The 65,488-nt window shown below is 63.6% G+C and overlaps 6 protein-coding genes across 6 annotated transcripts in view; 3 read left to right on the top strand and 3 right to left on the bottom strand.

Moving 5' to 3' along the window:
- The window catches only part of LOC311512000 (trans-1,2-dihydrobenzene-1,2-diol dehydrogenase-like), a 4,271-nt gene extending 2,974 nt beyond the window's left edge, over nucleotides 1-1,297 (bottom strand). Inside the window, exons 1-3 of the mRNA XM_084612971.1 lie at nucleotides 1,190-1,297; nucleotides 865-976; nucleotides 314-477 (exon numbers count right to left, since the gene is read on the bottom strand). Coding sequence (XP_084469097.1) covers nucleotides 314-477; nucleotides 865-976; nucleotides 1,190-1,279 — 366 coding nt within the window. The 5' untranslated portion in view covers nucleotides 1,280-1,297. The remainder of the gene's footprint in view (nucleotides 1-313; nucleotides 478-864; nucleotides 977-1,189) is intronic.
- A 1,209-nt stretch (nucleotides 1,298-2,506) lies between these two features.
- On the bottom strand, nucleotides 2,507-10,085 carry TULP2 (TUB like protein 2; the record flags this gene model as incomplete). Its single annotated transcript, XM_084612958.1, has 13 exons — nucleotides 2,507-3,300; nucleotides 3,938-4,109; nucleotides 4,352-4,450; nucleotides 4,705-4,819; nucleotides 4,972-5,084; nucleotides 5,958-6,143; nucleotides 6,390-6,478; nucleotides 6,784-6,948; nucleotides 7,217-7,315; nucleotides 7,660-7,773; nucleotides 7,869-7,982; nucleotides 8,837-8,990; nucleotides 9,957-10,085. The coding sequence occupies 13 exons, from the start codon at nucleotides 10,083-10,085 to the stop codon at nucleotides 3,167-3,169; spliced, it is 1,683 nt and encodes a 560-aa protein (XP_084469084.1). The 3' UTR covers nucleotides 2,507-3,166.
- A 2,166-nt stretch (nucleotides 10,086-12,251) lies between these two features.
- On the top strand, nucleotides 12,252-29,741 carry NUCB1 (nucleobindin 1). The gene is made up of 13 exons (XM_084612191.1): nucleotides 12,252-12,330; nucleotides 13,971-14,097; nucleotides 18,203-18,310; nucleotides 18,652-18,784; nucleotides 19,106-19,209; nucleotides 19,650-19,835; nucleotides 20,343-20,433; nucleotides 21,048-21,106; nucleotides 22,055-22,147; nucleotides 26,550-26,639; nucleotides 26,826-26,996; nucleotides 27,461-27,572; nucleotides 27,748-29,741. Exons 2-13 carry the CDS (start codon nucleotides 13,987-13,989, stop codon nucleotides 27,843-27,845), a joined length of 1,356 nt encoding a protein of 451 aa, XP_084468317.1. The 5' UTR covers nucleotides 12,252-12,330; nucleotides 13,971-13,986; the 3' UTR covers nucleotides 27,846-29,741.
- Nucleotides 29,742-30,949: 1,208 nt separating this feature from the next.
- PPP1R15A (protein phosphatase 1 regulatory subunit 15A) lies at nucleotides 30,950-35,082 on the bottom strand. The gene is made up of 3 exons (XM_084612190.1): nucleotides 34,952-35,082; nucleotides 32,542-33,551; nucleotides 30,950-31,853 (listed from the first exon to the last, which is right to left on the bottom strand). The coding sequence occupies exons 2-3, from the start codon at nucleotides 33,538-33,540 to the stop codon at nucleotides 31,455-31,457; spliced, it is 1,398 nt and encodes a 465-aa protein (XP_084468316.1). The 5' UTR covers nucleotides 33,541-33,551; nucleotides 34,952-35,082; the 3' UTR covers nucleotides 30,950-31,454.
- Nucleotides 35,083-42,449: 7,367 nt separating this feature from the next.
- On the top strand, nucleotides 42,450-56,983 carry PLEKHA4 (pleckstrin homology domain containing A4). Its single transcript, XM_084612192.1, has 21 exons — nucleotides 42,450-43,253; nucleotides 44,307-44,418; nucleotides 44,717-44,821; nucleotides 45,567-45,639; nucleotides 45,808-45,905; nucleotides 46,945-47,060; nucleotides 47,236-47,505; nucleotides 47,618-48,212; nucleotides 48,371-48,436; nucleotides 48,510-48,608; nucleotides 48,781-48,852; nucleotides 49,349-49,429; nucleotides 50,277-50,426; nucleotides 51,471-51,569; nucleotides 52,114-52,219; nucleotides 52,375-52,487; nucleotides 52,652-52,802; nucleotides 52,900-52,997; nucleotides 53,319-53,480; nucleotides 53,914-54,109; nucleotides 55,431-56,983. The coding sequence occupies exons 2-21, from the start codon at nucleotides 44,332-44,334 to the stop codon at nucleotides 56,045-56,047; spliced, it is 3,354 nt and encodes a 1,117-aa protein (XP_084468318.1). The 5' UTR covers nucleotides 42,450-43,253; nucleotides 44,307-44,331; the 3' UTR covers nucleotides 56,048-56,983.
- Nucleotides 56,984-57,232: 249 nt separating this feature from the next.
- Nucleotides 57,233-63,142, top strand: HSD17B14 (hydroxysteroid 17-beta dehydrogenase 14). Its single transcript, XM_084612341.1, has 9 exons — nucleotides 57,233-57,397; nucleotides 58,874-58,918; nucleotides 59,235-59,335; nucleotides 59,595-59,661; nucleotides 59,881-59,972; nucleotides 61,019-61,123; nucleotides 61,510-61,577; nucleotides 61,909-62,005; nucleotides 62,605-63,142. Exons 1-9 carry the CDS (start codon nucleotides 57,310-57,312, stop codon nucleotides 62,752-62,754), a joined length of 813 nt encoding a protein of 270 aa, XP_084468467.1. The 5' UTR covers nucleotides 57,233-57,309; the 3' UTR covers nucleotides 62,755-63,142.
- Nucleotides 63,143-65,488: the final 2,346 nt, after the last annotated feature.

Below are 65,488 nucleotides of genomic sequence, written 5' to 3'. Positions count from 1 at the left end.
TCAGCAGGGGGCGCTGGGGTGAGGGAAGCAGGGGCCCGTCAGGGGGTGCTGGGCTGCAGGGAGCGGGGCAGGGGGCCCAGTAGGGGGTGCTGGGGTGAGGGAAGCAGGGGCCCGGCAGGGGGCGCTGGGAGCAGGGCAGGGGGCCCAGTAGGGGGTGCTGGGAGCGAGGCGGGGGGGGCCGTCAGGGGGTGCTGGACTGCAGGGAGCGGGGGCCCCGCGGGGTGCTCTCCCTGAGTGGTCAGGACCGGCCCTGATGCCCCAGGCCGGTGCTGGGGGGCGCTGGGCTGCAGGGGGGCTCTAGGGGGTCACTCACCTCCATCAGGAAGACCCCCTGGCTCTGGGCCAGCTGCGCCAGTTCTCTCACCTCCGCCGTGTTCATCCCCAGGGGCTTCTCCAGCAGCACGTGCTTCCCGGCCCCCAGGAAGAGCCGCCCCACGGGCAGGTGCTCAGGGTTTATGACCCCCACGTAGACCACATCTGCCATGGGAAGTGTGAAATGGGGGTGGAACCCAGGAGTCCTGGCTCCCAGCCCCCCTCCAGCTCTAACCCTTGGACCCCACTCCCCTCCCAGAGCCAGGGAGAGAACCCAGGTGTCCTGGCTCCAGGTCACCCCTCGTGCTGCCATTCACCCCTCCCAGGTCAGTTCCCACACTTTGGGGGTCTCAGCCTGCCCCAGAGGTATCCCTGGACACACAGACTCTCCCCCGAGGGGAAAGGCCCCCCGGGCCCCCTTCCCCACCCCCCTGAGCCAGCCCTTCCCTGCCCTGGGGCCGGATGGGAGCCAGCGCCCCCTAGAGGGGAAAGGCCCCGTGTCCTGCCCCCCCCCCCCCGGTCAGGTCCCATGGGGGTTCCCCGGGGGCTCACCCACGTCGGGGTCCTGCGCCAGCTCCTCGTAGCTCCCGTACGCTCGGGGGATCCCGTGTTTCTGGGCATATTCCTGAGCCCGGGCGAGATCACGCGCAGCGATGGCCACAGCCTGGGGGGGAGGTTAAAGTGGGGATGCGGCAGCCGGGACCCCCCCAGAACCCACCCCCCGGCCAGTCAGTGAACACTAAGCCAAGAACCCAGGACTTTTGGCTCCCAGCCTCCCCCCCCCCCACCCAGTCTAACCACTGGACCACCCTCCGCGCTCCGCTCCCAGAGCCGGGTAGAGAACCCAGGCATCCTGCAGCCTCTCCCCCAGCCCCACCTTATGCTCCGTGGCCGGGAGGGTCTTCAGGGCCACCAGGAAATCGTGGCTGATCCTGCCAGCAGAGCAGATGCCCCAGCGGGTGGCCATGGCCCTGGGTGGGCTGGGCTGGGGGCAGGTCCCAGCTCCTGGGGGGCGTGGGGGGCAGCGGCGTCTCTCCTGCTCCAGGCCTGGCTGGTGCATGGTGGATCCGACTCAGCAGCTGCACAGGTGTGGGGGCGGGACGGGGTGGGGCGGCCCGGGGCAGAGTGGCACACCCTATATCACTGGGCATGGGGGCGGGTTCAACAGGGGGAGGGTCACCCCGCCCCATTCCTCCAGGGCACAGACGGGGGGGATGTGAGGCGGGATGGGGGGGATGATTTCCGCCCATCTCTTTCTCCTTCACTCCCCCCCCCCGTTATGGCCTCGGTTTGGGGCACCAGGATTGGGGCTGTGGGTGAAGGGGGTCACTGGGGTGGGTGAGCAAAGGGCTGGGAGGGAGAAGGGGACGGGGGGGCTCACCGGGGTGGGGAGGGGGGATGGGTGTCACAGACCCATGGGGCCGACTCTGTGCCCCAGCCTGGAACCAGTCTCCTGGGCGTGACCCCATAGTGGACAGGGCCCCCTGGCCTGTGAGACCGAGCTGTGATCCCCCGGTCCCCCCATCTCTCTGCAGCCCCCAACTGCGAGTCCAGCCCCCTGTGGGGCATTGGCAGGGACGCTGCCCCCTTTGCCAACCACAGACCCGTCCGCGGGCTGGCACCGGGCTGAGGAGTCCGGTAGGGTCTGGGCGGGTCAGCCCAGCACCCAGCCAAGCTGCTGTGAGCCCCACGGCCCGGCCCCACTCATCCAACACCAGCCCTTCATCCCCCTGCCAGGGTGGCTGTAGGCCGGGGGGTGGGGGCACAGCTGGGGTGGGGGGGAGCTTGGGGTTGCCCTTGTTGGCTCAGAACCTGGGTGCTCCCCCGACCACCCCACCCCCCAACCTCCCCAGAGAGCAAACGGACACACCCGGCAGCCATGCAAAACAGAAGGGAAACTGAGGCAGGCACAGGTCTCATAACAATAGTAGAGACAAGGCGCACTTTGTCACAGCCAATACCCCCCAGCAGTGGGATTCTGGGGGCATGTGAGGTACGGGGCATCTGGGGGGAGGACAGCGCTAGTGGTGAGGGGGTTGAAGGGCTCAGGGCAGGGGGGGTTGAACAGGAACAGTGGCCTGAGGGGACCCCAAGATTAGGGCAACGCCCAAGGGATCCAGCAACCTGGGGGTGAGGTTGGCGGGGCACCCCCAAATTGGACTCAACAACCAGCTGCCCTCAGGGGTCTCGCTTCTGGGTAGATTTTATTTGGATCAAGAATCTGTTACACTCTTAGGGGTGAGGGGCACTTTACAGTCCATGCATTGGGGGGTCCCCCAAAACAGCCCTGACCCCTGCTTCTTTGGGGGCAGGGGGAAACTGAGGCAATCAAGATGGTGGCTGCAGCTGCCGTCACGGCATCGTCTTCAAGAGAGGTGAAATGGATCAGGGCCAGAGGGCAAAGGTCAGGATGAAGGGTCAGAGGCCAAGGGTCAAACAGACCACAGGTCAAGGATGACATCAAAAGACCAGAGAGCAACAAAGAAAATCAGGGGTCATAGGTCAAGGATAAGCTAGGCCCAAAGAGGTCAGAGGCCAAGGTGGGGAGGTCAAAGGTCAAGAATGACATTAAAGATGCCAGAGGTCGGAGTGGTGAGAGGTCAAAGGGTAAAGTCAAGGAAACAGAGGTCAAGGGTGACAAGGACCCGTCAACAGGGGAAGGGGTGGGTCAGAGAGAAACCAGCCACTCAGAGTAGGTCAGCATCGGTCAGAGGTCACAGGGTCGGAGATGGCGGCGTCATTCCAAGGTCGTGGGGTCAGAGGTCGCAGGGTCATTCCAAGGGCACGGGATTGGGCGTCATGGGGTCCTGGGCAGGCTGGCGGGGGTCGGAGGTCACGGGGTCATGTCCGGGGGCTACTCGCAGGCCAGTTTCCCGTCGAAGCTGGACAGGCAGATGGCGAAGGCCTGCAGGGCGCAGAGGGGGGCGCGATAGTCCATGGTGAAGACGTCGGGCGCCACCCGGCCAAACTGCAGCACAATGTACTCGGCTGGGGGGGCAGGGGGACAGGGGTTAGTGGGTGGGGCACGGCCCCCCAAATTCCCATGATCCCCCCCAAACTTCCCCGATCCTCACTCCAGACACTCCCCAATCCACCTCACCAGCCTCCCCAAATCCCCCCATCTCGCCCAAATTCCCCCCAATCCGCGCCACCGATCTCCCCAAATCCCCCACAGCTCCCCCGATCCCACCAAATCCCCCCGATCCTCACCCCAGATACCCCCCAACCCGCCCCACCGGCTGCTTCAAATCCCCCCGATTGCCCCCCAAATTCCCCCAATCCACCCCACCGGCCTCCCCAAATCCCCCCAACCTGCCCCACTGGCCTCCCCAAATCCCCCCGAGCCTCACCCCAAATCTCCCCAATCTGCCCCAACAGCCCTGATCTGGCTCCAATGCCCCCCAATCCACCTCCCCCCCCGAAACTGCAGTACAGGGTACCTCGTTGGGGGGTGAGTGTGTTCGGCACAGCCCCCCAAATCCAGCTCAATCCAACCCCCAGGCCCTGTCAGCCAAGGGCGGGAGAGAGGGGGCAGCCCTCATCCCTCCCTTGTCACCTCCCTTCTCCCCCCACCCCAGCACCTGCCTGGCTCCCCCCCCCGTCTCCCCCCAGTTCCCCCCCTCACGGTCGTGGTCGGGGACGATCTGGAAGTTCTTGACGGAGGCCTGGGTGACGCGGCCGTGGAAGTTGAGCACGTACGACTGGGTCTCCTCGTTCCAGGCCGGCACCTTGTTCTGCAGAACCAGCAGGTTCTGGAGGTTTCGGTTCTGGAACCGGGTCAGCAGGGTCTCGTGTTCCTAGAGAGAGCCAGGGAGCCACGGGGGGGTTAGACCCCGGCGCTGCGAGCTTCCCCACAGCAGTGCGCCAGCCGGGGCTCCCCAGCGCTGAGAGCTTCCCCGCAGCGGTGTCCCCGCAGCAGTGCCCTGGCTGGGGTTCCCCAGTGCTGTGAGCTCCCCCACAGCAGTGCCTCGGCTGGGGTGCCCCGGCGCTGCGAGCTTCCCCACAGCAGTTCCCCGGCCCGTGTCCCCAGCAGCCTCACATTTTTGGGGCGGATGCTGATTCTCTCGTTGTCCGTGTTCATGCCGGGGATAATCACAGTCATTTTTCTTGGGCCCCTGAACCCCAACACATTGGTCTCCTGTTGTGAGGAGCAGCAGAGAATCTATGACCCTGTCATCGCCCGACATCCCCCCCTGCCCCGAAAAACCTCCACACCCTCCTCATCTCCATGACAGCGGCCAGCTGGGGATGCCGGCTCTGCGAGCTTCCCCGCAGCAGTGCCCCCAGCCAGGGTTCCCAGTGCTGCAAGCTTCCCTGCAGCAGTGCCCTGGGGATCCCGGTGCTGCAAGCTTCCCCACAGGAGTGCCCCGGGTCCAAGATTTTCTCACGTACGTAGCAAATGGCCGCCAGCTCTTGCCGGATCGGAGCCGTTTCGGGGACGAAGGGCTTTTTGTCCGGATTCGTCCCGTTATCGAACACCGTGAACCTGGTGCCCAGCAAGTTGGACCTGCCAGGAGATCAGAAAGTCCTGGTCACCTGGAGACCCCTTGCCCAGTGCTGAGATGCGACCGCCTCTGGGGTGGGGCCCGAGGGCTGGGTATACGGGGACCCCTCGCCCAGAAGGAGGCGCGGCCCCTCTGGGGTGGGCACAGAACCCACCTGACTTTCCCCATGAAGCCGTCCCCGTCCCGGGACAGGTCGATGGGGTCGAGGGAAATGAGGTAATTGGAAGTTTTGCTTTTCTTTCTCTTCCGGCCAGACATGAGAAACAGCTGAGAGAGACAGAAATGAACAGCCTGCCCTGGCCTGTGCCCCATGGCGCCCTCCTCTTCTGCTGCCTCCCCTCAGCCTTTGCACCACAGCGCCCCCCTCTTCCGCTACCTCCCCTCAGCCTGTGCCCCATGGCGCCCCCCTTCTCTGCCTTCCCCCAGCCTGTGTCCCATGGTGCCCCCCTCTGCCGCTGCCTCCCCTCAGCCTGTGCCCCTCAGCACCCCCCGTCTCTGCCTGCTCAGAGCCTGTGCCCCACGGCACCCCCCTTCTTTGCCTTCCCCCAGCCTGTGTCCCACGGCGCCCCCTCTTCCGCTGCCCCCCCTCAGCCTGTGCCCCACAGCGCCCCCCTTCTCTGCCTCCCTCCAGCCTGTGCCCCACGGCGCCCCCCTCTTCCGCTGCCTCCCCTCAGCCTCTGCCCCACAGCGCCCCCCTTCTCTGCCTTCCCCCAGCCTGTGTCCCATGGCGCCCCCCTCTTCTGCTGCCTCCCTCCAGCCTGTGCCCCACAGTGCCCCCCTTCTCTGCCTCCCTCCAGCCTGTGCCCCACGGCGCCCCCTTCTTCCGCTGCCTCCCCTCAGCCTGTGCCCCACAGCACCCCCCTTCTCTGCCTTTCCCCAGCCCGTGCCCCATGGCGCCCCCCTCTTCCACTACCTCCCCTCAGGCTCTGCCCCACAGCACCCCCCTTCTCTGCCTTTCCCCAGCCTGTGTCCCATGGCGCCCCCCTCTTCTGCTGCCTCCCTCCAACTTGTATTCCACAGCACCCCCCTTCTTTGCTTGCACCCTGCCTGTGCCCCACAGCACCCCCTTCTCTGCCTCCCCCCAGCCTGTGCCCCACGGTGCCCCGCTTCCCCCCCACCATAATTCCCCCCCCCCGTTACCTTCCTCCCATCGTCTCTCTCCAGGTGAAGGTAGTAGAAGGGGAAGACGCCTTTGTCCACCCCCTTGCGGTCCCGGCTGATGCGGCACCGAACGGTCACCCCGGGGGGCACCGGGCGCAGCACAAACCCCTCCAGCTCCTCCGGCCGTGGGGGCCACGGGGTCCCCGGCGCCAACTCCGGCAGCTGCTGGGGAGGGAGAGGGGTGAGGCCTGCAGGGGGCTGGGGGCAGGGGAGTGACGAGAGGCCCGGGGTGGGGAGCCTGGGCCGGGGGTTCATGGGGCCGGGGGCAAACGCCCAGGGCAGATACTAGGGCAGAAGGCATGTGTGGGGCACGGGGGCCTCGTGCAAAGGGGTGCAAGAGGCCATCCCGGTGGGGGGCAGCCGGGCACAGGGGCGTCCTCTGGGCACCCCCCCATGTTACCCCACCCTTACGCTGGGGGTGTCGGGCTCCAGGGATCTGCAGAGGATGTCGAGGTCTCCTTCCTCCTCCTCGCTGCTCCCGGGGGGGCTGCCGAGAGACCCTGGGAGGGAGATGGGGGGGGGAAAGGTCAGAGAAAGCCCAGGCCCCCTCCCCGCCACCAAGCCGCCCTGAGTGCCCCCCCCGAGAGGCCTCATCCCATGAGCCCCCCTCGCCGGCACATATACACCCTGGCCCGCCCTACCCCCCACCCCACCGGGCGCTCCCCCCACCTCACCGCTCTGTCCCAGAATCCTTTGCACCGAGCCGAACCCGGGCCCCCATCAGCACAGAGGGGCCAATCAATCCACCCCCACAGCCTCCCCTACCCACAATGCCCCTCTTCCTCGCCCCCCCCCCGCAACTCACCTCTGCTTGGGAGCTTCCTGTCCTGTTTCCTCTTGATAGGGGAAGGGGGCACTGGGGGGTCCTGGGGCGGTTGCCCCTCCCCCTCCGAGTCCCCCTCCTGGGCTGACTCCCAGCCCACAGCGCCGGCCTCCAGAGGGGCGTCCCCATCACTGCTGTCCTGAGGGTCTGGGGGGACGGGGGGGGGGTAAGTGCTGGAGCAGACCCCCCCCCACGCCAAGCTGCTCTCACCCCGGCCTTGCACGGGCGCTTGGCAGTGACACCCCCTTGTGCCCGCTCACACACGAGGGCTGCACCCCCCCCTTTGCACACCCAGCTGCACGCCCCTCTCCCCCCCCGGGCCCGTTGCACCAGGGCCGCAGTTTCCATGAGCCCCCTTCGCACGTCCAGCCCTGCCCCGCTGCCCCCCCCAGCCCAGATGCCCGCAGTGCCCCACCTCTGAACTCCACGATGACAGAGGGGACTCGCTCCCCTCGCGCGGGCGACGGGGCCTTCGGCTTCGAGCTCCAGGGGCGTCGGGCGTCGGCACGGCCGGCTGCGGGGCAGAGAGGGGGCCAGGGGTAAAGGGGGGGGTCATAGGGCACGCTGTCCCCTTTAAAAGGCCAGGCCGGGCATGTCATAGCAACCGTTGCTAAGGGGTTCGGAGTGTCACAACACAGCAACAAGGTGGGGCATCCGCTGCAACGGTTGCATAGCAACGGAACTGGGCATGCAGCACGGCAACGGTTGCACAGCAACAGAGTGGTGCCTGTCTAAAGGTGGCAACGGTTGCCTGGCAACGGACCGGTGCACATAAAATGGTGCACCTGCGTGGCAACGGTTGCACGGCAACGGTTGCACCCGTTTCCCGGCCCGGCCAGGCCGGCGGCCCCCGCTCACCCCCTCTCTGCTTGGCCGGCCAGCCCCGGCGCCTGGAGCTGGGCGCCGCCTTGGCCTTGCTGATGGGCCGCGTGTCCTCCAGGACGGCCTCTTCCAGCTCTGCGTCGGAGGCACCTGGATGGGGGGGGGCAGAGAGTGAGTGGGTGGGCAGAGCTGGGGGGGGTCCCACCGGGGATCCCCACACCCAGGATCTGCCCCTCCCCCTTTACCTGCGGCCTCCTGCGCAGCTCGGGGGCCCCGTTCCAGGTGCACGGAGCTGCCCCAGGCGTCAGCAGGGCGATGGGCCTCCGGGACCGACTCCACCAGGAAGGGGTTGCTGGTTCCTAGGGGCAGAGAGAGTCCGTCACCTTGTGGGCACCAGCCCCGCCCCCAGCAGACAAGCCCCGCCCCCAGCAGATAAGCCCCGCCCCATTGGGTGAGACAATGGGCACTCTGCCATGCTACAGTTTAGAGTGGGTGGGGCTTAGTGCCCATCGGCCACACCCCCAAATCCCATACTCCTTTACCTGGGCCTAATTACTGGAAGTCCCGCCCACAACAGACAAGCTCCACCCCTTCCCTGCCCTATTTTGGTTAAGAGGGGGAGCAGTTCTGCCCTTTGTATAAGGCCACCTGCTAGTGGGCGGAGGCTAATTGCTATCAGCCCTGCCCACAAATAACAGGCCACGCCCACATTTACCACGCCCCTCTCTCTTTTTCCTATGGGATGGCTGCCCGCACTACTGCTGGTAGAGGCGGGGCCTAGTTCTTGGAAGCACCACCTACCCTTCGCGAACCCCACCCCCAAAAAGACCCGCCCCTTCCACCTCTCTCTTGACTGACAGAGGGACACCAGGACAGCCACTCCCTCATTGACAAACCACACCCCCATGGACAAACCACGCCCCTTTCCCCTGCCTTCTTCTCTGACACAGGCAAACTGTTAACCCCCCTTGTGGCGTTACCTCTGTCAGGGGGTGGGGCCTATTTTTTGGAAGCCTTGCCCCTAATTGACGAGCCACGCCCCTACCTTGGGTTTGGAGGAGGGAGAGTCCCGCCTCCACCGTGACCTGACTGTATGGGATTTCACCAGCCAGCCAATCACCCCAGTGAAGAAACAGGGCTGAGACCAGGGGGGAACTCGTTACACGGGTGAGGACGGAGGGACCCTGGCTCCCACCTCTGCCCCCGCTCTCACCGTTGCAGAGGCTGTGGTCACTGCAGGACTCCATCAGGGGGGTGCGCTCCTCTGGCCGGCGCCCCCGGCGGCCCGTCACCTTGGCATCGGGGTTGGCCTGTACCATGAGCGGCTCCTGGCGCTTCCGGCGCTGCTTCTTCTCAAAGATGCAGCGCTGGGGGTGGGGGGGAAGGAGGCAGGAGAGGAGAACAGTCCCCACCCCACCTTGGGATCCAGCCTCAGCCCTGATCCCCTCAATCCCAGAACCCCCCGGGGGCGACGGGACACCACTCCCAGCCCCAATTCCCTCGAACCCAGAACCCCGTGGGGAGCCAGCCCTGATCCCCTCAATCCCAGAACCCCCCGGGGGCGACGGGACACCACTCCCAGCCCCAATTCCCTCGAACCCAGAACCCCGTGGGGAGCCAGCCCTGATCCCCTCAATCCCAGAACCCCCCGGGGGCGACGGGACACCACTCCCAGCCCCAATTCCCTCGAACCCAGAACCCCGTGGGGAGCCAGCCCTGATCCCCTCAATCCCAGAACCCCCCGGGGGCGACGGGACACCACTCCCAGCCCCAATTCCCTCGAACCCAGAACCCCGTGGGGAGCCAGCCCTGATCCCCTCAATCCCAGAACCCCCCGGGGGCGACGGGACACCACTCCCAGCCCCAATTCCCTCGAACCCAGAACCCCGTGGGGAGCCAGCCCTGATCCCCTCAATCCCAGAACCCCCCGGGGGCGACGGGACACCACTCCCAGCCCCAATTCCCTCGAACCCAGAACCCCGTGGGGAGCCAGCCCTGATCCCCTCAATCCCAGAACCCCCCGGGGGCGACGGGACACCACTCCCAGCCCCAATTCCCTCGAACCCAGAACCCCGTGGGGAGCCAGCCCTGATCCCCTCAATCCCAGAACCCCCCGGGGGCGACGGGACACCACTCCCAGCCCCAATTCCCTCGAACCCAGAACCCCGTGGGGAGCCAGCCCTGATCCCCTCAATCCCAGAACCCCCCGGGGGCGACGGGACACCACTCCCAGCCCCAATTCCCTCGAACCCAGAACCCCGTGGGGAGCCAGCCCTGATCCCCTCAATCCCAGAACCCCCCGGGGGCACGAGGGCACCGCCCCGGGCACCTACCTGCAGCTCCAGGTTTTGCTGCCGCAGGGAAGCAGGCTCCTCGCCCAGGCCGCTGGAAGAGAAGGAGCCGGGGGCATTGGGCGGCGAGATGGGGTGGGAGGGCAGGCGCCGGTAGGAACTCAGCGCCATCTCGCCGCTGACTGTGCACCCAGGGGCCACCCCAGCAGACCCTGCCTTCGCCAGTCCCAGGGGCTGCTGCGGCCAGGGCACGGGGGCGTTCCGATCGCCACGGCGCCGGGGTTTGTGACATCATAAGCGCCCCCCAGATGTACCCCCGCCATGCAGCGCTGGGATGCGGCCCCTCTGGGGTGGGGCATGGGGGCTGGGTATAATGGGACCCCTCGCCTGGTGCTGGGACACGGCCCCTCTGGGGTAGGGTCTGAGAGACTCGGGGGGGTTCAAAGCAGGGGGACTCTAAGGAGGGGAAGTTGGGGGCCTTGGCCTGGGGAGTCCCCTGGAAGGGTATAAGAGACCCTGGGGGGCCCAGCGTAGAGACCCTTTGTTTAGAAGCGGGGCAAGGAGCGATCCCAACGAGTAGGGAAGGGGGAATGAGGGAAGCAACAGCTGCTAATTAAGGCCCCCCCCCCGATAAAACAGGATTAGCTCATTAGGGATTAATGAGGACCAGACAGGCTGAGCGCAAAGACAACCTGCCCCGAATACACTACACCCCCCCGGTGCATCGCCCCCCCGCCCCTTAACGCACCCCCAGACCCCCATCCCATCCCCAAGCTTACGTGTCTCCCCGCCCCGCTGCGTTCATGGTGGGGGGGTGGTCGTGGCCGGACTCCGGCTGGGCCTGGAGGAGAGAAAAATTCACTGAGCACCACAGGACTTGTTCTTGGTTTCCCCTTGGACACATGGAACCCAGGAGTCCTGGCTCCCAGCCCCCTCCTCTCCCCTCCCCTCCCCCTGCTGTAACCACTAGACTCACCTCCCAGAGCAGGGGAGAGAACCCAGGAGTCCTGGCTCCCAGCCCCTCCACCCCCGCCACTCTAACGACTAGACTCCCCTTCCCTCCCAGAGCAGGGGAGAGGTCCCCTGCTGGATTCCAGACCCACTTTTCATTCTGGCTGTCAGCCTTCAGGGGTAGGAGCGGGGCATCCCCCCAACCCCAATCTCAGACCTGCGAGCGTTGAGGGGATCGGGGATACCGGCTCCGGGTCTGGCTCCGGCTCCGGCTCTGGCAGGTCTGACCTGGGGGGGGTGGGGAGAGGAGGATGAGATCTGACCCCTTCCCCTGCAGGCCCAGCCCCCGGCATGGGGAGCCCGTCGGATTGTCTCCTCCATAATCGGCTTTGGTTTCTTAACCTGCCAGGCCCCGTGGCCGGGTTTAAAGGTGCCCATGTCGCATGGGGCCAGGGCAAAGACAGTCCCTGCCCCAGCTGAGATCAGGGCCCTGTCGTGCCAGGTGCTGCCCAGACCCACGGCGGGAGAGAGCCCCTGCTAAGGGCAGGACAGGCCCATGATTTTGGGGGGTCACCTAGGAGGGGATGGGCTAACCGGCAGGGAAAGGGGAGGGGAAGGTGTCTGTGTGTCTGGGGGGATGGTGGTTGTGTGAACCCACTTCCTGCCCCCCATACCCCTTTACACACCCACCCCTCGCCCCCCAAGCTGAGCTGGTCCCAGGCCCCTTCCCCTCCGGGGAGGGGGCAGGAGGAAATCACCCCATGCTGCTTGGGGTCAGATCATCCCCCTCCTGCCCCTCACTCCAAGGGGGACCTCACAGCAAACTCCCCCCCGCCCCACTGCACAGACACCCCCCCATCACCTCATGGGGGGCGGGGGGAGCAAATACTTTGCCGCCTTCTGATTGGACAGTGGTCACCGTGGCAGCGCTGGGCAACGAGGGATGAAGGGGAATTCCCTCCAGGACTCTTGGGTTTCCTCTGCAGGGACTGGCTGGTGGGGGGCCGGGGGGGCAGGGAATGGGGCACAGGGCCTTTCCCCTCTAGGGGGCGCCGGCTCCCACCCAGCCCCAGGGCGGGGGATGGGCTGGCTGGGGGGGGCGGGGCCTGTCCCCTCTGCCCTAGTCGCCCCCTTCTGACCCCAGTTGCCTCTTTACTCTCTCTTGCCCCTTTCCCGGGGTGTAATAGCCAGGTGAGGGCAGAGGGCGTGGCTGTGCATGCAAATCTCGACAAGTGGGCGTGGCTAAGCGGGCAAGTATCACCCAGGGGGCGTGGCCTGCCCGGGAGAAAACAACGGGGAGCAAGAGGGGGAAGGGGGCGTGGTTTGCCGCGGAGGGGGTGGGGCATACACGGAAGGGCGGGGCTCTGTATGCAAACGAGGGGGCGGGGCATCCGGGCCGCAGGAAGCGTCGTTTCCGCTGCTCTCTTGTGTCGAGCGGAGCCGGAGGCTGGAGCGGGGCCGTAGCGTGAGTCCGGGCGAGACCCCCCCCCCAGGGATCCCCCCCCTACCCGAGCTGTGCCAGCCCCCTGGCTCTGCCACTCCCCCGCGCCAGGGATTCCCCCCCCCGGGCTCTACCCCCCCCAGGGAATTCCCCTCCCCCCCGCCCATCCGGGCTCTGCACCCGCGGGGATCCCCCTCCTCCCCCCACCGCCGGGCTCTGCCCCACCCCCGGGATCCCCTCTCCCGGCTTCACCCCCCCCGCCCTGGGGATCCCCCCGAGAATCCCCCTCCCCGGCTCTGCCCCCCCTGCCCCTCCGGGCTCTGCCCCCCCCCAGGGATACCCCCCGGGAATTCCCCTCTCCCCCCCGCCGGCATCTGCCCCCCCGGGAATTCCCCTCCCCCCCATCTCTGGGATCTGCCCTCCCCCGCCCCGGGAATTCCCCTCCCCCCACCACCAGGATCTGCCCCCATTCCCTCCTCTCTTGGGAGCCCCTGGATTCGCCTTCTGCCCCCTGGGAATCCCTCTGGAATCTGCTCCCCAGCCCTTCCTCCTCCACTCTTCTCCTTCCCCCCCCATGGGAATCCCTCTGCCCACCTGCAAGACGTGCCCCTCCTCCCTGAGGTCTTCCCCCTCCCTCACTCCATGGGGATTTCCCCCCCCAGCACCTCCCCTCCCCCATCTCCTCTACTCCCCCCTCTCCAGGGGGATTCTCTCCAGCCACCCCCTGGGTCTGTCCCCCAGCTTCCCCCTCTCAGTTTTTCCCTGGGGTCCTCCATGGGGATCCCCCCGCCTCACCCCTGAGATCTGTCCCCCGCTCACCTCCCCCCTTCAGCCCTCCTTGGGATCCCCCAGCCCCCCTTGAGATTTTCCCCATCCCCCAGTGCCCACCGGGGATCTCCCCCTCAATCTCTCCCATCCCAGGGGATCCATGCTCCTGCCTTCCAGCCTGCCCCTAGCTCCTCCCCTGCCTGGTCTTGGGGGTCTTTTCCTCCCCTTTACCCCAGGGACCCCCCTCAAACCCCAGCACAACCCCTAGGTTCCCCATTTAGGGTTTCCCCTCATGAGACCGAGTTGGGGGTGAGCCCACACTGGGACCCCACTTCCCCAGGCAGCCACCCCTTTTGGAGAAGGATCCTCTGACGTGCCCCCCCCAGCTTCATCCTCTCCCAGCACAGAGACCCCCCTTCTCTCTCTGCCTCCAATAAGACAGCAGATGTGGGTGAGCCCCACATATTCCAGGTGCCCCCTGCTCACGGAGAGACCCTTCCCAGCCTCCTCCTGGGCCCCCCCACCCCGTAACACCCTGTTCTGTCCACCACCCAGGACTGGGACTCCCTGCCCCCCAACATCACAGCAGTTGGGAGTGAATTCCATATAAGGATCCCCCCAAGAATGAGACCCCCCCTTCTCAGCACAGGGATCCCATGTACTCTATGCCCCCTAACATCTTAGAATGGGGTGAACCCCACAGAGGCCCCCTGCTTCAGGGAGTTTCCCCACCCTTGAGACCTCCTGACTCACTCCCTGGGCTCCAGCATCCCCCCCACCCCAGTAACACCCCCTTCCATCCCCTGCTCATTCCCCACCCCACATACAGCCGACCCCCACCCCAGCTGACCCTCCCCTGCTAACCACCCGCCTTTCCCCTCCCCCGTTCTCTGCAGGCGAACTCCAGAAACCATGCAGCTGTCCTGGCTTTTGGCCACTGCCCTGCTTGCCGTTGCAGCGTCTGTGCCCATCGACCGGCCCAAGGCAGAGAAGAAGGCGGAAGAGACGCCCCCAGAACCACCGGTAAGAGGCCGGGTCTCGGCCCCTTTTCGGACTGGTTGTCACTCCATCACCTTGTAGCAGGGAGTTCCGCTGGCTTATTGCCAAGGCTGAGTTGCTTCTATGTGTCTGGGGTACCCGTCTGGCCTCGTGTCTGAGCCCTGCAGGATCTTTCGCACTCACTCCGCTCCTGTGAGCTAGGGCAGTGCTATTCTTCTGTGTTGTAGACGGGGGGAAACTGAGGCATGGGTCACCGCCCGAGCCTTCCCTCTCCCCAAGCCCGGCCTTCTTTCTATAAAACCTCTCGGGCATTGGAGTTTAGCTGCTAGGGGGTGTCACAGACTCACGGGTCGTGCCCACTCTTGGCCCCATAAGGTCCCTGGGATGAACCCCCTTCAGTGTGACACCCCCACACACACTTCGTCACAGGGAGTCACGACGAGACCTAAATGTGTGGGGCAGATCTCCCCCTCCCAGCGCCACCCAGTCCCGGGTTCCCACCCCTTCCTTTGATGGAGTGCTGGTTTCCGATGCAGTCTCCCATGGTTTGGCCCTGATTCTCTTGGGGAATAACCGGAGACTGGGCGGGTGCTAGGAACCCCGGCTAATAACGGTTCGGCCAAAAACAACAGATTCCCAACACACACACACACCCTCCCCCAGGTGAGGGCAAAGGGAAAATTCTAGCTTGTGGGTGCTGGGAAGACAAATCGAAGGGTTTCCTGTTACGGGTGTTACAGCTGGAAAGCTGAGGGCCCCCCACTTAGGGGGCTGCGTGTTTGAATTTAACAAGACCACTAACTCGGCTGCAATAGGATTGAAGTCAGACAATAAATAAATTCTTCATTCGGCCGGCGCACAGAGGAAATGCACGTGACTCGCGGCGGCCCCCGAATTCAACTCGGCTCTGACACGCTCCCCCAAATTCACGCTGGGGACGCTGGCTGGGGAGGAAGAAACCCCTTGGAAGTTGCTTTGGCTCAGAGCTTTGTTTGAAAATGATCAACTGACCTAATCAATAAGCCAAGGACATCTGGTTGCTGCTGAGATCAGCTGTTGCCGTAGTTGGCTTTTAGCGGCTTAGACGTGAATGAAAACACTGTTACGTGGATTACGCCTCGGCTTGGCCAGTTTGATTTTTATGGATCGTTTCAGCAGCGAAAATCTGGGTTTATCTTTACGCCTATTTTCAGCTTTTCTCAACGTCGGTTTTCACAGGGGCTCAGAATTCGGAAAGTGGAAAGCTTTTGAGGCGTCAAGACGCGCATGGTCAACGTCGCGTGGCGAACCAGGCCACAGAAATAGCCTTCAATCAAACCGTACTAGGCTTCCCAGCAGTGTTTTCTCTCTCTCTTTACCTCTCTGGGCGTTTCGATTTGCCTCGACAGCGCTGGTGTTTTCCGTATGTCCGGGGAAATCGCCGCTTACGATCCAAAGTTGGATCCTGCCACCGCGCCTCTTTACCGAACACGCCTGAATGTTCCCTGCTCGTCTTGTCAATTACCGATCTGATCATTAAGGGAATCATTAAGAAAGGGGTAGATAACCAGACAGAAAATATCATGTTGCCTCTGTATAAATCCGTGGTACGCCCACATCTGGAACACTGTGTGCCGATGTTGTCGCCCCCTCTCTAAAAAGATAGATTGGAATTGGAAAAGGCTCAGAGAAGGGCAACAAAAATGATCGGGGTCTGGAATGGCTGCCGTATGAGGGGAAATTAATAAGGCTGGGACTTTTCAGCTTGGAAAAGAGACTCCTAAGGGGGGATATGATCGAGGTCTATAAAATCATGACTGGTGGGGAGAAAGTAAATAAGGACATGTTTACTCATAACACAAGAACGAGGGGTCACCCCATGAAGTGAACAGACAGCAGGTTTAAAACAAACAAAAGGAAGTATTTTTTCACACAATGCACAGTCAACCTGTGGAACTCCTCGCCACAGGAAATTGTGAAGGCCAAGACTATAATAGGGTTAAAAAAAGAACTAGATAAGTTCATGGAGGAAAGGCCCATCGATGGCTATTAGCCAGGATGGACAGGGATGGTGTCCCTGGCCTCTGTTTGCCAGATGCTGGGAATGGGCGACAGGGGATGGATCACTTGATGATAACCTGTTCTGTTCATCCCCTCTGGGGCATCTGGCACTGTCCACTGTCGGCAGACAGGATGCTGGGCTAGATAGGCCTTTGGTCTGACCCAGTTTGGCAGCTCTTATGTTCTTATGATCAATTTCAGTTTCATCAGTTACAAACAAGATCTATGATGAAGACTTTAAGGCAGAAGACAGTGATTACAGGAATTCCTGATAAGCTAGAAGCATCTCTCGTTAGCTTATTAATTATGGACAACACCTGCCTCTCAGCAATGAGAAGAAGTCTCTCTCTGGGCTGAATCAATGCGGCCAGAGGGAGAGGACACATGATCCATTAATAAATAAAAATTTAATGGCGTCTCCCACCCAGTTCGGGGGTCCTGAGATGAGACCCCAGACTCCCCTTCCCCCACCCCCGCGGTATTCCAGGACCAGCATTAACCCTTTTGCACCTGCTGGCGAGCATTGCAGTGTACGGAGGGAAAATGAGGCAGACTATGTCCTGCTGAAAAAGATGATGGAAAATTCCCAGCTGGCACAGGTGGACAGCACCCCCTGTGGGTCTGCCAATGTGGTTTGAATACAGGGCTGGAGTAGGGATAAATTGGATAAATTGGAGAGAGTCCAGCGAAGGGCAACAAAAATGATTAGGAGTCTGGAACACATGAGTTATGAGGAGAGGCTGAGGGAGCTGGGATTGTTTAGCCTGCAGAAGAGAAGAATGAGGGGGGATTTGATAGCTGCTTTCAACTACCTGAAAGGGGGGTCCAAAGAGGATGGCTCTAGACTGTTCTCAATGGTAGCAGATGACAGAATGAGGAGTAATGGTCTCAAGTTGCAGTGGGGGAGGTTTAGATTGGATATTAGGAAAAACTTTTTCACTAGGAGGGTGGTGAAACACTGGAATGCGTTACCTAGGGAGGTGGTAGAATCTCCTTCCTTAGAGGTTTTTAAGGTCAGGCTTGACAAAGCCCTGGCTGGGATGATTTAACTGGGAATTGGTCCTGCTTTGAGCAGGGGGTTGGACTAGATGACCTTCTGGGGTCCCTTCCAACCCTGATATTCTATGATTCTAGGGTGTTCCTCAGCACTGGACTGCGTTTTGTCTGATCCAGGGCTTTTGCCCTGGTCGGCTGGGGCAGCACTACCAGACGCTGAACCAGACCCTGGCTCTCGGGGTTGCTGGAGCTCGGAAGTCCTGTCCCCGACCCCCCCCCGCCTGCCACCAAGCCCAGGACAGGAGCTAACATGTAGCTTGTAGATCACACACAGCGTTGGCCTGGCGGGACGTGGGCCCAGCTTCGGTGAAGCCAGGGGGCTCGGGTAGCTCCGGTGTGTTTATTCACAAGCGGCGTCAGGGCAGCCCCTGGCTCCGCTCGGGCCCGGGTCGGGCTCCGTCACCGGAGGGCTGCTGTGGGCATGGTCACGTTTTGGCTGGTGGGTTCTGGGAAGGTGGATCGTGACAGGACAAGGAGTAAAGGTCTCAAGTTGCAGTGGCGGAGGTTTAGGTTGGATATTAGGAAAAACTTTTTCACGAGGAGGGTGGTGAAACACTGGAATGCGTTACCTAGGGAGGTGGTGGAATCTCCTTAGATATTTTTAAGGTCAGGCTTGACAAAGCCCTGGCTGGGATGATTTAATTGGGGATCGGTCCTGCTTTGAGCAGGGGGTTGGACTAGATGACCTCCTGAGGTCCCTTCCAACCCTGATATTCTATGAAGGCTCTCCTCTTGGGAGGATTATGGTAGCGCTGAGCGCCCCCCACAGCTTGACTAGGCAAAGGGAGGATCACATACAGAAGGGGAAACTGAGGCCTAGCCCCCCTCCCCGCTCTAACCACTAGATCCCACTCCCCTTACAGAGCCAGGGAGAGCCCCTCATGGTGCAAGTAAGGCGTCAGCTGAAGCAGGACGGGCGACCGTGTTGTGTGGTTGCTGTACGTCCCTGGCAGATTCAGTATGTCCTGGGGAGATGGGGGGCAGATCCGGGGCAGGGGGGCCTGTGGCCTGACCTCTCGCTGTTCCTCGGCAGGACACGGGGCTATATTATCACCGCTACCTGCAGGAGGTGATCAACGTGCTGGAGACGGATAGCCACTTCCGGGAGAAGCTGCAGGCGGCCAACGCCGAAGACATCAAGGTGAGAGAGATGGGATGCGGGGCCTTTCCCCTCTTGGGGGTGCCCTATCCAGCCCCGGGGTGGGCTGGCTGGGGGGCGGGGCATGGGAAAGGGGGCGTGTCTTTTCCTGCTCCAGGGTGGGGCACAGGGAAGGGGGCGTGTCTTTTCCAGCTCCAGGGTGGGCTGGCTGGGGGGCGGGGCACAGGGAAGGGGGCGTGTCTTTTCCGGCCCCAGGGTGGTTTGGCTGGGAGGACGGGGAAGGGGACCTGTCTTCTCCGGCCCCAGGGTGGGTTGGCTGGGAGGGCGGGGCATGGGGAAGGGGGCGTGTCTTTACAGCGGCTCCTCCCCTCTCTCCGTGGCAGAGCGGGAAGCTGAGCAAGGAGCTGGACTTCGTGAGCCATCACGTCCGCACGAAGCTGGACGAGCTGAAGCGCCAGGAGGTCTCCCGGCTCCGCATGCTGCTCAAGGCCAAGATGGACGCAACCATGGAGCAGAGTGAGTGGGTGCTCGGATGCCTGGGTTCCTTCCCCGGGAGGGGAGAGGGTTTTAGTGGGGCAGGGGAGGGCTGGGAGAACTTGGGTACTTTTCCCAGCTGTGTCAGTGGTACCTGGTGAACTTTTACCTTTCCCTCCCTGCCTCAGTTTCCCCACCTAAGCAAGGGAGGATGGGGGCCAAAACCCCCCAGAGGGGAAAGGCCCCGGGCCCCATTCCCTGCTCCCCTGAGCCAGCCAGTCCCTGCCCTGGGGTGGGGTGGGAGCTGGTGCCCCTAGAGGGGACAGGCCCCGGGCCCCATTCCCTGCCCTATGTCTCCCCCAGATGTGCAGATCGATCACCTGGGGCTGCTGAAGCAGTTCGAGCACCTGGACCCCCAGAACCAGCACACCTTCGAGGCCCGCGACCTGGAGCTGCTCATCCAGGCGGTGAGTGCGGGGGGAGAGGTGGGAAGGAACCAATTCTTCGGGGGGGATGGGGCAGGCTGGGGAGGGGGCAGCTGGGGGGTTGGTGGTGTGGTTCATGCCATCCTCTTCCCACATACAGTGATGGGAACCCGTCCCCGCACGGGGAAATCCCCTCCTGTTAACCCTTTAACACCCTCGTGGGGGTCCCCTTGGATCCACTGGACTTGCCCAGCCTGGGGTGGGGTGTAGAGGGTGGGGGCAGGTGAGTCTGCCCCCAAGCAAGGGTGGAGAGAACAGGGTGTGATTGGGTCAGAGCAGGGGGGGCTGGGAGCCAGGACTCCTGGGTCCCCTCCCTGGCTCTGGGAGGGGAGTGGGGTCTAGGGGTGAGAGCGGGGGGGGGGGGGGGGACTCCTGGGAGCCAGGACTCCTGGGTTCCATGCTGACAGCCGCCTCTCTTGCAGGCCACCAAGGACCTGGAGAACTACGACGCGGCCCATCACGAGGAATTCAAACGATACGAGATGCTGAAGGAGCACGAGCGACGTGAGTACCTCAAGTCCCTGGACGAGGAGAAGCGGCGGGCGGAGGAGGCCCGGTTCCAGGAGCTGCGCCAGAAGCACAAGGAGCACCCCAAAATCAACGTGCCGGTAAGGACCCCCAGCTGGACGGGGCCAGAGCAGGACATGGGAGTTACCTGGGGAACTCCTTGCTGCAGGATGTATAGGTATGTGGGGGGAATGCATTTGCCTGCAGGACCTGTTGCTGCAGGGGTCACAGTCAGCATTAATCTGCAGAACTCCCTGCGTGGGAGGTTACCCCGGAGAGCCCACCGCTGTGGGGGATGGAAGGTGAGGGGGGTCACCTGCCTCTGTCCAGCTACAGGGACACGAGCCACTAGAGGGTGCCACAGAGCCAAGGGCCAGGCTTACGCTGAATTCATCTGCGGAACTCCCCGCTGCAGAGGGCGGAGGTGGTCTCTGGTCATGGGCTTGGGGAAATTAGCCCCCTCTTTCCCCCAGCTCTGGGAAAATATGGAGTAATTGCAGGGGGAAGTCAAGAGGGGGCAGAGCCTGAATGATGATTGGCAGGTGGGGGGCTGGGAACCAGGAGACCTGGGTTTTATCCCCTTCTCCCCTTGACTCTGCCCCCTACAGGGCAGCCGAGATCAGCTCAAGGAAGTCTGGGAGGAGACAGACGGGCTGGACCCCAGCGAGTTCAACCCCAAGACCTTCTTCAAACTGCACGGTGAGGGGCCTATCTCCCCCCCCCCCCCCCCGGCAATACCACTTAGCCCTGCCACAGGAAACCCAGAGTCCTCTGCCCAGCTCCCCACTCCATGCGGGGGGCAGCGCCCCCTGCTGGGGAGGTCACCCCAGGGGAGTCGGGCACATCCTGTCCTCCGTTCAAGGGATTTAGGGGCTGGCAGAGGGGGTCAGCTTTGGTAACACACTAGACCCCTTAGAGTGGAATCGGGGGAGGGGGAAGGGGGCTGTAGGAGGGAGGGCTCCCAAGACACCTCTCCCCCCAGCATTTTCACACAGAGCCGGCCGTCCCACCCCATAGTGGGTGGAGAGAAATTGGCAACCCCCCCAAGCCCCGCCCCGGCGTATTCAGCCCTTGGCCCCTCTGCGGAGCAGGGTGTGGGGTTTGACACGGGGACGTCTGGCTTGTCACCTGTCGGGAGTCACTGGGGGAGAGCGAGGTGGGGCTGATGCCTCCTAGAGGGGAAAGGCTCCGGGCCCCATTTCCCCGCCCCCCTGAGCCATCCAGTCCCTGCGCTGGGGCCGGATGGGAGCCGGCGCCCCCTAGAGGGGAGATTCCCCTGCCCCAGCTGCGCTCACCCCCCCGGTCTGTTGCAGACACCAACAGCGATGGGGTGCTCGACGAGCAAGAATTGGAAGCGCTTTTCACCAAGGAGGTGAGCTCCCTCGGGGGGTTTGGGGGGGTGAAGGCCTCTGGGCAGGCGGGGCCTGGAATCCAGGGCTCCCTGTTATCCTTCCTCCTGGACCCCAAGGGAGTGGGTGTGCTGGGGGCGGGGTAGTCGGACAGCAGGGGGCGGCAAACGGGGGGAGTGTTTGTGGGAGGGGAAGGGAGCTGGGATGGGTGGCTGGCGGCAAAGGACAGGAAGGTCCTGAAGGGCCGATCTTCTGTGGGTCTGTATATTTTTTTTTTTTGCAGGGGTGGGGGGAGCTAAGCTATGGGGATAGCAGTGGGATGGGGTTGAGGAACGGAACGGGGGGGCTGAGCTCTGGGGGCAGGCTGGGTGAGACAGACTATTGGGGGCAGGGGTGGGATGGGACAGGCGGGGCAGAGCTGTGGGGGGGGTGGAATGGGCGGGGCTCTTGCGGGCTGCCGTGGGGGGTGGGTGGGCGGGGCAGAGCTGTGGGGGGGTGGAATGGGCGGGGCTCTTGCGGGCTGCCGTGGGGGGACGGGGCTGAGCCGTGGGGGGTGGGTGGGCGGGGCTGAGCCGTGGGGGGGTGGAATGGGCGGGGCTCTTGCGGGCTGCCGTGGGGGGTGGGTGGGCGGGGCAGAGCTGTGGGGGGGTGGAATGGGCGGGGCTCTTGCGGGCTGCCGTGGGGGGTGGGTGGGCGGGGCAGAGCTGTGGGGGGGTGGAATGGGCGGGGCTCTTGCGGGCTGCCGTGGGGGGACGGGGCTGAGCCGTGGGGGGTGGGTGGGCGGGGCTGAGCCGTGGGGGGGGTGGAATGGGCGGGGCTCTTGCGGGCTGCCGTGGGGGGTGGGTGGGCGGGGCAGAGCTGTGGGGGGGTGGAATGGGCGGGGCTCTTGCGGGCTGCCGTGGGGGGTGGGTGGGCGGGGCGAAGCAGCCAGGCAGGGGCTGATCAGGTGTCTCCCCCCCCCGCCCCCCCAGCTGGAGAAGGTCTACGACCCCCGGAACGAGGAGGACGACATGCTGGAGATGGAGGAGGAACGTCTGCGTATGCGGGAGCACGTCATGAAGAACGTGAGCGACTCCCCCGGCCCTGGTGGCGGGGGGGAGGGCCGCAGGGCCCTGGGGTGGGGGTGGGGGTCCTGGCCTCAGTCTATTGTAGGGGGTCCCGGATTCGATGACTGTCCCTTGCCCCCACGCTCCCTCCCGGGGCCAGCCACTGGGCGCGTCCCCCACAGCGGGGCCTACCGAGCCAGGCTCCTGGGAGAGCCCTGCAAGCCCCCGGCCCCCCCCAGACAGGGTTGGCTGGAGCCGGGGCTGGGGGAGCCCAGGGCTCTGTCTCGCCGGCCCGGGGGCAGTTTGAATCCTCTCTGCCCCATGGCGTCTCACGAGGGGAACCAGCGGCAGGGCAGCAGGAAAAGGCGTTGTGAGGGGCCCCCAAACGACGAGCCGCCCCGGGGGCTCTGCCTCGTCACCTTAGCTGGGCCACTTGGGGGATCCCCCAAGCCTCAGAACTTGAGGTTCCGCCCTGCCTTCCCCCAGCTTAGCTACCCCTTCCAGGCCCCCCCCAAAATCTGTCACCCCACGTTCTTCACTCCTGTACCCACCCGGGGTTCTCCCCTCCGCTTCGCCGCCCCCGAAGGAGGCAATTCTCTTTGGCAAAAAGAAACCGTAAGCTTTAGTTGATACAGGGGCTTTTGGCCGCTTTCTTTCCTGTGCGGACCCCTAAAACCGTTTGGCTGGAGGGTGCAGACCCTGTTGGAAATCTTAGACGTAGGCGTCTACACGGCCTGCAGCCTTAGGGGTTCAGATCCCCGCGCTGCTCTCCCTGGGGGGCATCCGGACCCGGATTGCAAGCTTAAATGGCAAAACCAACACAGCGAAGGGGGAGACGGGCCCGTTCAGCCGCTTTGGAGAATCAGCACCTCCAAATTGGAGACGGTGGCCCTCTGTTACCAGATGTGTCCATCACTTTGGGGTGTGCTCGTTTAGTAGGGTTACTCTTCTGGGGGGGGGTCCTGTAATGATATTAACATGCTGCTTGTGTCATTTGTGTGTCCTTCCTTCTGCCAGCCCCCTCCCCGTGGAGCTACCCTGCAGGACCTCGGTTCCCCAGAGCTGGGTTCCTCCAGCCCTGGGACTAGATGCCCACCCCACACCCCACACGCAGCACGTCTGAGCGGACCGGGTCAATCAGCACCTCCCAAGCTGATCCCCTCGTATGTCCCTGTACTCCGCGGGTGGGGTTAAGCAGCACTTTCAGCTGCCCCCCGCCCCCCCCCACGTGCCACGGGTTTAACACGTCCCTATCCCACTTCCAAGTCACAATTGTAGGAGCAGGAACCCACTTGAGGAGCAAACCCCACAGTCTTTGTGGGCACGACAGGGATCTTTAGCTTAGGTAAAAGAAGCGTCGTTGCGGAGTAAATGGGGGAAGCTGAGAACACAGAAGAGTAAAGTTCAGAATGAGAGAGAGAGAGAAGTAACCAGCTTAACCATAAAAAGAACCGGAGGAAATGTGGCACCTTAAAGACTAACAGATTTATTAGAGCATAAGCTTTCGTGAGCTACAGCCCACTGCATCAGATGTGTAGAATGGAACGTATAGTAAGAAGATACATATATACATACAGAGAAGGTGGAAGTTGCCATACAAACTGTGAGAGGCTAATTAATTAAGATGAGCTATTCTCAGCAGGAGAGAAAAAAACAAAAGAAACAAAAAAAACCCCATAAAAGTTATTTATTGACTAGCTACTCAAGGAGAGCTAAACCAACATAACATACACTTGTGAAGGTGAGGTAGAAAGGAAATCAGGGGGGATCTCCCCCTCCCTGAAGCTTGAACTGTTTGGGGTTCGCAGGTGATGGGGGTAGATGCGGGTCCTGAGGGCAGGAGACAGGTAGAGCCCCCAGCACGCTCAGTCAGGAGACGATGGAGTCCTAGTGGAACTGATTTTGGGTCTATACATCAGAACCCTTACTTGGGCGTAGGTAGGGGGTTTTGCAGAGAAAATACAATGTTCAAGGGAGAACACTAGATCTGTTTCTGGGTAAACTGCTGACTCAAGGGTTTTCTTTAGGCTAGACAATAGGAGCTGATCACTCTTGGCTCTGGGTGGTGGTTTCTTCCAGGGAGCTCACAATGCAACTAGGCTGCTTCAGTATTTTGGATCTCAGTCGAGGATTTATTACTAGAATTGGTCTGATAACGGCTGAGCTGGGTGTGGGCAGGCGTGGGCTCATTAACATTTAGAGCAGAGGTCCCCCATGATGCAGTGCGTCCCTGCTTTTCTGGTCCCAGAGTTCAGGGCAGTTCTCTGTTTTCCATTCTGTATGCTAATGGAGATGTCTTAATCTTGTCAGGAGGGGTCTAGGTGTGTCTCCCATCCGCCCTTCACTGCTCTCTGCGAGCCTTTTCTCTGATCGGTTTTGGTTCAAGAAGAGACTCGTGGTGGGGGTGTCTTTCGTGAGTCAGACAGGCTAGATACTGTGCCCTGGTTCCCCAAAAACACAGAGCTGACTGGTATCACCTCTCCTGGATGAAAGTGGACGGCTGTCCCCAAGTCAGGGGGAGCAGCTGCCCTTAGTGGCCGAGTTCGAGTATCTAGGGGTCGCGTTCAGGAGTGATGGTGAGCAGGGCATTGACCGGCGGATTGGGGCAGCGGTGATGCACCCATCTGTGGTGGTGAAGCAGGAACCGAGTTCCCGGATGAAGCTCCCGGTTTGTAGGTTGCTCTAGGTCTCCATCCTCGGGGCGTGAGCTTTGAGGAATGACCGAAAAGGGACGAGATCGCAGGTGCAAGCGGCGGAAATCAGGTTTCTCCGCTTCCTTTCCAAGACAGGGTGAGGCGCTCGGCCCCACAGGAGGGCCTCGGAGCAGAGCCAGGAAAAGCAGCATAAAGGGAAAAGAAGAAGGAAGAGGAAGCAGTGAGGTGCTCTTGACCGTGGTTTCTAAGCGTGTCAATCCTGCGGGCCCCGGCACCTCCACGGTGGGCATTTCGTCTTCCCCGCTGTATGTTCGAGGTCTTGCCTGGACACCGTTCGGTCTCCGAGTCAGTTTCTGAACAGTAAAGCGGGAGGGCGGCTGCGTCCTGTCTTGTGCATCGACCGTTTGCTGTTGTCCCAGGCCCGGTTCTGCAATAGCCCGAAATTCTTAGCTGCTTTTCCGATTCTGTCTCTTCCGCCTGAAGGTCAAGGACCCAAGTGGCAAAAGCTGTCAACGAAATCCGACAAAGACCCACGCGCCAGTTATAACAAAGAGAGACACGGGGCCGATGGATCTGGCACCAGATCTCCGTCACTACTGGGGACGATTCCAACCGGGAGTTTCCCCGCGGGTCTTCCCAGTGAGGGACCCTCTTTTCTCTTGTAATTCTGACCACACCATATGTGTATGCATGACGGTGTCCACCCCCTTTTCCTCATCTGGCCTCCTGCACCCCACAAATAGCAGGGTGCCCCGTTTCCCCCCCTAGGTAGTTGCTCTGTGCCTCTTAAGTCCTTGTTCACGTCTCCGTGTGCGGCAGGACAGAAAGTTCGGTGACGCTACGGTTGTGGGTCAGTACGCTTCCTGGCAGTCTCCTCGCCCGCTGGCACGTCTCTCTGTGTCATCTGGTGACGTCGCTGGCATTGGGTCGCCCAGACAAGCGTTCTCCAGCCTAGTCGGGCAAAGCTCAGGTCTTAAGGTGTTGGCCTCGCGATCCAGCCGCGCTTTATTTATATCCCTCACGCTCGTCCCTCCCAAATACGCGTCGATCGTCCATTTCTGTCCTCCTACAATTGAAAACTATTGCACCGTCCCTGGATTGTCGGAAACAGCATCTGAAGTGACCCCAACGCGAGGATCAGTTAGTTCGTTTCACCCTCCGTTTGCTGCAGTTCACGTGCGTAGCGCTGGTTCCTGGCCTCGGATGCCTGTCCGGAGTCCCTGGTGCCGGCAGATCAGTGGGTCGCAGCGTCTTCGTTGGGTCGTACGTGTCCATTTTCGGTGCAGCTCGGCATCCTGGGAAGTCCAGAAAGATCCATCTCTGGGTACCCAGCACGTTGCCCGTCTCTGGGATGTTTCTCGATCAAGCTGTCGGATCAGCGCGGCTCAGAAGCCACCGTCTCGTTTTCCAGCGAGTGATCCACGTTGTCTGTACTCCCTGTAACGCTCGCGTCCGGGGTGATCCACAGCCTCACCCAGGGGGGTTCCCGTTTTTTGGGGGTTCCCCGATCCAGACCCCGGCTCCAGTACCTGCTCTGGTCTCCCATGTGGCAGGGAGAAAAATCAACCACCCGCCCCCTCACCAACACGCAGTCACAATGCCAGGGGGATGGGCACAGAGTTAGACAGAAAATTACCATGTTGGGGGCCCAGGATGGGAGACAAGGGGGGTGGATGGGGAGGCAGAGAGAGGGGTGGGGAGTTCTGGGGGGGCCCAGACCCCCATCTCACCCCTTTATCTCTCTCTTTCTCCCCCCCCCCCCCCAGGTGGACTTGAACCAGGACCGGCTGGTGACGCTGGAGGAATTCCTGAAATCCACTGAGAAGAAGGAGTTTAACGAGGCCGGAGGCTGGGAGGTGGGTGTCAGGGTGGGGTGCAGCTGGGAAGTAAAGATTTGGGGGTCTGTGTCTTCTGGGGTTGTTGGGCTCTCTTGGGGGGGGGGGGGAGTCTGTGTTGTCTAATGCAGCGGTGGGGGGCCGAGTGCGGGGAGGGGCGGGGTCGATCCCGGCTCTCACCTCCCTCCCCCCCCCCCGGCCCCCCAGACGGTGGACGAGACCCAGGTGTACTCGGAGGCGGAGCTGCAGCGGTTTGAGGCGGAGCTAGCGGCCCAGGAGGTGGAGCTTGGCCGGCGGGCGGAGCATCTGCGGCGCCAGCATCAGGATCTGCAGGAGCAGCAGGTCCGGCTGGACGCCCAGAAGAAGGAGTATCAGCAGGTGGGGGCGCTGTGGGGTCCCCCCCCGCCTTGCTCCGTCCACCAAGGGGTGCGGGAGGGAGAGCGGCTTTGGGCCCCCCTCTCCTGCCTAAGTTGGGGATTCCCCCCCTCCCCTGGGGAAGTGACACTGCAGGGGGCGGGGGCTGCCCCCCCTTCCACGTGTCTGCCCCCCAGGGAGTGGGGAATTATGGGGTGGGGGGAATCAGCTGGCCCCCTCTTTCCTCCCCCAGCTGTCACCGGGGGGGGGGCGGGGGGTATCTTGCCCCATTAGCAGAGCGCGCACTCTCTCTCTCCCCTCCCCCCATGTATCTGTCCCCGGGGGCGGGTATTTGGGGCAGGAGGGGGCAGAAACCAGCAATTCCCGGGGGGGGGGGGGGGGCGGAGTAAAGGCGGCCCCGCCTCCGCCATCAGCAGGGGCCAGTGTGGGAGCAGGCCCAGGCTTAACCCTTTCCTCCCCCCTCCCAGGCCGTGCTGCACATGGAACAGAGGAAATCCCAGCAGGGGGAGGCACCGGGGGCTCCCGACCCCGGGGAGGAGCTGAAATTCCAGGCCCAGGCCCCGCACGCCGCCCCGGCAGGTAAGACGGAGGCTCAGGACTCCTGGGTTCTCTCCCCAGTTCGGGGAGGGGAGTGGGGTCTAGTGGTTACAGCAGGGGGAGCTGGGAGCCAGGACTCCTGGGTTCTCCGCTCTGGGAGGGGAAGTGAGGGTCTAATTGCTTGGTGCCAACCCCCCTTCTCCCGTCTCCATTCCAGAGCCGGCCGCACCTGCAGCCCCAGCCCCTGAACAGAACCACGTGGAACCTCCCCAGAACCAGGAGCCGCCACCACAGCCCGAAGTCCAGATCCAGTGAAACCCTGTGTGAGCTGGAGAAGGGCAGGGGCCTCATATTGGCCCTGCCCCTCCCTCTCCTGGGCCCTACCCCTCTTCCTTCCCCACTGGCGCAGGGCTGGGGTCCTAGTATAGCATCCAGGCCAGAGGCTGTGTTGTCTGCAGTCCCTTTTTTGGCCACTGGGGGGTGACATTGAGTCTTGTCTGTTTTTTGGATCAGGGGCCTCAGTTGGAGCTGGGGACTGCCTTCCTGCCCCATAGTGCTGCACTGCAGTAGGGGCGTTTCCCAGCTTCTCCTCCCTCCCCCCCCAAAAAGCCTCCTGCTTTTAGGGGGTGGGTCCTGGCTGCTGCCTCCACCCACAGAACCCATCTCCCCATGTTCCTAGCTGGGGGAGAGGGGCATTTGAATGCGGAAGCACTTGGGGTTTGGCAAAGAGGGGGTGTGTGTGTGTCTTGATTGGAGGTGACAGGGAGCCCCCCAAATTCTCTCAGCTCCCACGTGTTTCCACACTGCTTGTGGGCCTCCCCCTCATTGCCCCCTTTACTAAACAAACCCCCCTCCCTCCCTGTGCTGGTCGCGGCGATGAAATAGACGAAACCCCTTCCCCCCCGCATTGTCCTGAGCCCCTGGGTTTATAGCGCAGGGGGATAGACACCCCCCCACAACCCCCCTTAAAATCCTTCAGTCCCTGGCCGCCTTGACGAGCTGAGTGGGGTTCACTTGACGACTTCCCCCCACCCCCTATCAAATTCTAGATGCAGTATTAACACCAATAGAAACAGGTTTGTTAAAAGTGGGGGTGGAGCTTCCTGGGGTGGGGGCGTAGCTTCCCCTGAGCCGGCCCAGACCCAACCGGCCCAGGGGCAGGGTGGGAGCAGACCCATGTTAGAAATTATGGGACTTGGCAACAGATTGTTCTAATCATGGGCATTTTGGGAGAGACAGGACCTAGACCTGGCAGGAGTTTGCGGGTGATCTGCTGGGGGATAGACCCCATGACATCGTAGCAGTGCTCCTCAACTGCTGTGGAATGAAACTGATCAGCCCCCTGGTTTCTCCCCAACTCTGCCCCCCCCCCCGACTCATAGCAGCTCTAGGGGTGCTCTGCTGTCCTCCAAATCTGCAGTCTCTGCTCTGTAGCACAGGGAGCGGTCATTTGTGTCTTTCCGCCTTGCTGTTTTCCCCCCATAAAGGGATAATTTAAGACATAAACTAGTCTCATTTTTGGGCTCATGGGTGGCGCAGGGGGATGATTTTAGCTGGTGCTGGGTCTGACAGACTGGAATCCTCGGTCCTGGGCTCCAAAGGATGTCGAAGAAGCTGAGAAAGTGGGGGAAAAGGCCGTTTCTGGGGTGGGGGTGTGTGTGAGTTTTTTAATTGGTTTACTGAGCGAAGTGAAGGGGTGGAACCTGTGTGGGACTATTTTTTTTAAATCTGGCCCCAAACTCCCACTTGTTCCTGCCTTGTTATTCTGCTGCCCCTTGCAAATCCTGAGAGATTCTTCCATGCTATGAAAAAAAATATTTTTTCCCCCCACACAACACACAGTCAACCTGTGGAACTCCTTGCCACAGGATGTTGTGAAGGCCAAGACTATAACAGGGTTCAAAACAGAAAGGTCCATCAATGGCTATTAGCCAGGCTGGACAGGGATGGTGTCCCTAGTCTCTGTTTGCCAGCCCATGCCAGGTGCCCCAGAGGGAATGAACAGAACAGGGAATCCTCAAGTGATCCATCCCCTGTAGCCCATTCCCTCTGGGGCACCTGGCATGGGCCACTACTGGCAGACAGGATATGGGGCTAGATGGACCTTTGGTCTGAGTGTTCTTATGTTATCAATGAATATATTATGTTTATAAATGGAATTTAGATGCAATTTTTCCCCCTAAAGGAATAAAAGCAATCTTGCTTAAATCACCTCAGAAAATACTTTTGCTCCCTGTGATCAGACACTTCCCATCTCCTTCGCTTACATTTCAGCATGAAGAAGTTTAAAGGGGCTGGGTTTTTTGCCCCCCTTCTGTGGGGCCACAAAGTACATTTTACCCCATGCCTGCTGGTAGGGCCACAGGACCCCCCCATCCCAGTCCTGCTCCAGGGTTCTGAAAGGGGGCTCTACAACTGTTCTGGGGCCTGCAGGTCCAGGGGGAGGTGGGAGCTTAATTGGCCACAAGGGCAATTTCAGGTGGAGTTTAGGGAAAAACTTTCTGGCTCTAAGGGGAGGTCAGCAGCAGACCTGAATTTCTGAGCAGGTGAGGAGGGAGCCTGGGAGGGGTTTAAGGCTTGTTTGGACACACAGCTGGGCTGGATTTGGGCTCAACTCCCATCTAGGTGCTGGAGGAGGTTGGCCCTGCTGATCCACGTGTCATCAGTGGGCAGGGAGCCACAGGCTCAGGCATGTGTAATAAGTGACTCAGGCTGACCTTGGGAAAAAGCTTTAAACTCCTACCCCGTGCCCATGAGTCACCTGGGGCTGCAGCTGGTCTCTGTGCATCACGGGAATGCTAAACTCATCAACAGCCAGATCCTCCCCCTCGGTCAGGTCACAGAAATCCAGCACTGCTCCCCCACCCCACTAAGACAGTTGAGAGCAAGGGCCAGCTGCTGCTTCCCAGAGGGTCCAGTCTTCACAGCAGGAAGGAGCCTTCTCTCCTTGTACAAATGGGGAAACTGAGGCAGGGTCTAGGACCCTCTGAGGGAGGAGGTCAGGGATAGAACCCAGGAGTTCTGACACCCCTCTGCTCTAGGCAGTAGACCCCCCCACACACTCCTCCTGGCAGCTGGGGAAGAGAACCCAGGAGCCCCAGCCCCAGCTCTGACCACCACACCCCTCCCACAGCAAGGGAAGGGATCAAGGCATCCTGGTTTCTAGAACCTAATTTAAGTTTAAGAGGCTGAGCTAATGAGGCCTTGGACTAATTTTAAAATATCTCCCCCGCTCTGAAGGGGGGAGCTGGAAGGTTTATTAACCCTTTGTGCTTATTCCAATGTTTATCTGCACCACCCAAGACTGCATTCCAGCGAACAGCCTGGATCAAATGGCTCATCCTGGCCTGAGATGTCCAGGAAATTCTCCCCGGTCAGACGCCAGGGTTGGTTTGAACACCACCACACAGAGCAACTGGCCGTGTGTTAAACCTTTATTAACAGACTTGGAGCAGTTAAAAAGCAGCCCCGAGTCAGGGTGGCAGGTGAATACAATACCAAGGAGATTCATAAATGCAAGGAAGAGGCCACGGCTTCTTGAGAAATCCATCCCCCCATCCTGATATAAAAATAAATATTTAGTCCCCTCTGAGGCAGGATGGCCAGCCAGAAAATAATTTAACATGGTAACAAACAAACAACAGAGCGGAGCACACGCAGGTCAGAGATTGAGGTAGGTAAACAGGTGTCATCCCCAAAGAAACCCGGGAGGCCTGGCTACCACTTCCCCCTGCTCTAACCACTAGTCCTCACCCCCCTCCCAGAGCGAGGGAGAACACCCAGGAGTCCTGGCTCCCAGCCACTAGACCTGCTCCCAGAGCAGCGGATGGGAGCCTGGCTCAAGAGCCAGAAGGGTTAATCCAATCACCACTGGGGGGAGGGGGGCACCAGGGCAGCCATCCCAGTGGGGACAGAGTCTGTGGCCTAGCCCAGTCTTCCATCCCGGATGCCTGGGTCCTCCACTCCCCTATAATCGGAGGGGAGGGGCGTGTGCTTCCCAGCATGACTCTCCCGGATGCCTGGGTCCTCAGTCCTTTCAGAGCAGAGCTGGAGAGCCATGTCCCACAACCCCTGCCCCGGGTTCTCCTTTCCCTCATGGAGGGGGATGGGCATCTCCTGTCCTGCCCCGTGCATCTTCCTCCAGGCTCGGGCCCGGTGTCCCGGGTCCAGGCAGGGCTCCAGGATGGCCCCCAGCTGCTCGATGCGCCTGCGAAAACGGCTCCGATCCCGGGCCAGCTCCTCCCAGGGCCCCCGGCGGGCAGCCCGGCTGGCAAAGGGCCAGACCAGCAGGGGGTGTACAGTGACAACGGGGGAGAATTGAACCTGGGGGTGGGGGGGGAGAGAGAGGGTGAGAGGAGAACCCAGACACTAAGGATGTGGGGGAATGGCCCCCCAAGATGGGAAAGGCCCATAACCACTAGACACCTCCCCAAGCTGGAGAGAGAACCCAGGAGTCCTGGCTCCCAGCACCCACCCTACTCTAACCACTAGCCCCCACCCCCTCCCTTCTGCACCAACCTCCCTAGAAGCAGCCGGTCTCTGGCTGCCTTTCCGCCCTCCCCCCACAATGACTCACCCACTGACGTCACCCCCTTCCAGGAATGCCCAGGGTTACATGGAAATTACGAGATGTTTTCAAGCAAGGGAGGGGAGCCCCCACACTGGCTGAGCGGGGGGGGGCCTGGGCTGGGCTACTGGGGGGCTGTGGGTCAAGAGTGAGGGGCACTGTGCGGCTCCTAGGGCAGATGGGAGGGGCTGAGGTGGGGAAGCTCCCCCAGGACCCAGCAGGTCCCATTTCACTCCATTGCGTAAGATTTTCCCCCCTCATGGGAAGGCAGGTGAATCTGATGTCACCCCCTGAAATTACCCAGCAGGCCACTGGGCCGGTGCTTGGGGAAACTGGTCAGAAGAGAACCCAGGAGTCCTGGCTCCCAGCCCCCACACTAGCCACAAGACCCAACTCCCCTTCCAGAGCTGGGGAGAGAACCCAGGAGTCCTGGCTCCCACTCACCTTCTTAGCTGTCCGGTTGCCCTCCGAGTCAGAGGCCTCTGCCTTGACAGGGTCCCTGGCTCCCCGGGATCCCAGCTCACAACGGTGAGTCCTACCGGGGACCCCCCGTCTCATAGGCCAGGGCTTCTCTGGGGGTTTCCAGGGATCCCCCACTTTCTCAGCCTCCGAGGTCGGCCCGCAGAGGTAGAAGGAAACCCGGAATTTTTGGTCCTTGGGCCGTGGCAGGGTGGAGCCCAGGGGGGCCCCGGCCCAGCGGAGCGGGTTGAAGGGGTCCTGGCCACAGCACAGGGCCCCCCACAGCGCCTTGTTCTCCTCACGCCTGGTGTCCTCTTCTGGCTCCTCCTCTGAATCGGGCCAGTCTGCACCGGAGCAGCCCCCTCCATCATCTCCCTCCTCCTCACTGGGCCAGTCCCCGGCCTCATCGTCCTCCTCCGATGGGCAGTAGAACAAGGACCGGACATGGGGGTTCCTGGTGACGGCGTGCCCCAGGTCTGGGCCACTCTGTGGGCAGCTGGGGGTGTCTCCCCCAGGCAGCTTGAGGCCTCCTTCAGGTTCCCCACCAGCCCCGTGAAATTCCCTGTCCTGCGGGGACCGGGATGGACTATCCGAAGGTTGCTTCTGACCATCTCCAACCTCCTCCAGATGTTCCTCCGTCTCCAACCAGGCTGTGGCCCCTTCCTCACAGCACCTGGGGCCTTCCTCCTGGTCATGGGACCCAGAAGGAGCTTGGGGGCCCCCCCCCAAATTCTCTTCTCCCCGACGGGGAGCTGGCCCCTGGGACGCAGTGGGACCAGCTGCAAAGTCCTCTTCTTTCTCCAGGGCTTCCTGATGTGCCAGGAGCGGGGTGGCCAAGCCACGGCGTGGGCGGGCCGGCCCACGGCTCTTCTTCCTCCTCCTCATGGCCGTGGGGAGGCGACGCCGGGAGCCCAGGAGTGGTGGCACAGCCCGGGCGAGTGGATTCAGGAAGCCGCCCAGCTGCGGGGACAAGACGCGGAGCATCTCGACCAGGGCTGGAACGAGGAAGGGAGACACGTCAGTGCCGGAGAATCCGGCTGCCAGGTGTGCGTGTGGGGGGGGATGGGGCGTCATCTGTGGGGCTCCCAGCTTGTCCCTTGGGAAATTTTCCAGCCACAGACACCCCCCAAATGGGGAAAGAACCCAGGTGTCCCAGCTCCTACCAGCTCTACATCATTAGATTCCCCCCTCCCCCAAGAGCTGGGGAAAGAACCCAGGAGTCCGAGCTCTCCCGGCCCTGGCAGATGGCACCCAAGTGCCAGCACCTGGTACTATCAGCCCTCAGTAACCTGCCTGGGGGGAACCCCCCTTTCTCCACCCCCCCCCCCAGCTCTGGAGTTTGTCAGCTTCTCAGCAGTGACTCAGAACAAAAGATGGGGGGGCCACCGCGCTGGGAGCCCGGACTCCTGGGTTCTCTCCCTAACTCAGAGAAGGGAGGGGATAAGAACAGGGGGGGGATAAGAGCCAGGACTCCTGGGTTCTATCCCTGGCTCTCTGTGCCTCAGTTTCCCCAACCCCTTTTTCTTTTGGGTGGGGGCACCCAGAGGTTTCCAAGCCTCTGGAGTCTCCGGTTGGGTGACTCGGAGGGAGACCTGGGCGTGTCTGGCTACACCCCAACCCGGAAACCGGACACACACACTCTGCACCCAGCTAGGTCCCCAGAGCCGCGCGGGGAGGGGGGGGGAAGGCACGCATCAGATCGGCACCAGTTCAGTCTGGTGTTGGGGCTCGGTGCTAGATTTGGGGGGCTGCTGGTGGGACAGGGGGGTGATTAGTGGAAGGATTGGGGATCAGTGTCAGAGGAAGGAGAGACTGTGGGAGCACCCCTGGGGGGGCTGGTATGCAGCCTCCTGAAAGAGAGGGGTCCCCTGAACAGTGGGGAACACCCCAAGTTTTGACCACCCCCACACACAGAGCATAGTACAGCTCACCCCATTGCAGGGCATAGATCCCAAGGGGGAGAAATGTACATTGGGGTGTTGAATAAATAGGGGAGAGGATCACCCCTAATGTGGGGCACCTGGGGGGGGACTTAGAACAAGAGGGAGAACAGACCCCACCCTAAAATGGGACACAACAGGGTGGGGCCATTGGATAGGGAGCGGGGGGGGGTGGACAGGGGAGGGAGAAATGAGATGATGGCTAAGGCAGAATAAGGGGTGCAGGGCCCTCAGTTTAGCAGGAGAAGCACAAGGGGTGCAGGTTGATTTGTGGGGTGCAGGGGAGAATAGAGGGGGTCAGTGGGAAGCTGAGCAGGCACACGGGACAATTGTGGGGTGCAGCAGAGAATTGTGGGGTGCAGGGAGCCAGATCAGGGGTTCCAGGAAGTTTCAGGGGGACACGGGGGCTCCGTGTTGCCGCCCCCCAGGACAGGGCATTGGGGTCCCCCCCTTACCTGCTCAGCCGGTGAGCAGGGCGCTCCAGCAGCGGGGGACGGGCGCGGCGCGGGCGGGGTCCGGGGGGCAGGCGGCGGCGGGCGGCTCCATCGGGTCTGGCTGGTTGCGGCTGGAGGCGGAGAAGTGCTGGGCCGAGCCGGGCGGGCCGGGCTATATGGGGCCCGGCGCTGACGTCAGCGAAACGTCACGGAGGGAGCCCAAGGGTGGGGGGAGGGCGACAGAGCGCAACGTAACCAGCATCACACACAACCTAGCACGTGCCCAGCAACGCAACACAACACAACACACACAGCCCAGCACCTGTCCAGCAACACAACGCAACACAACACACACAGCCCAGCACGTGCCTAGCAACACAACACAACACAACACACACAGCCCAGCACGTGCCTAGCAACACAACACAACACAACACACACAGCCCAGCACGTGAACAGCAACACAACGCAACACAACACACACAGCCCAGCACGTGAACAGCAACACAACGCAACACACACAGCCCAGCACGTGCCTAGCAACACAAAACAACACAACACACACAGCCCAGCACGTGTCCAGCAACACAACACAACACAACACAAACAGCCCAGCACGTGCCCAGCAACACAACACAACACACACAGCCCAGCACGTGAACAGCAACACAACACAACACACACAGCCCAGAACGTGTCCAGCAACACAACGCAACACAACACACACAGCCCAGCACGTGCCTAGCAACACAAAACAACACAACACACACAGCCCAGCACGTGTCCAGCAACACAACGCAACACAACACACACAGCCCAGCACGTGCCTAGCAACGCAACACAACACACATAGCCCAGCACGTGTCCAGCAGTGCAACACAACACAACACAACACACACAGCCCAGGACGTGCCCAGCAACACAACACAACACACACAGCCCAGCAGGTGTCCAGCAACACAACGCAACACAACACACACAGCCCAGCACGTGCCTGGCAACACAACACAACACACACAGCCCAGCACGTGCCTGGCAACACAACACAACACAACACACACAGCCCAGAAGGTCCCCAGCAATGCAACGCAACCCAACACATACAAAACAGTGCAATTCGAGACAACCCAGCCCAACCCAGCACAGCACAACAACACAGCATGTACCAGCAGTGCAAGGCAACACGTACACAACACAGCACAACAGATGACACACGGGTTCACAGCACTGCGCGTGAACAACAGAGCGCCACACAACCCCGCTCCCCGACACACACACAACAGTGCACAACGCGGCACCTGCAGAACAGAGCGCAAGACAACAATTCCCGACACATCACAACTCGCACCACAACGTGACCCCTCGCAATGCCGCACCTGTCCTGCCCCGCCCAGCACAGAGACCCACGCGCCCAGCGCAGGAGCACCCAGAGGGCCGCACGCACAGCGGAGTGCAAACCACGCAGAACGAATGCCGCACAACACAACAGAGCAAATACACAACAGTCACAATCCCACACACACACACACAACAGAGCAAATACACAACACGGTCCCAATCCCACACACACCCAACAGAGCAAATACACAACACGGTCCCAATCCCACACACACACACACAACAGAGCAAATACACAACACGGTCCCAATCCCACACACACACACACAACAGAGCAAATACACAACACGGTCCCAATCCCACACACACACAACAGAGCAAATACACAACACGGTCCCAATCCCACACACCCAACAGAGCAAATATACAACACAGTCCCAATCCCACACACACACACCCAACAGAGCAAATACACAACACGGTCCCAATCCCACACACCCAACAGAGCAAATACACAACACGGTCCCAATCCCACACACACACACACAACAGAGCAAATACACAACACGGTCCCAATCCCACACACACACACCCAACAGAGCAAATACACAACAGTCACAATCCCACACACCCAACAGAGCAAATATACAACACAGTCCCAATCCCACACACACACACCCAACAGAGCAAATACACAACACGGTCCCAATCCCACACACACACACCCAACAGAGCAAATACACAACACGGTCCCAATCCCACACACACACACACAACAGAGCAAATACACAACACGGTCCCAATCCCACACACACACACCCAACAGAGCAAATACACAACAGTCACAATCCCACACACCCAACAGAGCAAATACACAACACAGTCCCAATCCCACACACACACAACAGAGCAAATACACAACACAGTCCCAATCCCACATACACCCAACAGAGCAAATACACAACAGTCCCAATCCCACACACACACAACAGAGCAAATACACAACACAGTCCCAATCCCACACACACACACACAACAGAGCAAATACACAACACAGTCCCAATCCTCCCCACACACAACAGAGCAAATATACAACACAGTCCCAATCCCACACACACACACACAACAGAGCAAATACACAACACAGTCCCAATCCCCCCCACACACAACAGAGCAAATATACAACACAGTCCCAATCCCCCCCACACACACACAACAGAGCAAATACACAACACAGTCCCAATCCCCCCCCACACCCAACAGAGCAAATACACAACACAGTCCCAATCCCCCCCCACACACAACAGAGCAAATACACAACACAGTCCCAATCCCCCCCACACACAACAGAGCAAATACACAACAGTCACAATCCCACACACCCAACAGAGCAAATACACAACACAGTCCCAATCCCCCCCACACCCAACAGAGCAAATACACAACACAGTCCCAATCCCCCCCACACACAACAGAGCAAATACACAACACAGTCCCAATCCCCCCCACACCCAACAGAGCAAATACACAACACAGTCCCAATCCCCCACACACACAACAGAGCAAATACACAACACAGTCCCAATCCCCCCCACACCCAACAGAGCAAATACACAACACAGTCCCAATCCCCCACACACCCAACAGAGCAAATACACAACACAGTCCCAATCCCCCCCACACCCAACAGAGCAAATACACAACACAGTCCCAATCCCCCCCACACACAACAGAGCAAATACACAACAGTCCCAACCCCCCCCACACCCAACAGAGCAAATACACAACAGTCACAATCCCACACACACACAACAGAGCAAATACACAACACAGTCCCAATCCCACACACCCAACAGAGCAAATACACAACACAGTCACAATCCCCCCCACACCCAACAGAGCAAATACACAACACAGTCCCAATCCCCCCACACCCAACAGAGCAAATACACAACAGTCCCAATCCCCCCCACACACAACAGAGCAAATACACAACAGTCCCAATCCCCCCCACACACACACAACAGAGCAAATACACAACACAGTCCCAATCCCCCCCACACCCAACAGAGCAAATACACAATACAGTCCCAATCCCACACACAGACAACGTGACAGAGCAAACTCACAACACGGTCGCAATTCAACACACACAACACAATGGTGCAAATACACAACACAGTCAAATACAATGCACGCACAACACATCAGTGCAAATGCACAACACAGTCACAATCCAACACAGCATGCACACAACTGTGCCCAGTGCACACACAACAGAACCACAACACCACATACACAATAGAGCCTGCACACAACCATACACCCATTGCACATACAACCCAATCAAAGTAACACAATCCCGACCGATACACAACACAGGCAGCGCAACCACAACACGGCAACTCAGCACAATCACAACCCGCTCCAGGAGCCCACTCAGCATACTGACTACGCCCCACTCAACAATACAACACAAAGCCAACACACACACACAGAACACCACAACCTAGCAAAACCCAACACAAAGCACCACCAGGCAATATAACACCATCACACAATACAACACAACCGCTGGGACAGCACAGCGCCCCCTGGGGGTGTTCAACACGCCACGCAGACACACAAACACACAGTGCAACACAACACCCTTTGGCGGAGCTGCACAAAAGGTGACAGCGCGAGTGGGACACAACACAACGGGCACAATCCTGCGCTCCAGGATACACCACAACACAACCACCGTGAAACGCAACACAGGACTAAACACTGTATGTGTGAGCCGGGGCGCCCGGGTTCTCTCCCCGGCTCTGGGAGGGGAGGGGGGTCTAGTGGTTAGAGCAGGGGGGGCTGGTTGCCAGGACTCCTGGGTTCTCTCCCTGGCTCTGGAGGAGGGGAGGGGGGTCTAGTGGTTAGAGTGGGGGGGGGGCTGGGAGCCAGGACTCCTGGGTTCTCTCCCTGGCTCTGGGAGGGGAGGGGGGTCTAGTGGTTAGAGCAGGGGGGGCTGGGAGCCAGGACTCCTGGGTTCTCTCCCTGGCTCTGGGAGGGGAGGGGGGTCTAGTGGTTAGAGCAGGGGGGGCTGGGAGCCAGGACGCCTGGGTTCTCTCCCTGGCTCTGGAGGAGGGGAGGGGGGTCTAGTGGTTAGAGTAGGGGGGCTGGGCGCCAGGACTCCTGGGTTCTCTCCCTGGCTCTGGAGGAGGGGAGTGGGGTCTAGTGTTTATAGCAGGGGGGGCTGGGAGCCAGGACTCCTGGGTTCTCTCCCTGGCTCTGGGAGGGGAGGGGGTGTCTAGTGGTTAGAGTAGGGGGGCTGGGCGCCAGGACTCCTGGGTTCTCTCCCTGGCTCTGGGAGGGGAATGGGGTCTAGTGGTTAGAGCAGGGGGGGGGCTGGGCGCCAGGACTCCTGGGTTCTTTCTAGCTCTAGGTGACACAGGGGTCCCAATCCAGGCCTGGTGGGGGGTGGCTGGGGATCCCCGTGACACCCCTGCGCGATTGGGGTTTCCCTTGAAGTTCCAGGCCTCAGCGCACTTTCACTGTTAGATTTCACTTTCACTTTTCCGTCTTATTTTTCTTCCGTTTAAAAACCGGTGTGGATGTAGCTTTTCCTTTGTTTCCGGCTCAGGCAGAGGAAGTGGCGGTGGTTTTTTTTTTGGGGGGGGGGGAGGGGGCTGGGAGCCAGGACTCCTGGGTTCTCTATGTGAGTCTTGTCACCGCCCTGTGCCTCAGTTTCCCTGTTTGTGAAATGGGATAAAGACCCCCCTAGGGACCCACCAGGGACATTAACAGCGTCCCCTTTATGGATCCCCACTACTCAGGACGGACTTCTCCTGGCAAGCCCCTCCCCCCAGCTGCAGCGTGCGGCGGGGGGGGTCCGGGGGGGGGTTAGCATGGCCAGACATGCAGCGCCCCGGGGAGCCACGGGCAGGTGCAGGGGCCGGGACACCGCCCCGTTCTGAAGGCGTCCGGCCACATGGGGGCGCCAGATGCTCAGGCCAAGTGTGGGCGGGAGGGGGGGGGGCGGAAATGTCCCTGTGTCTTTGGGGCGCCTGGGTCAGCCCCCCAACACACACCGCTCCATCTCCAGGCACCTCTCTGGGTTCCCAACCCCCGACTCTGACCCACCCCCTCCCAGAGCCAGAGAGAGAACCCAGGAGTCCTGGCTCCCAGCCCTTCCCCCTGCTCTAACCACCAGACCCCACTCCCCTCCCAGAGCCAGGGAGAGAACCCAGGAGTCCTGGCCCCCAGCCCGCCCTGCTCTGTGTCCCCGCCCGGCCCTGGCGAGGCTGTGGTGGGAGGGGAGGGGACGGAGGAGAAATTCTCTTTGTCCAGTTTCCTCCGGGGAGCCGGGCAGTTACTGCGGGCCGGGGGGCGAGAAACAGCTGAGAGCGGGAGGGGGTGTCTGGGGAGAGGTAGATAGAGGGGTGTACGGGGATAGGAAGAGGAGTGTGGGGGGACGGAAGGCTAGAGGGGTGTAGGGTGACAGGAAGAGGGGTGTAGGGGGGCGGATGGCTAGGGGGGTGTAGGTGGACAGGAAGGCTAGGGGGCGTAGGGAGATAGGAAGAGGAGTGTGGGGGGACGGAAGGCTAGAGGGGTGTAGGGTGACAGGAAGAGGGGTGTAGGGGGGCGGATGGCTAGGGGGGTGTAGGTGGACAGGAAGGCTAGGGGGCGTAGGGAGATAGGAAGAGGGGTGTAGGGGGACAGGAAGGCTAGAGAGGTGTAGGGGGACAGGAAGGCTACGGGGTGTAGGGAGATAGGAAGAGGAGTGTAGGGGGACAGGAAGAGGGGTGTAGGGGGACAGGAAGGCTAGAGAGGTGTAGGTGGACAGGAAGGCTAGGGGGTGTAGGGAGATAGGAAGAGGGGTGCAGGGAGACGGAAGGCTAGAGGGGTATAGGGGAACAGGAAGAGGGATGTAGGGGGACAGGAAGAGGGGTTTAGGGGGACGGATGGCTGGGGGGTGTAGGTGGACAGGAAGGCTAGGGGGTGTACGGGGATAGGAAGAGGGGTGCAGGGAGACGGAAGGCTAGAGGGGTGAAGGGTGACAGGAAGAGGGGTGTAGGGAGACGGATAGCTAGGGGGGTGTAGGTGGACAGGAAGGCTAGGGGGTGTAGGGAGATAGGAAGAGGGGTGTACGGGGATAGGAAGAGGGGTGCAGGGAGACGGAAGGCTAGAGGGGTATAGGGGGACAGGAAGAGGGGTGAGGATGGGGATGGACGGAAGGAAATAAGAAGAAAGGAAGGTGAAGTGAGGGGGAGGAGGGTGAACAAGAAGTGGGGAGGGGGCAGCCAGCCAGACGGGGGAAGGGCTCAGGGGGGCTGGGCTGGGGGGCCGAGCAAAGAAAGGAGCCGGCGGGGGAGTGAGGGAAGGAGACAGGCACAGAGGAAGTGAGCGATTGGGGCGGCGGGCGAGATTCCCCTGGCCCAGTGGGGTGTCGCTAAGATCCCCCCCGACACCCCCCTGAGCAGCCCGGACCCCTGTGTGCCCCACTGGGAGCCAGGTAAGAACTGCCCCCCCCAACCAGCCCCCCCAGCCCTGCCCTGTCCCTCCACAGCGCCCCTCCCCATCTGTCTGTCTGTCCATCCCTCCTGGTGTCTCAGGGTGGGGGGCACAGAGAAGCTGGAATCAATGGGAGGGAGGGGGTTGTGTGTCTGCCCCCCACCCAGGCCCGTGGGCGCAGATTCCTTAGGGGGTGAGCATACCGCACTCCACCCCGGGCACCAGCTGGCATGGGGCAGACAAGGGGGGGGAGCTCAGGCTGGGGGGGTCAGAGGGCAAAGGGAGGAGTGGGGGAATTTGAGGGGGGTGATTTTCCCCCCTTGGGGGGAGCCCCACAGCTGTGGGGGGGATGGGGGGCAGGGCGGCTGGGGGTCACAGGGGCTCCAGCCAGGGCACTGAGCCAAGGAGGAGGGGTGGGGGGGCCCTCTGGGATGTGGGGGGAGGGGCGGGGTGGGGATGCAGCTGCTGTGCGGGGAGACCAGGGAGTTTTGTCCTGCTCTGAATTCCAGCTAAATACCTCGGGCCTGCTGGAGCCTGGCGCTGTGAGCTTCCCCGCAGCAGTGCCCACAGCCAGAGACCCTGGCGCTGTGAGCTTCCCTGCAGCAGTGCCCCAGCCAGGGACTCTGACGCTGCAAGCGTTCCCACAGCAGTGCCTGCAGCCACAGACATTGGTGCTGTGAGCTTCCCCGCAGCAGTGTCCCAGCCAGAGACCCTGGCGCTGTGAGCCTCCCCACAGCAGTGCCGCCAACCAGGGACCCTGGCGCTGCGAGCTTCCCCACATCAGTGTCCCAGCCAGGGACCCTGGCACTGCGAGCTTCCCCGCATCAGTGCCCCAGCCAGGGACCCTGGCGCTGCGAACTTCCCCGCATCAGTGCCCCAGCCAGGGACCCTGGCGCTGCGAGCTTCCCCGCATCAGTGCCCCAGCCAGGGACCCTGGCGCTGCGAGCTTCCCCGCATCAGTGCCCCAGCCAGGGACCCTGGCGCTGCGAGCTTCCCCGCATCAGTGCTCCAGCCAGGGACCCTGGCGCTGTGAGCTTCTCCCCAGCCAGGGACCCCAGTGCTGTGAGCTTCCCTGCAGCAGTGCCCCAGGTGGGGACCCCCATGCTGTGAGCTTCTCCTCAGCCAGGGCCCCCAGTGCTGCGAGTTTCCTCACAGCAGCGCCCCACCTGTGGACCTCGGCGCTGCGAGCTCCCCCCCAGCAGTGCCCCAGCCGGGGACTCCGGCGCTGCGAGGTGTCCCAAGTCGGGGAATGGGTTAAATCCAGGCCCGCCGGGTCCGTGACCCCGGGGTGGGGCCGAGCCGTGTCGGATCAGGAATTCCTGGCTCCCTGCGCCCCCGCAGGCAGCTGGTCCCTGTGTCCCAGCCGGCGCCGCGGCCGGGGAGCCGGGAACAGAACAAGCGGCTGCGTTGGCCGGGTCCCCCGCCCCCGGCTGAGACCCCCGCCCCGGGGTGCGCTGGCCTCCGGCGCCTCAGCTCCCCACTTGATTGATCTGCAGTAAGGGGGAGCAGCAGGGCGTGTTTTGGAGGCGGGGGGGAGCCGTGTGTGGGTGCCGGGGGTCCTCGAGGGTTGGGTTACAGGGGGGGGGTTCTGGGTGCCGGGGGTCCTGGGGGCTGGTGTACAGTGGGTGCGGGGGACAGGACCGTGTCTGGGTATCGGGGGTCCCAGGGGCTGGGGTGTAGCGAGGGGGGCGTGTCTTGGTTCTGTGGGTCCTGGGGGGCTGGGGTATATGGGGGGGACAGGGGCTGGGGTATAGCGGGGTGGGGGGAGGGACAGGACCCTGTCTGGCTATCGGGGGTCCTACGGGCTGGGGTGTAGCGGGGGGGGGAATGTTTCGGTTCTGAGGGTCCTGAGGCGCTGGGTACAGGGGAGGGGACGAGGCCATATCTGGGTACCAGGGGTCCCCAGGAGATGGGGTGTCGTGGGGGGATGGGGCCATGTCTCCATGATGGTGGGTCCCTGGCTGGGGGCACTGCTGTGGGGAAGCTCTCCGCTTTGCACTGGCATTGCCATGGGGCCTTGCTAGCCCTCGCTCTCACCCCCTAGCACAGCCCCCCCCCATCCCAGTGCCCAGGCCAGGGACATGAATGGCTCCATTCATCCTCCAGCCCCCCCACCCCACCCCCGGGAATCTGGGGCCACTAGCTCAGGTCCTGCTTTGTTCTCCCACCCACGCGCCACCCTGGACCCTGGGCGCCGGGTCAGGGGAGATGCCAGCCTGTCTCCCTGCGCTGCGAGCTTCCCCAGAGCAGTGCCCCAGCCAGGGACCCCGGTGCTGTGAGCTTCCCCACAGCAGTACCCCAGATGGAGACCCCGGTGCTGTGAGCTTCCCCACAGCAGAGCTCCAGCTGGAGACCCAAGTGTTGCAAACTTCCCCATAGCAGTGCCCCAGCTGGAGACCCCAGTGCTGTGAACTTCCTGCAGCAGTACCTCCAGCTGGGGACTCCGGTGCTGTTAGCTTCCCTGCAGCAGTGCCCCAGCTGGAGACCCCAGTGCTGCGAACTACCCCACAGTAGTGCCCTGATGCCCCAGGCCCATGTTCTGTTCCAGGCGAAGGTTGGGCCGGCCGGGAGCCATGGCCGACGGGGAACGTCCCAGGAGCAGCCTGAGCCAGGCCAGCAGCGTCCTCACCATCTCCTCTGTCAGCCTGGGGGCCGCCAAGGTGTGTGGGGCGGGGCTGGGGCTCTGCCATTGGGGAGGGGCCTGTGGGCCAGGGGCTCTGACCCACCACCCCTTGCCCCCCACATCCACCCCCTCCTCTTCTCCTGCCCACAGCTCCCACCTTAACTCCCACTAACTCCTACCCCCAGACCTGTGCCCCCTAGAGGGGAAAGGCCTCATGCCCCATTCCCTGCCCCCCCGAGCCAGCCAGTCCCTGCCCTGGGGCTGGATGGGAGCTGGCGCCCCCTAGCGGCTGGTGTGTTTGTGGGGTATTAAGCCTTTCTTGTCTGTCCCCGCAGCCGTCACGCTCCCTGCGGAGGGTTCACACCTTCGGGAAGAGGGAAAATTCGATCAAGCGGGACCCCAATGCCCCCGTCGTCATTCGGGGCTGGCTGTGCAAACAGGTATGGGATGGGCGAGCTGGGGGGCTGCCTTTGAGGTGGGGACAGAGGCTGGTAGATTGGGGCAGGGGGTGTTAGGCTGGGGAGGCAACAGGGCAGAGAGGTGATCGCTTTGGGGCGGTGATGGGGCAGAGGGGTCTGGGAATTTGGGGGGGAAGATAATTGAGGTGGGCATAGGGCAGGGACACTCAGTGGGGTGGGGGGATGGTGAGGTGGGGTGCTGGGGGAGGGGCTGTTAGTGTGGGTGAGCTGTTGGGGGCATGGGGGAGGGGCTGTTAATGTGGGGGAATGGGGTCATGGGGGAGGGGCTGTTGGTTTTGGGGGGCTGTTGGTGGCAATTGGGGGCTGTTAGTGGGGGGGCTGTTGGGGGTCATGGGGGAGGGGCTGTTAATGTAGGGGATTGTTGGGGGCATGGGGGAGGGGCTGTTGGTTTTGGGGGGCTGTTGGGGGGCAGTTGGGGGTCATAGGGGAGGGGCTGGTTTTGGGGGACGATGTAGGGGGCTGGCTCTCTATGGGGCGAGCGGGCTGGAAACAGAGCCTGGGGGTTGGATGGGGTGCGGGGTAGGTTTGGGGGCAATGGGGTGGGGGCTGTTATTTGGGGGGTGGAATGCCATGGGGCTGGTGCTCTGGTGGGGGCAGGCCCTGGAGAGGCAAGGGGAAAGGCTGGGCCCACTGGGGTCCCCCCAACCCCCGCCCCCATTCGCTGGCTGGGCCCCTCACCAGGCTGTCGGGGTGGCTCTCGTTCCAGGACAGCTCCGGCCTGAAGCTCTGGAAGCGACGCTGGTTTGTGCTGGCCGATTTCTGCCTCTTCTACTATCGAGGTACCGGCCCCCCAGCCCACCCAGCAGGGGGTGCCGTGGGGAGCGGGGTGTGTGGGGGGGACAATGTCCTGGCTGCCCCAGCCCTGCCCTGCCCCAGCAGGGGGCACCGTGGGGAGCGGGGCAGGGAGCGGCTGCCCATTAATCACCCCTCCTTTTGGGGTCCCCCAGACAGCAGGGAGGAGGCGGTTTTGGGGAGCATCCCGCTCCCCAGCTACGAGATCCGGCCGCTGCCCGGGGAGGGGAAGAACCGGAGATTCACATTCAAGGTCAGTCCAGAGGGAGTCGATCTGGTCGAGCCCCCGCCCTTCCCCAGCTACCCCATTTCGGGTCCCCCACTTGGAGACATCTGGACGCCTGGGTTCTATTCCCCAGCTCGGGGAGGGGAGGGGAGGCTAGTGGTTAGAGCGGGGGGGGGGTGGGCTGGGAGCCAGGGAGTCCTGGGTTCTCTCCCTGGCTGTGGGAGGGGAGTGGGGGCTAGGGGGTTAGAGTGGGGGGTGGGGACGGGCTAGGAGCCAGGACTCCTGGGTTCTCTTCCTGGCTCTGGGAAGGGAGTGGGGGCTAGTGGTTAGAGCGGGAGGGGGCTGTGAGCCAGGACTCCTGGGGTCTCTCCTTGGCTCTGGGAGGGGAGTGGGAGTTGGGCGGTGGGGCAGGCGGGGAACCAGGACTCCTGGGTTCTCTTCCTGGCTCTGGGAAGGGAGTGGGGGCTAGTGGTTAGAGCGGGACGGGACGGGGCTGGGAGCCAGGACTCCTGGGGTCTCTCCTTGGCTCTGGGAGGGGAGTGGGAATTGGCGGGTGGGGCAGGCTGGGAACCAAGACTCCTGGGTTCTCTCCCTGGCTCTGGGAAGGGAGTGGGGGCTAGTGGTTAGAGCGGGAGGGGGCTGGGAGCCAGAACTCCTGGGTTCTCTCCTTGGCTCAGGGAGGCGAGTGGTGGTGGTTGGGGGGGGCAGGCTGGGAGCCCGGACTCCTGGGTTCTCTCCCTGGCTCTGGGAGGGGAGTGGGGGCTAATGGTTAGAGCGGGAGGGGCTGGGAGCCAGAACTCTTGGGTTCCCTTCCTGGCTCTGGGAAGGGAGTGGGGGCTAATGGTTAGAGCGGGAGGGGCTGGGAGCCAGGACTCCTGGGTTCTCTCCCTGGCTCTGGGAGGCGAGTGGTGGTGGTTGGGGGGGGGGCGGACTCCTGGGTTCTCTCCCTGGCTCTGGGAGGGGAATGGTGGCTAGGGGGTTAGAGCTGCGGGGGGGGGGTGTGTCTCTCTGGAGCCTATGGTCAGGGCCCCTCCCAGCTTACCGGCGCCCCCCATCTGTGCCCCAGGCTGAGCACCGGGGGATGCGGACGTACCTCTTCAGTGCTGACACCCAGGAGGACATGAACGGCTGGATCCGAGCCATGAGCCAGTCCGCTGCGGCCGAGAGTGACCCCAGCACCACGTAGGGGTGGGGGGGGTCTCGTGGTTAGAGCTGGGGGGGCTGGGAGCCAGGACTCCCGGGTTCTCTCCCAGCTCTGGGGAGGGGAGTGGGGTGTAGTGGTTAGGGCTGAGGGGGGCTGGGAGCCAGGACTCCTGGGTTCTGGAGTAAATATTCTCTGTCTCTCCCCCCATGGCAGCAGCCGCCCCCCACAGCTGCTCAACCGGCCGGCGCCCCCCCAGGCCCGTCTCTTCGAGGACGTCCGGCCGCTCACGCCCGACCTGGGTCCCGCCAAGAGCGTCGAGTCCCTGGAAATCGCCCGGCTCTCCGCGCCCCACTCATCTACGGAAAGCCTGGCGGCGACGGGCCAGGGGGTGCAGGGCGAGGGGGGGCCCCTGCCCAGCGGCCCCGCCCCACCCCCCAGCCCAGTCAATGGGGAAGGGCTCGGGGGGGAGCTGTGGGGCCTAAGGTAAGAGGCTTGAGTCCTGGTCTCATCCAGAAGGGGGTGCTGTGGGGTTGGGGGGGGCAGGGGTACCTCGCCACCCGATTTAACCCTTTAATCTCTGCTCCTCTTCCCCCAGCTCTCTCTCGACCCGCATTCTGCGGGGCCAGGAGCCCTCGGCAGCCAAACGCCCCCATCCCGGCCCCCCCAGACCCTCCCCACCCCCCTGCCCCCCTGAGTCCGAACAGCCCCCCCTGGAGCCCCCCTCCCCCTGGGAGCCCTCCCCAGATGCCCAAAGCCACGTCCGCTCCTCCCGTTCCTACTCCCTTCCCCCCACCCCTGGCGAGCTCAGGGAGGTGCGGGGGGCTCAGGGGAGGGCATGGGCGTCCACCGGGGGGGTCCGAGCCCCTGAGCTGGCTGCGTCCTGTGAAGAGCTCCCCCTGCTGGTCCAGGCAGGGTCCAGCCTGTCCCGGCCCCACACCCCCGTGGGGAGGGTGGATATTGCCCCCGGGGGGGCCACGTGGGGCAGCAGAGCCATCCCTGGGCACCCCCAGACCCCCTGCGACCGCTACGACGTGCGGCCCTCCGAGGAGTCTTGTGCCCGGCCCCCCGGGCGCTACCCCCGCAGCCCCCACCCCAGCCACTGCCTGGCACGGCCCGGGACCCCGGCGGAGGAGAGCCCCCCGCAGACGGCCACGCTGGGACCTGCCCTGGGGAGACAGCCCCGGAGCCGGGTATGCTGGGGGGGTGGGGCTGGGCTGTGGGGAGCGGGGCAGGGGCTCAGCCGGGGGCGCTGGGCTCAGCAGGGGGCGCTGGGATGCAGGGGGCGGGTTGGGGGGCGCTCTCCCCCTAGCAGTCGGCACTGACCCCCTGCCTTCTCTCCCCCCTGCAGTTCACAGACCGGGTTTACCCCTCCCTGGGGGCCGCCCCGCCCCGTGCCCGTCTCCACGGCCGACTGGTGAGTGACCCCCCCTTCCCCTGCCCCCCCTGTCCTCCCACCGCTGACCCTGTCCTCGCCCCTTTCTCCCTAGATCTCCCCACATTCAGCCTCCTCCGGCTACCTCCACCTGCCCCCTCTGCCCCCACTTGCCAGCCGCCCCCCAGGGAAGAGGACCTCACTGGGAGCTCCGGTACGTACCTCCCCGCCAAGTCTGTGCCTCAGTTTCCCCTTCCATCCCCTGATCAGCCGCCCTGTGGCTAGGCCGGCAGGATTCTGGCATGGGAGTGGGGAGGGAAACATGGGGGAGGGCCGGACGCCTGGGTTCTCTGCTTCTCACCCTCTCTTTCCTTTTTCTTCCCCAGCCCCGGACCGTGGCCCCTCTATCCCGGGACAGGACCCTGCTGGCACTGCCCAGAGCTGAAAGTGACACTGATGTGAGCGTGTGCATCTGTGTCCTCTGCCCTCAAAGCACAGCATCACCCACACACCCCGGACACCCCCAAATCCCCCCCGGCTCAGACCCGCAGGCCCATCTGCCCCGGTATCCTGCCCCCCCAGATCAGACCCACAGGCCCATCTGCCCTGGTATCCTGCCCCCCTAGATCAGGCCCATCTGCCCCGGTATCCTGCCCCCCAGATCAGACCCACGGGCCCATTTACCCTGGTATCCTGCCTCCTCCCCGGTTTTTACAGCTGAGCATTTTGGGGTATTTGGCCACAGCTTTGGGACACAAGATGCTCCCCGGGGTCCCTTCCGGCCCGAGAAGCCCCAAATCCAAACCCCCCCGTCTGCCCCACGCCGGTAAAATCCCCCCCCCACCCCGCTAGCAAGGGCACCGTGCTCTGGTTCGGCACCACCGGGAGGCCGCAGCTGAAACAACCCGGTTTTCTCCCCCCCCAGTGTCTTTTTTCTTTTTCCTCCCACCCTAGATTCTCCTGACTAAACTCTGCGGCCAGGACAAGCTGCTTCGGGGACTGGATGAAGAGATGGGGCAGCTGCGGGCAGAGAAGGTAATTTCGCGCCCCCCCGCCCCGGCCTGGGCAAGGAGGCCCCGGATACCCAGCCCCCCAAAACCCCACCCCAGAGTCAGCCGCATCCCAGCGCCAGGCGAGGGGTCTCCAGGTACCCAGCCCCCCGTGGCCCACCCCAGAGTCAGCCGCATCCCAGCGCCGGGCGAGGGGTCTCCAGGTACCCAGCCCCCCGTGGCCCACCCCAGAGTCAGCCGCATCCCAGCGCCGGGCGAGGGGTCTCCAGGTACCCAGCCCCCCGTGGCCCACCCCAGAGTCAGCCGCATCCCAGCGCCGGGCGAGGGGTCTCCAGGTACCCAGCCCCCCGTGGCCCACCCCAGAGTCAGCCGCATCCCAGTGCCGGGCGAGGGGTCTCCAGGTACCCAGCCCCCCGTGGCCCACCCCAGAGTCAGCCGCATCCCAGTGCCGGGCGAGGGGTCTCCAGGTACCCAGCCCCCCGTGGCCCACCCCAGAGTCAGCCGCATCCCAGTGCCGGGCGAGGGGTCTCCAGGTACCCAGCCCCCCGTGGCCCACCCCAGAGTCAGCTGCATCCCAGTGCTGGGCGAGGGGTCCCTATATACCCAGCCCCTAAGCCCCACCTGTCAGGCTTGGCAACTGCTTCCACTGGGTGGTGCTGGGTGAAAACAGGGGCTGCCCCAGAGCGGTTGGGGGGGGGGGGAAATGGTGCATTAACCCCTTTATTGCTGGGCTGTTCTTAAGGAGGTGACCCAGCAGAGGAAGGGGGCCCCAGGGGATTCACCCCATGTAGAAGACGAGGGCGGGGGAGGAACTTCCCCCCCCACTGGCCGTGCCTCGTGCCATCCAAGGGGTAACTGGTTGGACCCCCCAGGAGAGGCTGGAGAAGGCCCTGGAGCTGGCCCGGCACCAGCTGGATGAATGCCAAGGCCAGGAGCTGGCGGAGGAGAAAATCCGGTACCAGCAAAGGCGGCTGCAGGACGAGCTGGTGCAAGTGAGAGCCCGGCTCTGCGACCTGGCTCTGGTGAGTGCGCGGCCCCCGGCCCCACCCCAGAGGGGCCGCACCTCAGCGCCGGGTCCCCCTGTAACCAGCCCCCGCGCCCCACCCCAGAGGGGCCGCACCTCGGCCCCGGGTCCCCCTGTAACCAGCCCCCGGCCCCACCCCAGAGGGGCCGCACCTCGGCGCCGGGCCCCCCTGTAACCAGCCTCCCGGCCCCACCCCAGAGGGGCCGCACCTCGGCGCCGGGCCCCCCTGTAACCAGCCCCCGCGCCCCACCCCAGAGGGGCCGCACCTCGGCGCCGGGCCCCCCTGTAACCAGCCCCCGCGCCCCACCCCAGAGGGGCCGCACCTCGGCGCCGGGCCCCCCTGTAACCAGCCCCCGCGCCCCACCCCAGAGGGGCCGCACCTCGGCGCCGGGCCCCCCTGTAACCAGCCCCCGCGCCCCACCCCAGAGGGGCCGCACCTCGGCCCCGGGTCCCCCTGTAACCAGCCCCCGCGCCCCACCCCAGAGGGGCCGCACCTCGGCGCCGGGTCCCCCTGTAACCAGCCCCCGCGCCCCACCCCAGAGGGGCCGCACCTCGGCGCCGGGTCCCCCTGTAACCAGCCCCCGGCCCCACCCCAGAGGGGCCGCACCTCGGCCCCGGGTCCCCCTGTAACCAGCCCCCGGCCCCACCCCAGAGGGGCCGCACCTCGGCCCCGGGTCCCCCTGTAACCAGCCCCCGGCCCCACCCCAGAGGGGCCGCACCTCGGCCCCGGGTCCCCCTGTAACCAGCCCCCGGCCCCACCCCAGAGGGGCCGCACCTCGGCGCCGGGTCCCCCTGTAACCAGCCCCCGGCCCCACCCCAGAGGGGTCGCGTCCCAGCCCTGTGTCCTCTATAACCAGCCCCCGGCCCCACCCCAGAGGGGTCGTGTCCCAGCCCTGTGTCCTCTATAACCAGCCCCTCGGCCCCACCCCAGAGGGGTCGCGTCCCAGCCCTGTGTCCTCTATAACCAGCCCCCGGCCCCACCCCAGAGGGGCCGCTTCCCAGCCCTGTGTCCTGTGTAACCAGCTGTCAGTTTCCCGTTCAGGATAGCGAGAGGGCTTGGGGAGATTTTGCTGCCCTAGAGAACGAGCTGCGCAGGCTGCGGGAAACGCTGGCTCAGATCCGACAGCTCGGGCACCCCCAGGTACGTCACCCCACTAGGGTGCCTCCGTCTTGCTGCTGCGCTGAAGGGTTTGGCCTGTGGGACTCCCTGCCGCATGATCCTCCCGGGGTGAATCGCTCAGCAAGCTCTGAAAGGAAACTGGGATTGTACAGGGGGCGCTGGGCTGCGGGGAGCAGGGCGGGGGGCTCAGCAGGGGGCGCTGGGCTGCGGGGAGCGGGGCGGGGGGCTCAGCGGGGGGGCTGGGCTGCTGGGAGCGGGGCAGGGGGCTCAGTCAGGGGCACTGGGCTGTGGGGAGCAGGGGCAGGGGGGCTCAGCAAGGGGGCCTGGGCTGCAGGGAGCAGGGTGGCTCAGTGGGGGGCGCTCGCCCCTCCCAGCTATAGGGAAGTCAGAGCGCGGGCTAGGAAACAGAGAGCCTGGGAGAACCGCCTCATCTGTCTGGATCCAATGGACGTAGATGATATTCTGGGAGCAGGCGGGAGGCCGGGGTAGAGGGGCCCATAGGTGGAGCTGGGGTCCAATGCTAATTATTGTGCCGTGATCTTTCCCCTCTGCCCTTTGCCCTCAGGAGCAGGGGGCCGCCCAGCAGGAGCTGTGGATGATCGATGACATCATTGCGGGGTTGGGAGCCAGCCCTGCCCCCTACCCCGCCCTGGACCCCAGGACGAGCCCAGGTGCTGGCCCCAATGTCCCAGGCTGGTGCTAGGGGGCGCTGTGCTGTGGGGGGGCAGGGTGGGGGGCCATCAGGGGGCACTCTGCTGTGGGGGGTGGGGGCTCAGCAGGAGGAGCCGGGCTGTGGGTCGCTGACGCTGTCTCGTCTCCTTTGCAGGCTTCTCTCTGGCTGCCTCCCCCATTCTGGAGCATGGCGGGGGCTCAGCCCGGAGCCACGTGCCCTTCCCGGGGCCGGATGCGGGAGGCCAGCACCACGAGCCGCCACTCAGGGTGAGGGGCCTGTTTTCTGGGGGTGGGCATCCAGTCCCTCACTCCCATCCCACAGCCCCCCGCTAGCCCAGCCCTGCCCCCTACTCAGCTCTGCCAGTGCCCCTCACTCCCGACCTGCAGCCCCCCGCTAGCCCAGCCCTGGGTTTCTCTCTGTTCCCCCGCAGGGGGTGCCAGCTGGTGGCAGGGAAGAGGGCCCAGCAACGAGGGGAGACGCCTTGGGCTCCCGGCCCGCCCAGAGTCCCTCTGGAAGAGGGGCCGGGTCCCCCGAGCTGGATGGAGGGAGCCCCCTGCAGGAGACAGATGTCGCGGCACCAGGTGCGGTTCCCCCCAGTGCCCAGCCCAGCTGGGGCAGCATTCACCCTTCGTCTCCCTTCCCAGCCCCTCGTTGACCCCTGCTCCCCTTCCCTCACAGGTCTCAGCTCGCCTCCGCCCACCCCCCACCTGCCCCGGAGCCCCAGCCCAGGCCCCCACGAGCCCCGACAGCAGAGAACCGAGGAGCTGCCAGCCAAGGTAGCTGGGCTCCCCCTTCCCCTGGGAGTCAGTGCATGGGAGCCCGGACACCTGGATCCTATCCCCAGCTCTGGAGGGGAGTGGGGTCTAATGGTCAGAGCAGGGAGGCTGAGAGCCAGGACGCCTGGGTTCTCTCCCTGGCTGTGGGAGGGGAGTGGGAGCGAGTGGTTAGAGCAGGGAGGGGCCAGGAGCCAGGACGCCTGTGTTCTCCCAAAACCTGGCTCTGGGAGGGGATTATGGGTGAGTGGTTAGAGCGGGGGAGGGGGGACACCTGGGAGCCAGGACGCCTGGGTTCTCTCCCTGCCATTCTCCCCCCACCAGGCGATCACCATGGACCCCCCTGGTCCCCACCGGGCCCGCATGAGCGTCCAGGAGCAGCTGGAGCGGATGCGTCGGCACAAGGAAGGCCAGAGGCAGCTGGAGGGGGGCAGGCCGAACCCCTGGGGCTCCCGGCAGGGCTCTCTCCGGGCCAGGGCCAGCCGGGTGGGTACGCAGCCTGCGGGGGAGGGGCTGACCGGCTGCCAGGGGGTGGGGCAAGTCCTGAGACCACACCCACTGTGTCCCCCAGTAAACCTGGTCCCTGTGTCCCCCAGTAAAGCCCATATCTCACCCAGCCTGGGCAAAGCAGGACTCCTGGGTTCTCTCCCTCTGCAAGGGGAGGGGTGTGTGTCTGGGTTAGAGCGGGGGGGGGAGGGGCTGGGAGCCAGGACTCCTGGGTTCTCTCCCTGGCACTGGGAGGGGAGTGGGGCCTAGTGGTTGGAGCAGGGGCTGGGAGCCAGGACTCCCGGGTTAATAGGTGGGTTCTGTTGTGGGGGGCAGTGCTGCCTAGCGGGGTGGGGTGGGTCTCCCCACAGCTCAGATTCCTGGAGGGAGCTTCCCCCGCGTTCACTTCCCCCTCCTAAAATTCCTCCTCCAGCTCCCTCTTCCGACTCACCCCCCCGACCTTGGGCCAGAGCCGACCCAGACCCACACGGAGCCACCGCTCAGGGGGGGCCATACCGGGGGGCCCTGGGGCCAGTCTCCCCCACCCCTCAAGAGAGACCGCCACAGGGTCATCACCCTGGCGTACACGCTCGCCACCGAGGCCTCCGAGCGCAGCAAACTCATCACCGGTAATGGGGACTCCTAGGTTCTGTCCTGGCTCGGGGAGGGGACTGGGGTCTAGTGGTTAGAGCGGGGGGGGCTGGACGCCAGGACTCCTGGGTTCTATCCCCCCCTAGGGACCTCTCTTTCCCATCCCCCCTTCCCTCGCCACCCCCCCACTGCTATCCCAGCTGGGAAAATAGCTAAACAAGTGAAGTGAAAAATGGCTGGAATCTGGTTCAGCTGTTGCAGAAATTTCTGACTCCTGCTGGCAGGTCCCAGGGGCGGGAACAGGTGGGTGTGGTGGTGGGGGGGCCCCTGGGGCAGCCGGGGGCGGGCAGGATGGGATAGGCCATGTTTCTCTCTGTGTCTAATTCATTACAGCTCCCAGGAAACAGACAGAAACCTGAAGGGCCAGAGGTGGCCGCATCTCAGTGCCGGGCAAGGGGTCCCCGTATAACCAGCCCCCGCCCCTCACCCCAGTGGTGGCCTGTCATGGCGTCCCCAGGCGATGCTCTGGATCTGCTCCCCATGAAGCCAGGCAGGACTCTGGGGGAGTCTGCTCTCTGGGAGCAGCCTGTCTGCAGGACACACAGCTCCCCCGGCTCCACCTTCCTGGGTCTGACCCCCAAGCCTCCAGCCTCCCCTGCCCCTCCGGGCGCTTCCCCCAGCGAGTCCGCTCAGGCGGGGTCCTGGGGAAGCCAGAGGGTCCTGCCCCCCGACTCCGCAGTCAGACGGGACTCTCAGCCAGCCAGTAAAACAGAAGGTTTATTAGACGACAGGAACATGGTCTAAACCACAGCTTGTAGGTGCAGAGACCAGGACCCCTCAGCTGGGTCCATTTTGGGGGGCAGGGAGCCAGACAACCCCGTCTGCCCTTCACTCCATGTCCCAGCCAGCCCCAAACTGAAACTCCCTCCAGCCCCCCAACCCCCTCCTCTGGGCTTTGTCCCTTTCCCGGGCCAGGAGGGCACCTGATTCCTTTGTTCTCCAACCCTTTAGCTCTCACCTTGCAGGGGGGAAGGGCCCAGGCCATCAGGTGCCAGGAAACAGGGTGTCAGCCATTCTCTGTGTCCAGACCCCTGCACACACCTGCCCTCTAGGGCTCTGCAATGATCATACACCCTTACCCCACCTCCTAGAGACTTAAGAACTACCTAGGGGAAACTGAGGCACCCCCACAGTATTCAGAGGAAACATTAAGAACAATCCCACTTCGTCACATGGCTGCATCTTGGTGCTGGGTGAGGGGGCCCCGTATAACCAGCCCCCATGCCCCACCCCAGAGGTGGCCGCATCTCGGTGCTGGGGGAGGGTGCTCGGTGACTCTGATCTCCTCTCTCTGTGCAGGGAAGACCCCGCCTGAACCCCACATGTCGGCCAATCCGGACCCCTCCCCAGAGCCGCTGGATGCAGTGACCAATCAGCACGTGCTGTGTACTCCCATGCTCCCCCAGGGGGACCCAGAGGCCAATCACGTCGAGGCGGAACCATGTGGCCCAGCCAATCGGAATGCAGCAGTTAGCGCCAATTTGGTGCAGCGGGTGGGAGCGGCCAATCAGGCGTCATCTCTATTTCAAGCGGCCAATTGGGCGTTGTCTGTTCCTGAGCTTTCCAATTGGCTTTCACCCTCACCTGAAGCAGCCAATCAGGCAGCACACCTGTCAGAGGCAGCCAATCGAGCATCACCTCTGTCCGAGGTGCCTCATTGGCGAATTTGGGCAAAGGGGGTGCCCAATCAGACGTCAACCACACACAAGGCGTCCAATCGGGCGTCGCCTCCGCTCTGGGCCGCCCAAAAGGAATGTGGGGATTGGGCGCCGGAGCAAAGGATGGTGGGTAACAAGGACGTGGCCAATGGCGGGTGCCGGGGGCAGGGCGGGCGTGCCGCGCCCAGCCAGGTGGTGGCGTACCTGGGCGAGGGGAGCCAGCCAATCAGGATCACCCTGCTGCAGTCCAGCTTCTAACTCATTGGCTGAGAACCAGGGTCACGTCCCACCCCTCTTCCACGCCCCCGAGGGGTGGGCTCCAGGGCAGGTCGGGGGGTTGTATAGGGGGATGTGCCCAAAGATGGGGAGGGCTCAGAGGTTTGGGGTCCCAGTCCCCCAACACCAGGGTCAAAGGTCGGAGAGGGGACGCCTTAACCCCATGTAGTGTCCCATCGCCTTGCTGCCCCCTGGTGGGCAGAGTGGGAAGTGCAACGCACTGGGACCTGGGGCCTCCGTGTGTCCCCCCAGCCCCAGCCCTGCCGGTGCCCCTCACTCCCGACCCGCAGCCCCCTGCTAGCCTGGCCCTGGGCTCCCCCCAGCCCTGCCGGTGCCCCTCACTCCCGACCCGCAGCCCCCTGCTAGCCCGGCCCTGCCGGTGCCCCTCACTCCCGACCCGCAGCCCCCTGCTAGCCCGGCCCTGCCGGTGCCCCTCACTCCCGACCCGCAGCCCCCTACTAGCCCAGCCCTGGGCTCCCCCAAACTCCCACGCCGCTGACGCTGACAGTCAGGGCATCTTGTGAGCATCCAGAGGGAAGGGGGATTTGTGGGGACACCTGATCCTCCCCCGCCCAGAGATTTAACAAACTGTCCCAACACAGCAGAAGACAGAGACCAGGGGACATGATAAAACACGGCAGCCCCCCCGCGCCCCCCCCAGAGGGGGCTGTGTCCCAGCACCGGGCGAGGGGTCCCCGGATACCCAGCCCCCGCCCCCCGCCCCGGAGGGGGCCGTGTCCCAGCACCGGGCGAGGGGTCCCCGGATACCCAGCCCCCCCGCCCCGCCCCAGAGGTGGCTGGGAACTCATCCTAGATTTCACCTGGCCCCTCTGGGGGTACGTCGGGGGGTTTCGTTCTTCTGGGTTATATTGCAGAGAAATGTCATCAATAAATCTCATTTATTTAACCCTCGTTTAACCCCTAAATCTCAGCCTCTTTATTCCGGAGACAAATCCCCCCCCCGCCTTCTCACATGGCTGGGGCAGAGCGGGCGCCCCCCGAGGGGAAAGGGCCCCGGGCCCCATTCCCCGCCCCCCTGAGCCAGCCAGACCCTGCCCTGGGGCCGGGAGGGAGCTGGCGCCCCCTCGAGGGGAAAGTCCCCCTGCCCCGCCCCCTTTCGGGAGAGGACTACATTTCCCAGGATGCCCCGTTCTCTCGCCCCCCCGCCCCCGAGTGGCCCATGTGCCCTCCGGGCTGCAGTTTCCCCTTTCTGGATCAGCTGCGGCCCGGGGGCGCCCCGCACCATGGCCTCGGGGCTGCGGTACCCGGGCAAGGTTGCCATAGTGACCGGGGGCAGCCGGGGCATCGGGGAAGCCGTCGTCAGGGAGTTCGGTGAGGGGGGGCGGGCTGCGGATAGGGGTCAGCGGGGGGCCCTGCAAGGGGGGGGCTGGGGAAGGGGCGCAGCGGGAGCTGGGGGTCTGGGGCAGCAGGGACCCCTGGGGATCTGTGGGGGGGCCTTGGGGCGCTGCGGGGGTGGAGGCAGAGGCCTGCGGGGGGGCTGGGGATCAGGGCATGCGTTGGGGAGTCGGGATATTGCAGGATGGTGGATGTGGGGGTCGCAGAGTGGGGGGGGGCGCTACAGGGCTGGCGGGGGGGGGGAGACTGGAGCCCGGGCGGGGGATCGGAGACGCCAGGGCTGGGCTCCGTCTTGGATCTTCCTGGACTTTGTCCGTCTGTCCCGGGTCTGTCCGTCCGGCTGTTCACTGACCCTGGGAGTTGCGGGGCCGGGAGGGGGGGGGGGGGGGGCGGCAGGAGTGAGCTTTAGGTGCCTTGCGATGCGTGGGGCTGGCCAGCAGGGGGCAGCAGAGACCCATCGTCCCCCAGGAGCACTTCTGGGGGGAAGCTCACAGTGCTTGGGGGGAGGGGAGAGTTCCTGGTTAGGGGCACTGCTGCGGGGAAGCTCGCAACACTGGGGGGAGGGGGGAAGTTCCTGTCTGCGGGCACTGCTGCGGGGAAGCTTGCAGCGCTGGGGGGAGGGGAGAAGTTCCTGTCTGGGGGCACTTCTGGGGGGAAGCTCACAGCGCTTGTGGGGAGGGGAGAGTTCCTGGTTAGGGGCACTGCTGCGGGGAAGCTCGCAACACTGGGGGGAGGGGGGAAGTTCCTGTCTGCGGGCACTGCTGCGGGGAAGCTTGCAGCGCTGGGGGGAGGGGAGAAGTTCCTGTCTGGGGGCACTTCTGGGGGGAAGCTCACAGCGCTTGTGGGGAGGGGAGAGTTCCTGGTTAGGGGCACTGCTGCGGGGAAGCTCGCAACACTGGGGGGAGGGGGGAAGTTCCTGTCTGCGGGCACTGCTGCGGGGAAGCTTGCAGCGCTGGGGGGAGGGGAGAAGTTCCTGTCTGGGGGCACTGCTGGGGGGAAGCTCACAGTGCTTGGGGGGAGGGGGGAGTTCCTGGTTAGGGACACTGTTGTGGGGAAGCTCGCAGCACTGGGGGGAGGGGGGAAGTTCCTGTCTGCGGGCACTGCTGCGGGGAGGGGAGAAGTTCCTGTCTGGGGGCACTGCTGGGGGGAAGCTCCCAGTGCTTGGGCAGAGGGAGGAGTTCCTCGTTAGGGGCACTGTTGCAGGGAAGCTCGCAGCGCTGGGGGGAGGGGGGGAAGTTCCTGTCTGGGGGCACTGCTGTGGGGAATCTCGCAGCGCTGGGGGGAGGGGGCACCGCTGGGGGGAAGCTCGCAGCACCAGGGCAGTGGTGGTGTTACTCGTGCTGGCATTTTTGATCTTAACTTTATTCTCTCGTGTCCCCCCCCCACTGCACCCCGCTATTTCTCCTCCCCCCCCGGCCCCTTCCTGGCCTCCTCTTTCCCCTGTCCCCACAGTTCGGCAGGGGGCTCATGTGGTCTTCTGTGCCCCCGAAGCTGAAGGTGAGAAATCACTCCCCTCTTTTCTGGGGACCCCCACAACCCATGTTGGGAGCTCTGGGGGGGATGGGGGCGCTGGGCAGGGGATGTGGGGTGCTGGTTTTGGGGTGTGTGGATATTTCTCTCTCTCTGAGCCCCCCAAGTCTGTCTTCCCCCCTGTGACGGGTGCCCCCCCAGTGTCTCCTGGATACCCCCTCTCCCCACCCTCTCTCTGCCTGCCCCCTCCTGGGATCCCACCTCCCCTGGTGTCCGGCCCCCTCCCCCTTGGTGTCTGTGCCCCCCACCCCTGGGCTGTCACTGCCCCCCCTTTCTCTTGCAGGGGCCGCCGGGTGGGCACTGGAGCAGGCGCTGCGGGAATCGGGGGGCCCCGGAGAGCCCCATTTCCAGCCCTGTGACATCACCAGCGAAGAGGACATCCAGGTGGGCAGGGAAGCATGGGGGGGAATCTGCCCCAGTGGGGGGAGGGGGCCGATGCTGCAGGGGGGGCATTGCCCCCAGCCCTCCCACCCCATGCTTTCTGTAGGAGGATGGGCAGTGCCCGGGGTGGGGGTAACCTCAGCTTGGAGCCTAATGGGTCAAATTCCCCCACCTCTGTCCTGTCCCCCAACACCCCTCCCCTTCCTCCTACCCCCCGCTTCCCCCCTCCCTGCCCCCAACTCCCTCTCCCACCCCCCTGCAGGCGCTGATCGCGGTGACCCGGCAGCGTTACGGACGCATCGACTGCCTGGTGAACAACGCCGGACGCCGTGAGTCGCCCCGATCGTCAGGGGGTGGAGGGGGTGGGGGTCCCTAGGGCCATCCTGGAATGGGGGGAGGAACCCCTGAGTTGGGGGAAATTAGGGGGCACATGGGCCCCACCACCTCGTTGGAAGGGGAAATGGGGATCCCCAGGTCTGAGCCGTGGTGGTGGTGGTGGGCTGTTTCAGGGGCCTGCATCCTGCTTTTCACCCCCACACCCTCCCCAGATCCCCCCGAAGAGCAAATCGACGACGTCACCTCCCAGCATTTCCGGGAACTTCTCGAGGTCAACCTGGTCGGCTACTTCCTGACAGCAAAGGTGAGAGACACACCTGCGCTCCACCCCAGAGCCAGCCGCATCCCAGCGCCGGGGAGGGTCCCCATATAACCAGCCCCATCGCTCCACCCCAGAGCCAGCCACATCCCAGTGCCGGGGAGGGTCCCCGTATAACCAGCCCCCCATGCTCCACCCCAGAGCCAGCCACATCCCAGTGCCGGGGAGGGTCCCCGTATAACCAGCCCCCCGCGCTCCACCCCAGAGCCAGCCACATCCCAGTGCCGGGGAGGGTCCCCGTATAACCAGCCTCCCATGTTCCACCCCAGAGCCAGCAGCAGCCCTGCATCGGGGAGGGTCTCCGTATAACCAGCCCCCCGCGCTCCACCCCAGAGCCAGCCACATCCCAGTGCCGGGGAGGGTCTCTGTATAACCAGCCCCCTCGCTGCACCCCAGAACCAGCCGCAGCCTTGCGTTGGGTAGGGTCCCCGTATAACCAGCCCCCACGCTCCACCCCAAAGCCAGACGCATCCCAGTGCTGGGGAGAGTTCCCATATAACAAGCCGCCGCACCCCACTCCAGAGCCAGCCACAAGGGAGGGGTCCCTGTGTACCCACTCGTGTTCCCTGCCCCAGAACCAGCTTCATCATAGCACCGGGGAGGGGTCCCTGTATATCCAGCCTCCACGCTGCCCCAGAGCCAGTCGCATCCCAGCGCCAGGGAGCAGGGCTGCCCAGAGGATTTGCTGAAGACCCTTCAGCGACGGGGGTCCTTCCACTCTGGGTCTTCGGGGAACCTGGTGTGTTCGGCGGCACTGAAGGACCCCCTGCTGCTGAAGTGCTGCCGAAAACTCTCGTGGGGGCCTCTGTGGGGCCCGGGACCTGGGGCAAATTGCCCCACTTGCCCCCCCCCCCAGGTGCCCCCTCCCAGGTGGCCCTGCCAGGGAGGGGTCCCCCTGTACCCAGCCCCTGTGTCTCCCCACAGCCAGCCGCATCTCAGCGCCAGGGAGGGGTCCCTGTATAACCAGCCCCCGTGCCCCACCCCAGAAGCGGCTGCATCTCCCCCACCTCCGTCTCCTCTCTCTGGTGCAGTTCGCCTTGCCCTATCTGCGGGAGACCCGGGGCAACATTATCAACATCTCCAGTCTCGTGGGCATCATTGGACAGAGCCAGGCTGTTCCCTACGTCGCCACCAAGGTACTGATAGAATCAGGGGGAGAACCCAGGAGTCCGGGCTCCCAGTCCCACCCCCGCAACTAGCCCCTACTTCCCTCCCAGAGCTGGGGAGAGAACCCAGGGGTCCTGGCTCCCACCCCCCACTCTAACCCACCCCCTCCCACAGCCAGGGAGAGAACCCAGGAGTGCTGGCTCCCAGCCCCCTCCCACTCTAACCACTAGCCCCCATTCCCCTTTCAGAGCCGGGGAGAGAACCCAGGAGTCCTGTGCCTCTAGCCAATGCTGATCAGGCATTTGGGGGCTGGGTCTATTCCGAATGACCTCCCCCCTCCGGGGGGGGGCCTAGTGTTTGGGCGGGGGGGTGGGTGGGAATTTTGAGAGTCCCTCAATCCAGAGTCTGTCCCCAGGGCGCAGTGACGGCGATGACGAAGGCCATGGCGGTGGATGAGAGCAGATACGGGGTGCGAGTTAACAGGTACCTTATGATCCCCAGCCCTCCCCCCCTCCACAACTTTAGGGCTGGGGGCACTGCTGTGGGGAAGCTCGCAGCATCTGGGACAGTGATTGGCTGGGGGCACTGTTGTGGGGAAGCTTGCAGCGCCCCCCGGGGGTGTCACAGGCTGGGGGGCACTGCTGCAGGAAAGCTCACAGCATCTGGGACAGTCACCAGCTGGGGGCACTGCTGCGGGGAAGCTTGCAGCGTCTGGGACAGTCACTGCCTGGGGGCACTGCTGCGGGGAAGCTCGCAGCCCTGGTCTTGTGGTCAGGAAGGGGTGAAAATTTGTTGCGTTTCCTCCCCCCACCAGTATCTCTCCTGGGAACATCTGGACCCCCATGTGGGAGGAGACAGCCGGGCAGACGGCCAATCCGGCGGCCACAATCCAGGCTGGGAAGGATGCCCAGGCAAGTGCATTATGGGAAAAGCGTGTGGGGGAGGGGTTTGCCATAACCCAGGTTGGGGGAAGGGCTGGAGCAGGTGGAAAGGGGGTGTATCGGGGGGGGGGGAGTGGGAAAGGAAACTGGAGAGCAGGAGGGGGTCCCAGTGGCGAGAGGGGAGGCAGTGGGGGGATCTCTGGGAGGGGCTGGTGTAGTTGGGGCATCAGTAGGAGGGCAGGGGGGGCGGGGTTGATGGGGCAGTGGGAGGGCAGGGGGGATCTCAGTGTGGGGGGGCATCTCAGTGGGGTGATCTCAGTGGGGAGCAGGGGGCCGGAGGGGGATCTCAGTGGGAGGGGGACAGGGTGAGCGGCGGGGCCGGGAGGATCTCAGTGGGGGGGCAGGGTGAGCAGCGGGGCCGGGAGGATCTCAGTGGGGAGCAGGGGGCCGGAGGGGGATCCCAGTGGGAGGGGGGCAGGGTGAGCGGCGGGGCCGGGAGGATCTCAGTGGGGGGGGGGCAGGGTGAGCAGCGGGGCCAGGAGGATCTCAGTGGGGAGCAGGGGGCCAGAGGGTGAGTGGGGGGCCCGAGGGCAGGGTCAGTGGCTGACACTCCCCCCCCCGCCCCCCAGCTGCTGGGCCGGATGGGCACGGTGGAGGAGTGCGCTCTGGCTGTGATGTACCTGGCTGCCGACGGCACGTTCTGCACTGGGATCGACCTGCTGCTGAGCGGTGGGGCCGAGCTGGCCTATGGCCCCAAGAGCCGGCTGGGCCCCAGCTAGGGGGCAGGGGGAGCCAGGACTCCTGGGTTCTCTCCCCTGGGCTGGCCCTGAGCCTGCCTGTGGGGATTGTGCCTCCAAGGCAGAAAACGCTGCAGGTCATGTCCCTCCCTCTGCGCCCACAAGGCCCCACTCCCCTCCCAAACCTGGGGAGAGAACCCAGGAGTCCTGGTCCCCCCGCTCTAACCACTAGCCCCCACTCCCCTCCAGAGGTTGAAGGTCTCTGTAGCATTCGTTGCGTCCATAGGGGGTTTTGGCAGCGAGGGGGCACCCCAATCTCCATTGTAGGGGTCTGGGCAGTGACGGGGGACCCCAGTCTCTGAGGGAGGGGTGTGGGCACCCATAGGGGACCCCAAGCTCACATGGTTAATAAAGGTGAGTTGCAAACAAATATTGTTTTCATTGATTTTTATTTTAGGGGGGGGACATGCCTCCTCACAGTCAGCCGCCTACAGCTGCGGTTCCTGGCCCGGGCTCTGCTGGTCTCGCTCATTGGTGCTGGAGCCCTGTAGCTCCGTGGATATAAATTGCATATCTGCACAGGGCTCTAGCCAAGAGTTTTAAAAGAGCTGGCCGAGGAGCTCGCGGGGCTGTTAACATTGATTTTCAATATGTTTTGGGGCACCGGGGAAGTGCCCGAAGCCTGGGAGAAAGCAAACCTTGGACCAATATTTAAAAAGGGGAAACAGGAGGACCCGGGTAGTTATAGGCCTGTCGGCCCGACATCGATCCTCGGCAAGATCGTGGAGCAGCTGATACAGGACTCAATTAATGAAGGAGGGGAATGTAATTAATGCCGCACAACTTGGGTTTATGAACAATAGAGCCTGTCCAACTAATTTGGACCCTGGGACACATCAACCGGGGATCCCCGAGTGGGAGCAGAGGTGGTTTGGCCTCTGGATCTGGCCCGGGGGCGAATCCTGCGCCCAGTGCTGGGCCTGCAGCGCGAGGAGGCTGTGGCGAAAAGGCAGAGGCCGGAGAAGAGCGAGGGGGACGAGTGAAGGGTTAGAAAACCTGCCGGAGGGCGAGAGACGCCAGGAGCTCCAGCTCTGGTGCTGAGCGCGGAGACGGCTCAGGGGGGGACTCGATCCCCGGCTCTAGGGCCCTACGTGGGGAACGAATATTTCCTCCCGGGCTCCTCAAGCGGGCAGAGGAAGGTCGAACCCGACCCCCCGGCTGGACGTCTGAGCAAGTCAAACCCAGCTGGGAAAGGGGGCCGCCCGCTTTTAACCTGGAGGGGTATTAACCCTTGGACAAAGGCCGTGGAGGATTCTTGGGCGCTGGCCGTGTTGAAATCCAGCTTGGCCCCCGGCTACCCAGCCCCAGTGCCCCACCCCAGAGGTGGCTGCATCGCCAGCCCCCCGAGGGCCTGACGGGGAAGATAATCGCTCAGTAAATCTAGTCCAGGTTCTGATCTGGGGGAGCCTGGTTCCCCTGGCTCATTAGGGGAGCGGGAGGCTGGGGGTTAATTAACACGGTCCCCCAGGTCAGTGGGTGGCTAAGCAGGTGCTTCTCATCCGGGGCAGCTGACCTGCCCTAGGGGGCTACATGTCACTGGGGACGCGGGGGGGGGGGGGTGGTGGTGTAGTGGTGCGGCTGTGGGGGAGGGGGACCGGCCCAGCCTGGGAAAGGGAAATCTCAGGGAGTCCCATTAGCCAGCAATGAGATCGCCCTCTCCCTGCCCCCCAGCCAAGGGAATAGCAGCCCCCTGCTCCCCAGCCTGGGAAATAGACACCCCCTGTCCCCCAACTCCTCCTGAGCCTCCCAGCCTGGCAAATAGCAGCCCCCAGTTCCTCTCTGACCCCCTGGCTGGCGAATAGCCGCCCCCTGCCCCCCAGCTCCTCCCTGGCCCCCAGCCTGGCGAATAGCCACCCCTGCCCCCCAGCTCCTCTCTGGCCCCCAGCCTGGGGAATAGCAGCCCCCTGCCTGGGGAATAGCAGCCCCCTGTCCCCCAGCTCCTCCCTGCCCCCCCAGCCTGGTGAATAGCCACCCCTGCCCCCCAGCTCCTCCCTGCCCCCCCAGCCTGGCGAATAGCAACCCACTGCCCCCCAGCTGCTCCCTGGCCCCCAGCCTGGCGAATAGTAGCCCCCTGTCCCCCCCCAGCCTGGGGTATAAACACCCCCTCCCCCCCAGCTCCTCCCTGCCCCCCAGCCTGGGGAATAGCAGTCCCCCGGTGCCAGGTCCGGGCGGATCAGCCCAGGGCTGGGTGAGGAGGTGGGGCGGAGCCAGCCCCATGCCTAGGGGGGAGCTGCCCTCCCATTGGCTACAGCGGGGGGTGTGGGGAGTGGGAACAGGTGTGATTGGACGGGTCCCCCCGCCCCCCAACTTATTTTGTGGGGGGGGACCGGGTTCCTCTGCAAAACCGGGGGGGGGCGTTGCACCCCCGCCCCTCCCCCTGCCCTACTCCGCACCCCCCCCTTCCCTCGTCAGTCCACCCCCCCCCCCCGGTGCCGGGCGGGGGAGGGGCGGAACCTTCCATCCGCCGCCGTGGCCGGGCCCGGTCCCATTACTCGGCGGCACCGGGCATGGCAGCGGCGGGGGTTCGGGCCCGGATCGGGGCCGTCGGAAGGGTGAGTCCGGCCCCTCCTCCCCCGGTGTCCCCCACTCCCGACCCGCAGCCCCCCCCCCAGCCCTGCCGGTGCCGCCCCCTCCCGACCCGCAGCCCCCCCCAGCCCTGCCGGTGCCCCCCCTCCCGACCCGCAGCCCCCCCCCAGCCCTGCCGGTGCCCCCCCCT

The sequence above is a fragment of the Lepidochelys olivacea genome (genome assembly GCF_965140295.1).
Source record: "Lepidochelys olivacea isolate rLepOli2 genome assembly, chromosome: 23".
NCBI lineage: Eukaryota > Metazoa > Chordata > Testudines > Cheloniidae > Lepidochelys > Lepidochelys olivacea.
The sequence above is the reverse complement of the archived record's forward strand: the minus strand, read 5'-3'. Positions and strand labels throughout refer to the sequence as shown.

What these genes read in the sequence shown, in the direction of transcription:
- HSD17B14 (XM_084612341.1), top strand. Translation starts at nt 57,310, where the DNA reads ATGGCCTCGGGGCTGCGGTACCCGGGCAAGGTTGCCATAGTGACCGGG. An exon ending in CTGTGCCCCCGAAGCTGAAG is followed by an intron (nt 58,919 to 59,234) that starts GTGAGAAATCAC and finishes TTTCTCTTGCAG; the next exon opens with GGGCCGCCGGGTGGGCACTG. An exon ending in AGGCTGGGAAGGATGCCCAG is followed by an intron (nt 62,006 to 62,604) that starts GCAAGTGCATTA and finishes CCCGCCCCCCAG; the next exon opens with CTGCTGGGCCGGATGGGCAC.
- NUCB1 (XM_084612191.1), top strand. Translation starts at nt 13,987, where the DNA reads ATGCAGCTGTCCTGGCTTTTGGCCACTGCCCTGCTTGCCGTTGCAGCG. An exon ending in CCAACGCCGAAGACATCAAG is followed by an intron (nt 18,311 to 18,651) that starts GTGAGAGAGATG and finishes TCTCCGTGGCAG; the next exon opens with AGCGGGAAGCTGAGCAAGGA. An exon ending in TGGAGCTGCTCATCCAGGCG is followed by an intron (nt 19,210 to 19,649) that starts GTGAGTGCGGGG and finishes CCTCTCTTGCAG; the next exon opens with GCCACCAAGGACCTGGAGAA.
- PLEKHA4 (XM_084612192.1), top strand. Translation starts at nt 44,332, where the DNA reads ATGGCCGACGGGGAACGTCCCAGGAGCAGCCTGAGCCAGGCCAGCAGC. An exon ending in GGGGCTGGCTGTGCAAACAG is followed by an intron (nt 44,822 to 45,566) that starts GTATGGGATGGG and finishes CTCTCGTTCCAG; the next exon opens with GACAGCTCCGGCCTGAAGCT. An exon ending in GGCTCTGCGACCTGGCTCTG is followed by an intron (nt 50,427 to 51,470) that starts GTGAGTGCGCGG and finishes TTTCCCGTTCAG; the next exon opens with GATAGCGAGAGGGCTTGGGG.
- PPP1R15A (XM_084612190.1), bottom strand. Translation starts at nt 33,540, where the DNA reads ATGCTCCGCGTCTTGTCCCCGCAGCTGGGCGGCTTCCTGAATCCACTC. An exon ending in GCAACCGGACAGCTAAGAAG is followed by an intron (nt 31,854 to 32,541) that starts GTGAGTGGGAGC and finishes CCCCACCCCCAG; the next exon opens with GTTCAATTCTCCCCCGTTGT.